General features: G+C 48.9%; 4 protein-coding genes across 4 annotated transcripts; 2 read left to right on the top strand and 2 right to left on the bottom strand.

The window, feature by feature from the left end:
• Positions 1 to 4,975: 4,975 nt before the first annotated feature.
• On the bottom strand, positions 4,976 to 13,564 carry LOC132709228 (dehydrogenase/reductase SDR family member 13-like). Its single transcript, XM_060682307.2, has 5 exons — positions 13,342 to 13,564; positions 9,785 to 9,903; positions 7,899 to 8,022; positions 6,795 to 7,106; positions 4,976 to 6,298 (listed from the first exon to the last, which is right to left on the bottom strand). The coding sequence occupies exons 1-5, from the start codon at positions 13,484 to 13,486 to the stop codon at positions 6,039 to 6,041; spliced, it is 960 nt and encodes a 319-aa protein (XP_060538290.1). The 5' UTR covers positions 13,487 to 13,564; the 3' UTR covers positions 4,976 to 6,038.
• Positions 13,565 to 16,439: 2,875 nt separating this feature from the next.
• Positions 16,440 to 28,128, top strand: LOC117658555 (dehydrogenase/reductase SDR family member 13-like). Its single transcript, XM_060682325.2, has 5 exons — positions 16,440 to 16,856; positions 21,268 to 21,386; positions 22,804 to 22,927; positions 25,472 to 25,783; positions 27,653 to 28,128. The coding sequence occupies exons 1-5, from the start codon at positions 16,721 to 16,723 to the stop codon at positions 27,910 to 27,912; spliced, it is 951 nt and encodes a 316-aa protein (XP_060538308.2). The 5' UTR covers positions 16,440 to 16,720; the 3' UTR covers positions 27,913 to 28,128.
• A 5,393-nt stretch (positions 28,129 to 33,521) lies between these two features.
• On the bottom strand, positions 33,522 to 42,655 carry LOC132709231 (dehydrogenase/reductase SDR family member 13-like). Its single transcript, XM_060682310.2, has 5 exons — positions 42,481 to 42,655; positions 40,341 to 40,459; positions 38,721 to 38,844; positions 37,841 to 38,152; positions 33,522 to 34,022 (listed from the first exon to the last, which is right to left on the bottom strand). The coding sequence occupies exons 1-5, from the start codon at positions 42,614 to 42,616 to the stop codon at positions 33,763 to 33,765; spliced, it is 951 nt and encodes a 316-aa protein (XP_060538293.2). The 5' UTR covers positions 42,617 to 42,655; the 3' UTR covers positions 33,522 to 33,762.
• Positions 42,656 to 45,396: 2,741 nt separating this feature from the next.
• Positions 45,397 to 54,437, top strand: LOC117657009 (dehydrogenase/reductase SDR family member 13-like). Its single transcript, XM_060682301.2, has 5 exons — positions 45,397 to 45,541; positions 49,355 to 49,473; positions 51,147 to 51,270; positions 52,071 to 52,382; positions 52,878 to 54,437. Exons 1-5 carry the CDS (start codon positions 45,406 to 45,408, stop codon positions 53,135 to 53,137), a joined length of 951 nt encoding a protein of 316 aa, XP_060538284.2. The 5' UTR covers positions 45,397 to 45,405; the 3' UTR covers positions 53,138 to 54,437.
• The last annotated feature ends 9,319 nt before the right edge of the window (positions 54,438 to 63,756 follow it).

Raw genomic sequence — 63,756 nt, 5'->3', positions numbered from 1 at the left:
TGCTCGCCAAGCCTGATTTGATGCTTGCTGGAGCCCTAGACGAGTCCAGGGCTCATGAAGCCTCCACAAAAGCCGCAGAAACGCTGCAGCGTCCGCTGACTAGCAAAGACAACCCCAAGTCTGCCCCGGTGCACAGAGAAGACGCCGGATCCAGCTCGGAGTCCGAGTCGGATGAGGACGTCTTCCGAACGGAGCACCAGAGAAAGGACACAGGCAGCCCGCGGCGAAGCTGTCCCAGCTGTGGAGGGCACCATGATAGACTGTCCTGCAAATATAGGGAGGCTATCTGCAGGCGTTGCGAGAAAAAAGGGCACTTGGTGCGAGTCTGTAGAGCCATTCTGCCCAGAAAACACCAACCACGTGAGCGCCGCAGCCAACCAGAATCAACGCGCCAGAAACAACCAACGAGAGAAGGCGGCGCGAAAAAACGGCGCGAATTTGAACCTCGAGATGGCCGCAGCATTCACATAGACCAGGCCAGTGCGGAAATCGAGGACAAAGTCAGCACGGTGGTCGAAATCAACGGCAAACCATGCACGATGGAGATCGACACCGGATCAGCTCTCTCCATAATGTCATGGGCGACCCTAAAGACCCTCCTGCCGTCGTTCCGGAAGGACCAGCTCTCCAAACAGAGACTGCGCATCCTAGACTACCAGGGGAACCGAGTCCCCCTTGAGGGCATGGGCACGTTCCGAGTCACCTACAGAGACTACGAAAGAGACCTGCCACTGACCATCGTCACGAAGCAGCTTCCCAGCCTTCTCGGCATGGGGTGGTTCCGAGCCCTCGGCATGGGCTTCACCGGCGTCCACTAGATGCTCAAGTCATTGTTAAAAGACAGTCTCCTGACCGAGTTCCAGGACGTTTTCGGGGACACGTTGGGCAAGTATGTGGGGACCCCTATCTCTCTTAATCTAGACCCCAACGTAGCCCAAATAAGACTCAAGCCGAGACGGGTGCCCTTTGCATTGAAACCAAAGATCGATGCGGAACTGGACAAATTAATTAAACAAGGGATCTTGGTTCCCGTTGACCACGCAAAATGGGAAACCCCCATAGTGACCCCAGTCAAGTCGGACGGCTCAATTAGAATTTGCGCCGACTACAAGTGCACGATCAACAAGGCTTTGCAGCCGAGCGCCTATCCGGTGCCGATCGTGCATCATCTACTACACTCCCTGGGGCCAGGAAAATTTTTTGCCAAACTAGACCTGGCCCAGGCCTATCAACAACTTCCTGTCGACGATGCCACGGCTGAGGCACAGACAATAGTAACCCATAGGGGTGCATTTAAATGCACCAGGCTCCAGTTCGGGGTGAGCGTAGCACCCGGCCTATTTCAAAGCACCATGGAGCGCCTATTGCAAGGGCTTCCCGGAGTGGTGCCATATTTCGATGACGTCCTAGTCAGCGCTCAGGACGAACAACAACTTGGGGACAGAGTTAGAAACGTCCTGTTCAGATTTAGGGAAGCAGGACTAAAATTAAAAAAAAACAAGTGTATGATAGCAGTCCCTTCAGTTGAATTTTTGGGATACAGGGTGGACGGCACAGGCATCCACCCTACCGAAAGCAAGGTGAGAGCTATTAAGAGCGCACCTGCTCCCAAGACCAAAGCAGAGCTCCAAGCCTTCCTTGGACTGCTCAATTTTTACTCAATGTTCCTGAAAGACAAAGCTACCGTTGCAGATTCCCTACACAAGCTATTGGGGAAGAATGTACCATGGGTCTGGGGGAAACCACAAGCAGCCGCATTTGAGGCTGTAAAGAGACTTCTATCGGAAGACAGTTTCCTAATCCAATACAACGCGGCGCTACCGCTTGTATTGGTCTGTGACGCCTCCCCCGTAGGAGTTGGTGCCGTCCTAGGCCATAGACTGCCGAACGGCCTAGAGGTGCCCATTGCGTTTTACTCTCGCACTCTGTCAAGCGCAGAGCGGAACTATAGTCAATTGGACAGAGAGGCTCTGGCTGCAGTTGCGGGGGTTAAAAAGTTCCACGAATACCTTTATGGCCGGCAATTCGAACTTGTGACTGATCACCGGCCCTTGCTAGGACTCTTGGCAGGCGACAGGCCCACCCCCGCTGCTCTTTCCCCACGTTTGACTAGATGGGCTATTTTTCTTTCGGCCTATTCATATCAGCTAGTACACCGACCTGGACGGACCCTGGGTCACGCGGATGCCCTCAGCCGCTGCCCCCTACCTGACTTACTGACCAATCCTACACCAGAGGCCTCCGTCCTGCTACTGGACACATTAATTTTGGGACCTATTTCCTCTGCCGAAGGATCCGGGAGGACCTGGCTGCCCCTACAGCAAGTACTAGCACCTCCCCTGTCTATACACAGATACTCAGATGGCTCTCTTTAAACACACCGGAGATTTTCTTTTCCTTTTATTACCCTTTTACTTTCACTCAATACCCGCTCGGCTTCCGTTCCCTTTGAACACAAAGTCCCATGTTCGGCAACCCCCCCACCCCCTGCTTTCTCTATCCTACCGGTCACGGCTCGGTGGAGGTAGCAGTAGGCAGAGGTGCGGCTAGAGGTTGCTCGAAGAGGTGGAATCAGACTGTCATTCAGGTAGAAAGCCCCCCCCCACACACACACTCGCACTTTCGTTCCCCACTAGGAATTTCCCTATTAAAATTTAAGTGGTACTCACCTATTTTGAAGCAGCTGTTGAGTCCAACACTCAAAAACTCCCTTTACTACCTGAGGCCGCCCGGGCAGGGTCCCTGGATTTTCCCCTGGACAAAATGGTCCGTGCCGGCTGGGTTGGATCTCCGGGCCCCGTCTGGTAGCTGGGTTGGCTGGGAGTCCCTTCGTGGTTGCCAATATTATTGGATTTTTCCAAGGCTTCTCCTTCGGGTTCGAATTTCCCGGCTGGGAGAGCATCGCTCACATGGTGGAGCGTTATCCGCGTAGCAAAAGAAATTGAGATGGAAGCGAGCTGTGTGAAGTCCGATCTAGCCATGGCGAGGACCAGCGTTCCTGGGTGAGCTGACATCGATATGAGGTAAGCATACATTTTTATACTCTATTTTACAATGGAAGTTCTTTGTTTTTGTTTTTGTTTTTCTTTTGTGTGTGTTCTCGGCCTAGTCAGGTAATGTTCCATTCTCCAGCTCCAGCCTTGCCCCAGAGCTCACCACCTGCCTCAACTACCTTCGCGCCTTGGGGGGGGGGAGACACAGCGTGACTTGGCCGCCTTTTCACCAAGAAGCCTCCAGCCACCGGCAGTTGTTTTTGGCTGCCTTCTGAGCAGCTCTGCTGCAACCTTGTCCCTCTGGCTGCTGCCATTCTCCTGGCTGGGTCCGGCCGCAAGCGGCACCGGCAGTCGATGGGGTGCACATGTGCGCTGCCGCCCTGTTCTGGCTCCGCACGTGCACCCCATTGCCTGCTGGTGCCACTTGTGGCCGGACCCAGCCAGGAGAACGTCAGCAGCTGAAGGGACGGCATCGCAGCAGAGCTGCTCAGAAGGCAGGTGCTGGCCGCAGTCTTTAAGAGATCCTGGGAGGGAGCGGGTGACCATAACGGGACAGACTGCGGTCGGTGGCTGCCTTCTGAGCAGCTCCGCTGTGAAGGGAGGGAGAAAAGTTTGGCTTCTCTCTGCCGCAGCATTCAACATGGCTGCTTCTCGCCTCCTTCTTAGGCTCATACACACAGAGCAAACATGAGAAGGAGGCGAGAAGCAGCTAGGTTGAACGCTAGAAGACTTGGCCAGCTGAACTTTTCTGTCAGTTCTGTGGGCGTGGCCTGGTGGGTTGCTGTGAGTGATGTCAAGTTGGCCATGCCCACTCAGTCACATGACCCCCCCTCCCCCAGCAAGCCACACTACCAAGCCATGCCCACAAAACTGGTAGGGGTGAACTGATACTGGGTGACTTTGGGCCAATCAACAGGAGACAGTGAGTTCTAGTCCTGCCTTAGGCATGAAAGCATGCTGGGTGACTTTGGGCGCCTTAGGTGCAATCCCAAAACAACTGGAGCACCCTTTGAACACCGTCAGTGGCATTGACAGATTCACCATCAGTCAATTGCAGAAGGCAGCTTTGCTTGGAACAGCTTCCATCCTCTGTCGATATCTGTAACGCCATCCAATAGATCTGATGGATTACATCCCAGAGTTCTAATGGGGCTGGCAGATGTTATCTCAGGGCCACTGTACCACATCTTCCAAAAATCCTGGAGCACTGGGGAACTACCATAGGACTGGAAAAGAGCTGAAGTGGTTCCCATCCTCAAAAGAGGGAGAAAAAAAATAAATAAACCCAGGAAACTAAAGGCCAATCAGCCTAACATCAATACCCAGAAGATACTGGAAAAATAATTTTAAACGATATCTAGAAACGGGTTTGTTAAAAGCAGATCATGCCAAACCAGCCTCATTTCATTCTTGGACAAAATGGCCCAATTAGTAGACCAGCAAAATGCTGTGGACATAGTTTATATGGCCCATGATAGAAAGAAGCACCTTCCAGGGTGACCCAGATGGAGAAGGAGAATATCCCGAAAGAACCCTTCGCACAACATCTGTTGCCCATCTGGCAGCCTTGGGACAACTTCTAAATATTTTTCGGAAGACCCAATGCTAAAGTGGATGAGTGATGACGCAAAAGGAGTGTGCGTATACATTTGCGTGCTGCATTCATTGCACACCTGAATCCGGTATCATAGATTTAAGTAGAGTGTCAGCATCTCAGCGCTAACATAGAAAAGGGAGATAAAGCCTGAACTTTTGCCTGCTAAATCCCTTTGAAGCTCGGTCTCCTTGGAAATGAAGAGGGGGGAAACATTCCTGTGAACTGACGAGAAAAGGAGTCAGGAGAGTGACTTGGAAGATAGCCAATGAGAAGCAGAGAATTGGGGATCGGAAAGGGAGGGATTGGGGGGCAAAGGTCAGTCCTGACCGCACGAGCCATGATCCGGTTGCTGTACTCGAATAAAGAGAAAATTTCCTTAAAGATTGGCAGTTTGGAAATTCATTTATTCTGAGATAGCATCAAAGTCTGACATAGAGAATATTACATAAATGATCTTCTGTCTGTTCCCTGACTTGGTTAAAATAGTGTGTGTGTGTGTGTGTGTGTGTGTGTGTGTTGTTGCACACATGACAACACACAACTGGGTGGCTAATACATTCCAATGAAGAATATTATAGGTAGTCCTCGACTTACAACCAGTTAAATCCAAAATTTCCATAGCTGAGCAAGGCAGTTGTCAAATGAGTTTTGCCTCATTATACAACCTTTCCTGCCATAGTTGTTAAGTGAATCACTGCAATTGTTACAGTAGCCACATGGTTGTTAAGTGAATCTGGTTTTCTGGTTTCCTCAGAAGGTCGCAAAGGGGGATCACGTGACCCCGGCACACTGCAACCGTCGTAAATGTGAGGCAGTTGCCAAGCGTCTGAATTTTGACCATGCGGATGTTGCAACGGTCGTAAGTCAGTCTCTTTTTTCAGTGCCGTCGTAACTTTGAACGGTCACTAAACGAAAGGTCGTAAGGCGAGGGCTCCCTCTACCTTCAAATGAAGAATATTAAATCATGACTTTTCTGTCCTTTCCCGAGTTGGTTAGAAGATGTGGGTGTAAAAGTGAAACAATCTTGGAAAAGTTATTCCTTCTCTGTTATTCTTTTCTTGCTTCCATATGGCAGAAATCTAGGTTGCCCAGGGTCGGCATCTGCAACCTGTCAGCCCTGGTGTGCCTGGCGACCCAGACCTGACACAATCACCAAGGGGGGGGGGACTGGATAGACCGGGCTGAAGCCATGCAAGCCGGAACCTTACATTTTCTAGGAAGGCCCCGCGGGTTAGATCTGACCACATCATGGCCTGGATGCGGCCAACGGGCCTCGTGATCGACACCCCTGGTATATAGAGAGAAGAGCAATGGAGAGAGCATTCAGCCCTGTGCTAACTGTAGAGGTATCTGATGTGATTTTTGTGTGATTTTGAGTGTGCTTTTCCATGTGGTTTTTCCTGCCTTCACCTCAGGAAAGTTAGCGGTCAAATTTAAAGTGGAAATATTTAGCTGGTCAGTCCCAACAGCCTCTCGCTGAATTCCCACAGCTTCTTAGCCAGTTGGTCATCGCAGGCCTGTGGCGAGGGCACCTTCGCCCGGCAGTCCACGAAATACCGCCCGCTCAGCCTCTCGATGCCCTCCTCGGTGGCGCAGTAGATGGAGGTCTGAGCCCCAGCTTCAGAATTTCGGATGAACAGCCTCACGAACCAAACCAACCAAAGTGACCACCAGGGATAGGAGCGAGCAATTTCGGTTTTAACAATTCCTGAAATCGAAGGCAGAGAGAATATGCCAGGGATGGAGCGTGGCACTCTTTGGACAACAGGTTTCTTGCAGACGTTTCATTACTCAACTAGGTAGCATCATCAGTGCTAGAAGGGAGGGGGTTTGCAGGGAAGAGGGGCAGGAGGAGGAGGAGGAGGAGGACAGGAAGGGAGGAGGAGGAGTAAGAGAAGGAGGAGAAGCAGGAGAAGAAGCAGAGGAGGTGAAGGAGGAGGAAGCAAGGAAGGAACGGAAAAGGCAGAAGAGGAGTAAGAGACTGGGGGAAACCTCAGGGGGTTGGACTAGAAGACCTCCAAAGGCCCCTCCCACCCTAACATTATAGGATTCTGGACCCGGAAGGGAGGAGACGTCTCCCTTCCCAGCTGAGCTCTCAGAGGGGGTTGAGGGAGCCTCAGTGGGAGAGAAATGCCTGGCAGAGCCCCAAACGGACCTGGGGGGGGGCTCCATCTGGGGTGTCTTGGAGCCAGACTTCCACTTACCTGGATGAACCGCGTAGCAGGTGACGTTGGTTCCTTCCAGCCGCTTGGCCAACTCTCTGGCATGGAGCATATTGGCTAGTTTGCTGTTGGCGTATGATTGTCCGCCCTTTATCAGGCATTTGGTCGGTTTGTTGAAGGTCCGAAAGTCGATCTTCCCATACATGTGTGCACTCGAGGACAGAATTACGATCCTGCTCGGGGCGCAGCGCTTCAGCCGGTCCAGGAGCAGGTGGGTCAGCAGGAAGTGGGCCAAGTGGTTGACCTGGAAGGCCTGGTCAAAGCCATCGGAGGTTTGACCATCCTTAAGGACCCCTGCCAGAAAAGTAAGCGGATTACAGGCAGTCCTCGGTTTACAACGGGCCACTTCGTGATCATTCGAAGTTGCAAGAGATACCCAAAACGTTTTATCACCCAGTTCCCTCCGGGGTCACATGGCCGCACTTTAATCACTTGGCAACTGGCCTTAACTTAGCAATGTGTCCCGCAGTCATGTGACCACAATTTACAACATTTTAGTCAAAAAACAGAGTTTCTTCCACTTTTCAGCAAAAACACCCTGTAGTGAACAAATGATTCACTTAATGACCGCCACAACAAAGATCTTGAAATCATAGGGGTCACAGGGATGACCTGCTTTATAATCGTCATGCCTTACAACCATAATAGGCAGGCAACAGGCTTTTTACGTCAGCTAAGTCAGTTTGGTTTAGTGGTTAAGCAGGAGGCTATGAGTTCAAATCCTGCCTGAAAAGTGACTGCGTGACTTTGGGGCAATCACCAGGAGATGGTGAGTTCCAGCTCCACCTTAAGCACAAAAGCCAGCTGGGTGACTTTGGGCCAGTCTCTCTCTCACTTTCAGCCCACCCCACCTCACAGGGCTGTTGTTTTGAGAAAAATAGGAGGAGATAGTTCCACTGGTGCTGTTTGCCTTCAGTTATTCGTAATAATAATAATAAAGGCAGTATACGAAAAATGAACTACCAGAAATAGGAGAGAGCCGCTTCTCAAGTTATGCCAAGTCCCCGAAGAGAGAGAAATACTGGAGATGGCCAGAATCTTCCTTCCCTCTCTGGAGACCCCGGAGAGGGTCTGCTCTGCCCCCACCTGCGTTGTTGATGAGGATGTCCAGACGGGGCTCCGATTCTAAGAAGCTCTGCGCAAAAGCTCGGACGGAGTTCAGGCTGCCCAGATCCAGGATCATCAGGATCACCTCCGAGTTCCCACTTTCCTGGAAAAGAAGCGGAAGGAATCCTGTTCCTGTGTTGCTGACTATCTTGCCTACTATGCATATGGATGTTAAATATATTTATTTATATAAAACTACAGGTTCATGTCAGTGTCTCTGATTTCCTTTGGACAGTTGTTGCGCAGTTCCCTGACCCAGATCCAACAAAACCACTTCCAGGAAAGCGGCTGCCACGAAAAATATGGAGCCCCCTGAATAGGACCAGGACAGGCGGTGACAGAATTCAAGGCAAAGCTCTTTAAGTGGGGAACGGCCGAGAGTCCATAATGCAACTGAGGCGCATTGGAACTGTTGAGATATTAAATGGAGTAGCTGGAACAGTAAAGTGTACAGTGGTAGCTGACTGGTTGGAGAGTTCTGGCCCTGCATGAGGCAATCTGCACTATGATTGGTTGCTGTGGGTGTAAAGGGGGAGTTTCCCTTTTTTCCCGCCTTTTTCTTCTGTGGGCTCTGTTTGCTGTTTGATTTACCTCATGAATGTTCCTGTGTTGCTGACTATCTTGTGTTCTTTCTTTCTGGATGATGAGAAAGACAGATGTAAATTTGAATGTGTGTGTATGTCTATGTGTATATACATATACATATATATCTATTTTCTTATACATATATACTGTGCACACACACACACGTATATGTATATATGTATGCATGTATGTATTTATACACACACACACACACACACACACACACACACACAGACAGCTGGGCAGCTGCTGCGCAATTCCTAGACAGCAACACACAATAACAATTTAGTCCAAAAATGTCTCCTTAGGCAGCTGGGATGATCTCATCACAGCGATCACAGATGCAGTTAGATGATTAGCTTCCCTCAGATATCGAATTATAACATCTATCCATTGCGAGTCTACGGCGCCATATTTAGCAATAGCCCTTAGACTTAGATACCGCCTCACAGTCCCTGTCCAGCCCTCTCTGAGCGGTTTATAGAGTCAGGCCCCAACAATCCGGCTCCTCATTTTACCCACCTCGGAAGGAAGTTACTATGATTTTACTCTAACATTTTGTCTCGTCTATTGTATTGTCCACCTATTATATATACAGGTAGTCCTTGACTTATATGAATAATTGAACCCCAAATATCTGTTGCTAAGGGAGACAACTGTTAAGTGAATTTTGCCCTATTTTACAACCTTTCTTCCCACAGTTGTTAAGTGAATGACTGCAGTCAAGTTAATAACATGGTTCTTAAGTGAATCTAGCTTCCCTATTGACTTTGCTTGTCACAGGTCACAAAAGATGATTGCATGATTCCAGGATACTGAAACCGTCATAAATGTGAGTCATTTGCCAAGTATCTGAATTTTGATCCCGAGACCTTTGGGATGCTGCAATGGTCATAAATGTGAAAAAGGGTCATAAGTGCCTTCAAACTTCAACAGTCACTAAATGAATGTTGTAAATTGAGGATTACCTGTATAATATCAATCCCGTTGTGACTCTATGGGGGCCATATTATGGTGATTTTATCATGGTTTTACAATAACTTAATATTTTATCTCACCTTTTGTACTGTCCACTGATTTGATATACATGTATTTGTTGACACTTTATTTAAACATACATTTGCATTTGTAAATATAGTGTGTTTTATCCGTGTTGCGTATCAGGGATCGCATGATCTCTTTAGATGCCACACGCTAAATAAATGAATAAAAACCATCAGGAAAACGCCTGAATATCAGAAGAATGGAGGGACGGAGAGAACCGCACGTCTGAGGCTTACCCGTCTGATGTCGTACACGGCGGATTCTCCTCTCGCTTTGTCGCGGCATGCCAGGACAACACGGGCGCCTCTCCGGGCCAGATTCACCGCTGTGGCCTTCCCGATCCCTGCATTTCCCCCTAGGAAAGGGCAGAGAAAGGATCCATGGAGATTGCCCAGCCTTTGATGGGGATCCAGGAGTTGGGACTGCATCTGTGTGCCTGCAGTTTTTGTGGCGTTACACAGTGAAGCATTTGTTTGGCAGTGTTTCTCAACCTTGGAAACTTTATGATGGCTGGACTTCAACTCCCAGAATTAAAAGAATGCAACTCTGCAACAGAGGAATTATCGAGCCCGTCATCTGCACCTCCAGAACTGTCTGGTTTGGCACAGCAGCGACACAGGGCAGGTGCAGACTTCAACGGATAGTGAGGACTGCAGAAAAAACCAATCACAACCAGCCTATCTTGCCTTAAGGACCTGTGCGCTGCACGGGTGAGAAGGCAGGCTGAGAAAATATCTACAGACCCCTCACATCCTGGACATGAACTCTTTCAACTCCTCCCCTCAGGATGCCGCTATAGAGCATTGCATGCCAAAACAACCAGATACAGTCGTTGCCCCCCATTCCCCCCCCATCCCCGTACCATCACTCAGCTGAACACCTAATTCCCACAGCACTCTCTGATTCCTGATCTTTTCTCATCTTTCCTACTATCTTCCCCTATTGCTTTCTTATGATTTATCCATTGTTTGTAACTTATGATTAGTGATTGTAACTATGATTATGACCTATGCCCTATTATTAGCTTATTCTATTCTATTCTATTCTATTCTATTCTATTCTATTCTATTCTATTCTATTCTATTCTATTCTATTCTATTCCTATTCCATTCCGTTCAAAAGGCACCCCAGAGGTCTTCTAGTCCAACCCCCTGCTTCAGCAGGAAAGACCCTATATCATTTCAGACAAATAGTTGTCCAGTCTCTTTTTCAAAGCCTCCAGTGATGGAGCACCCACAGCCTCTGAAGGTGAGCTGTTCCATTGGTTGACTGCTCTCACCATTAGGAAAGTTCTCTTTAGTCCTAGGTTGCTTCTCCCCTCGGTTAGTTTCCATCCATTGTTTCTTCTGCTGCCTTTTTCCTGCTTTGGAAAACAGTTTGGCCCCCTCGTCTTTGTAGGAGCCCCTCAAATATCGGAACAGTGCTATCGTGTCCCCCCCAGTCCTTCTTTTCATGAAACTAGACACACTCAATTCCTGTAACTGTTCTTCATGCGTTTTAGCCTCCAGCCCCCTAATCATCTTTGCTGCTCTTCCCTGCACTCTTTCCAAAATCTCAGCATCTTTTTTGTATTGTGGTGATCACACCTGGATGCAATATTCCAAGTGTGGTTTTACTAAGGCTTTGTACAGCAGTACTAGAACTTCCTGTGATCTTGATTCAATCTCTCTATTAATGCAGCCTAGGACTGCGTTGGCTTTTTTGGCAGCTGCTGTGCGTTCTTGGCTCCCGTTTAAGGGATTGTCGACTGGGACTCTAAGATCCCTCTTGCAGCTACTGGCATTAAGCCAGTTCCACCTAGTCTACACCTATACAGTCGGTTTCTCCTACCTTGCTTTTATCTACATTCAATTTTGTTTTGTTTGTTAATTGACTAGCAAAAAGTCCATCTGTTTCTTCTGCTTGGTTGGGTGCCCTGTATTACACACCTATGACCATGTCCTCCGTTTTTCCTTTCGTGTCGACCCACAACATGATCCTAGGAGGTTTTCACCCTTGGATTTCTGCAACTGACCTCTGACATATGATGCAACTCCACCTCCCCTTTTGTGAGATCCCTTTCTTTTGAATCGTTTGTATCTTTCCATCAGTACATTCCAGTCATGAGTTTCATCCCACGAATTTCCTCTAATGGCAACGACATCACACTTGCCCTCTTACACTCGTATTTCACGTTCACCCTGTTTGTTCCCTAAACTGTGACCATTAGAGCATCTTTGCGGCGTCCTGTTCTCCTACTCTGCATCTGAGTTTTTCTTCTTTCCCTTTGCTCCCTTCCTCCTTGTAGGATTGGTTATCTGGGGGGTTTTGCTTGGAATTAGCTTCCAAAGGTTGTGAAGATTGCTCCCCCTCCCCCCTCATTTTTAACGTAAAGCCCTTGGGGGAAGATGAGCTACGGTTATTATCCAGATATCTTCTTCCCAGTTCTTGGGAGGTTCAGCCCATCCCTTGCCAGGAGCCCTTCGTGGAGGTAAGGCAGCCCAGGATCTCGGATAGGGGTCTCCAACCTTGGCAACTTTAAGCCCGGCGGACTTCAGCTCCCAGAATTCCCCAGCCAGCTTTGCTTAAAGTTGCCAAGGTAAACCCCCAGGCTTAAGGATGCCGAGGTTGGAGACCCCTGGCTCTAGGAAACTGAGGTTCTCTTGATGACCCCAGTTAAAAATCCAGCGGTTCCTCTCTCAAAGGCTTTGCTCCCTCAATGCATGTTGGCCTTTTAGTGGGAAGGGAGTTGTTTGTTTTCTGCTTCATAATTTAAACAGTAAATTGTTCCAATGTAAGGAGCTTCTCTCCATCCTGGGGGCAGGACTACAGCCCCTGGGGCAGCCAAAGCAGAGCTAAGAGAAGTGACCCTTGCCCCCATGTAAAGTGAGACCTGGGTAGCTTGAAAAGCCGGTTTCCAGCCGCCTCCTGTGCCAAACAACTGGCACAAATTGTGGCTGATACGATAGTAAAGATCCAGTATCTGAGGGGCTGCCCCAAAGAAGAGGGGGATCCTGGATTTATGGAGGAACTTCCTGACAGCGAAAGCAATTAGTCAGCGGAACAACTTGCCACCAGAAGTTGTGGGTGCTTCATCCCTAGAGGCTTTTAAAGAAGAGATTTGTCTGGAAGGGCGAGAGTCCAACTTGGGAGCTTTAAGACTTGTGGGCTTCAACTCCCAGAATTCCCCATAGCTGGCTGGTTGGATTCCTAAGGCTGGAACAGGGTCTCCTGCTGGAGCTCAGCATTGGACGTGTGTAAGAAGAGATTGGACACCCCTGGTATAGGGTTGGAGCAGGAGGGTTGGGCTAGAGGACCTCCCAGGTCCCTTCCAGCTCTGCTTTTCCCTTCGTCCTTCCGAGGCCCCCCTGGCTGGTCCCAGGAGGGTCTCCGGCAGCCCAGCCCAGCCTTTCCCCCCCCGCTCTTCCGCACCCTCCGTCCTCCCTTCCTGGCCGGGGGTCCGGGGAAGCCCCAGGATGGCTGGCATCCGCGGAGCCTCCCGGGTCAGTTCTCAGCCGGTTTCTTCCCGAGGGGCTTTTTTGGCCGGACTTTCTCGGCTGCCTCTGAAGCGCCTTTGGGGCAAGCAGGACCTGCATGGGGCAGAATCTGCGCGGACAAACCTGGTTGAGGGTTGCCTTTTGCGCTGCGCTTTTGCTCCGGGATTCTGATCCTGCGCGGAGCCATCGAAGTGGGAGGGGGGCTTATGGAAGGAAGGAAGGAAGGAAGGAAGGAAGGAAGGAAGGAAGGAAGGAAGGAAGGAAGGAAGGGAGGATGGATGCAATGCCCCCCAGGACCCCCCTTCCCCCCAGCTGACCTGTGATGAGCACCGTCTTGCCCCGCAGGCTGACCGCGTTCCTGCACCGGGTGGCGACCCCCAAGTAGTAGTAGAGCAGCGCGTAGAGCCCCAGCAGCAGCGCCGCCCCCGCCCCCAGCGCCCCCAGCGCCCCCAACGCCTCCATGGCCCGAAGTCCGCTGGACCCGAAGTCCGCCTCCGCTTCCCTTTTTATCTCCCAGGATCCCCCCCCCCTCACGTCGTCCCGCCCCCGCCTGGGAGAGGCATGGTCACCCGCAGAGCTCCCACCCTCTCGCCCTCCCTTCATCCCCTCTCGGGCTCGGAAGAAAGAAAGGAAGGGAGGGAGGAAAGGAAAGGAAAGGAAAGGAAAGGAAAGGAAAGGAAAGGAAAGGAAAGGAAAGGAAAGGAAAGGAAAGGCAGGCTGGCTCCTCAGGGGGAGATCTAGGGAGCAACTTCATGCTAGGGAGAAGAACTCATCGGTGGAAGGGCTTCCCTCCAGAAGCTGTGGGTCTCCATCACTGGAGGTTTTTAAGGAGAGACTGGACAGCCATTTGTCTAAAGTGGTATATAGCAGGGGGGAAATCCAAATTTGTTTACTACCGGTTCTGCGGGCGTGGCTTGGTGGGCATGGCAGGGGAAGGATACTGCAAAATCCCCATTCCCTCCCGACCACTGGGGCCAGCCAGAGGTGGCATTTGCCTGTTCTCCAAATTACTCAAAATTTCCGCTACCGGTTCTCCAGAACCTGTCAGAACCTGCTGGATTTCACCCCTGGTATGTAGGGTTTTCTGCCTGAACATAAGAGGGCTTTCGAATAGAATAACAGAGTTGGAAGGGACCTTGGAGGTCTTCTAGCTCAACCCCCTGCTTAGGCAGGAAACCCTACACCACTTCAGACAAATGGTATAAATTTGGCTAAAAGAACAGAAGAGAATACCAGAGTTGGAAGGGACCTTGGAATCTTCTAGCAATCAAATTTCTCTGGCATGATCTGTTTTTGACAAACCCATCTTGGCTTCGTTGCTTGATTATCTTTTCCAGAATCTTCCCAGGGATTGAGGTCAGGCTGGTAGGTCTGTAGTTTCCTGGCTCCATTTCCCCCCTTTTTTGAAGATGGGAACCACATCAGCTCTTTTCCAGTCCTCTGGCAGTTCCCCGGTGCTCCAGGATCTTGGAAAGATACAGTTCAGTGGTTCTGAGATCTCGTCTGCCAGGTCCTTCAGAACCTTGGGCTGTAATCCATCCCGTCCTGGTGATTTGAACTCACCTAGGGTGGACAGGTGCTCACTTACCATTTTCTTCCCTATTTTAACTTGTGTTCCTAATCTGTTTTTTATGGTGGTATTTTTGATAGGTTGGACTGGTTTTTCCCCTTTGTGTAAAGATGGACGCAAAAAATGTTCTGCTTTCTCCCTGTTGCTTGTCACCTTCTTGCCATTTTCTCCCATTGAAGCCTTTTTTGTTATTTTTGACTTGTGTCGCAAGCCTTAGTTCATTTTGAGCCTTAGCTTTCCTGACTTCATCATTGCAGGCTTGGGCTATTTGCTAATATTCTGCCTTAGTTATGTGCCCCTTTTTATATTTGTCCTTTTTTGTCTTTCAATTTCTCTTCCTGCAGCCATGCTGTTATTTTTCTTCTTCATTGGAATTATGTTAGACTGGGCTTTTATAATCTTACTTTTCAAAATTTCCCAAGCTTCTTGAATTGTTTTCTCCTTGAGGATTCTCATCCAGGGAATCTTTCCCAAGCTCTCTCTAAGTTTATTGAAATTAGCTCTCTTAAGGTCCTAGACTCTAGTTTGACTTGTGCTTGCATAATGTTGAATTCCAATCCTTCTATCATCTCATCTCTGTTAGTGAGAATTAAATCTAATATGGCTGACCCCCTAGTTCCCTTCTCTACTTTTTGGGAGACAAAGTTGTCTGCTAGGTTTGTCAGGAACCTGGTTGATCTCCCACCTGGTGCAGAGTTTGTCTCCCAGGTGATGTCAGGGTAGTTAAGTCCCCCATTACGATTGTGGTGTGCTTCCTACATACCTTAGTTAACTGACTGGCAAAAAGCTCATCGATTTCCTCTGTTTGGTTGGGTGGCCTATAGTACTATAGACCTAAGGCAATGTCATATTTCACACCCAGACCCCATTTTTATATTGACCCAAATGCATTCAGGATGGTTTTCATCATTGTTCTGCTCTATTTCTGTAGAGATGTAGTTATTTCTTATATTTAGTGCAACTCCACCTCCTCTCTTATTTGGTCTGTTTCTTTTAACTAATTTAAATCCCTCTAGCTGTATATTCCACTCATGGGTTTCATCCCACCAAACTTCCGTAATGGCAACCATGTCATATCTGCCCCATTTACTTGAATTTCTAGTTCACCCGGTTTATTCCTCATACTTTGTGTATTGGTGTGTAGACATTTGACCCCGTGTCAGCTTTCCACCTAGCCTGTTTTGGGCCCTCCTGCCCCCACTTCCTTACCCCCTGCTTGATTAGTGCACGTGGTATGGCCCCCACTATCAAAACCTTGATTTTCTTTGACAGCAAGGTTGAATTTCTTAACATCTACGTTGGAAGACCTCCAAGGTCCGTTCCAACTAGAAATGGGAAGGCCTGGGGAAAAACTGCTGGAAAAATTGGGTGACTTTGGGCCAATCACCAGGAGACAGTGAGTTCCAGTCCTGCCTTAGGCATGCAAGCAAGGCATCCTCAGGAATAGGATGGGAGACCATGAGGAGAGGCCAGAAGAGGAGGGGGCAAGGGTATGGTGAGAGGGCAAGAGGGCTGCTGGGGTCCAAGTGCTAAGGCCGGACTCCCCTCAGATCAGCTTCCAACCATTTCCTTCCTTCCCTCCATCCCCATTCCTTCCCTCCCTCCTTCCTTTCTTCTCTCCTTCCCTCCCTCCTTCCTTCCCTCCTTCCTTCCTTCCCTCCCTCCTTTCTTCTCTCCTTCCTTCCTTCCTTCCCTCCATCCCCTTCCTTCCCTCCCTCCTTCCTTCCTTCCCTCCTTCCCTCCATCCTTCTTTCCTCCGTCCCCCTTCCTTCCTTCCTTCCTTCCTTCCTTCCTTCCTTCCTTCCTTCCTTCCTTCCTTCCTTCCTTCCTTCCTTCCTTCCTTCCCTCCCTCCCTCCCTCCCTCCCTCCCTCCCTCCTTCCTTCTCTCCATCCCCATTCCTGCCCTCCCTCCCTCCCTCCCTCCTTCCATCCCTCCCTCCTTCCTTCCCTCCTCCGCTCCTTCCTTCTTTCCTTGCTTGCTTCCTTCCTTCCTTGTCAGCCAGGAGGGGGGGCGAGAGAGTGGCTTTCCCACGCGGGGGCGGGGCGGGAGGCAGGGCGACGGGAGTGGCGTCCCGGGGAACGGGATAAAAAGGTGGGGGGGCTGCGGGGCCAGCGGACTTCGGGCCATGGAGGCGTTGGGGGCGCTGGGGGCGGGAGCGGCGCTGCTGCTGGGGCTCTACGCGCTGCTCTACTACAACTTCGTGGCGGCCACCCGGTGCAGGAACGCGGTCAGCCTGCGGGGCAAGACGGTGCTCATCACAGGTCAGCTGGGGGGGAAGGGGGGTCTCGGAGGGGGCATTGCCTTCCTTCCTTCCTTCCTTCCTTCCTTCCTTCCTTCCTTCCTTCCTTCCTTCCTTCCTTCCTCTCTTTCTCTCTCTTCCATCCTTCCTTCCTTCCTTCCTTCCATAAGCCTCCCTCCCACTTCGATGGCTCCGCGCAGGATCAGAATCCCGAAGCAAAAGCGCAGCGCAAAAGGCAACCCTCAACCAGGTTTGCCCCCGCAGATTCTGCCCCATGCAGGTCCTGCTTGCCGCAAAGGCGCTTCAGACGCAGCCGAGAAAGTCCGGCCAAAAATGCCCCTCGGGAGGAAACCGGCTGAGAACTGACCCAGGAGGCTCCGCAGATGCCAGCCGTCCCGGGGCTTCCCAGCACCTTGAGACCCCCCCCTCTTCCGAGCAGGTGGGGAAGGTCCGGATCCTCGCCCGAGGGGCGCAGGCAAAGGAGCTGCTTGGCCCCGAATGATAGCCAGGATAACAGAGTCGGAAGGGATCCTGAAGGTCTTCTAGACCAACCCCTGCTCAGGTAGGAGACTCTATAGTAGCTTTCCAGACAAAGGGCTGTCCGGTGTCTTCTTAAAAGCTTCTGGTGGCAAGCAGTTCCACTGGTTAATTGTTCTCCCTGTCAGGAAATTTCTCCTTCGTTCCAGGCTGAATCTCTCCTTGGTTAGTTTCCATGCGGTGCTTCTTGTCCTGCCCTCGGGGGCTCTGGAGACTGAGTTGTCCCCCTCTTCTTCTCTGTGGCAGCCCCTCAAGCATCAGGATGCTCCTATCACGCCAGCCTGTGACTTCTCTTGAGAGGTTGGTGCCAGGTGATTGGCAGAGGAGGGGTTTGGAAAGCAGCTTTTCAGGCTGCCCATGGCTCATTTTACGTGGAGACAGGAGTCCCTTCGCTTAATCCCTGACTCTGTTTTGGCCACCTCAAAGCTCTCGTCCTCCCACCTGAGATGGAGAGAAGCCGGGAGCAATTCAGAGAAGCTGCAAAAGCTGCAGAAAAGCCAGGTTGGCCTTTGAAGAGAGACTGGAGGAGCTGGGAAGTTTAGCCAATCAAAGGGCATGTTAAATGTTCCCGCAAAATGAGGCCAAGATCCAGGATCAGGGATGGCTGTTGCCAGCAGGCGGATTCCAATTAAATTAATGAAACAATTCCTGATGTTAAGAGCAATTACTCCAGAAACAGGAAAGTTTGGTCTTGTTGCGAAAGCACCAGGAAAGAAATAATGAGATGGTGAGTTCTAGTCCTGCCTTAGGCGTGGAACCCAGGCTAAAGGGACTAGAACTCACCATTTCCTGATGATTGGCCCAAAGTCATCCAGCTGGGTTTTGTGCCTAAAATGGGACTAGAATAGAATAGAATGAGCTGGAAGGGATCTTGGAGCTCTTCTAGTCCAGTCTTTTTGCGTGAAGACTGATGCAAAGAATGAGTTAAGCAGCTCTGCTTTCTCCCTACTACCTGTTACTTCCTTGCCATCTTCTCTCTTTAGTAGACCGATCATTTCCTTGACTTTTTTCTTGTTATTAATATGTCGAAAGAAAACTTTTTAAAAATTATCTTTGTTCTTCTGAGCCTTTGCTTTCCTGACTTCAACTTTGCATATCCTGGGTACCTGCTGATAATCAGTTAAGTGTCTCTCTCTCCATTTTTTGTACTTGTCCTTTTTGTCTTTCAGTTTGTCAGAGAGATCTTTGTGCAATCGTGCTGGTTTCTTCTTTGATTTCTTGTTTTTCTTTTGCAGTGGTATTGTGCTGGACTGGGCTTTTATGATAGCATTTTTCAGAGTTTCCTATGCTTCTTGAATTGTTCTCCCTTTTCATCCATGGAATCTTTCCTAGGCCCTCTCTGAGTTTGTTAAAATCAGCTCTTTTAAAGTTTAAGACACTGGTTGGATTATTTTGTATTGCTTGTGTTTGTGACTAAAACTTACTGTCTCCTGATGATTGGTCCAAAGTCACCCACTCTGATCCTTCCTATACTGAAGATAATTAAGGTGAGGTTATCCTGAGTTTATTTCTCACCTTGCCTGTGTAACCGCCTCTCTGAGTCTTTTTTGAATAGTTTTCTCCTTCCAGCCCCCCTTAATAGCAATTTCTCATCTTCTCCAACATCATTTTTTAGTCCTTTGAATTGGTTTTCCAACTTCATAATTATGTAATTAGGGATATTTGATCCTTTTTGTCCTTCAAAGTCACTTCTCACCTTGGAACAATTTATTATTTAAATTGTGAAGTGAAAAACAAACAACTCCCTTCCCAGCAACTGATAACAATTGCTATGAAGATTACTGTAGAGATAGTCCTTGACTTACAATGAAGACAATGGGGAGCAGAATTTCTGTTGTTAAGCAAGGCAGTTGTTAAGTGAGTCGTGCTTGATTTTATTATCTTTTTTGCCATGGTTGTTAAGTGAATCACTGCAGTTGTTAAGTGAATCACACAGTTGTTAAGCAAATATGTTTCTCCCTTGGACTTTGCTTGTCGGAAGCCAGCTGGCAAAGTCACAGACAGTGACCATGTGACTCCAGGATGCTCGAACTGTTGTAAAGACATACCGGATTCCAGATGTCTGAATTCTGATCACAAGACTGTGGAGATGCTATGACAGTCGTAAGTGCAAGGACCAGTCATGAGCCATGGTGGCGCAGTGGTTAGAGTGCAGTACTGCAAGCTACTTCTGCTGCCTGCTGGCTGCCTGCAATTTGGCAGTTGAAATCTCACCAGCTCAAGGTTGACTCAGCCTTCCATCCTTCCGAGGTAGGTAAAATGAGACCCAGATGGTTGGGGGGAAATACGCTGACTCTGTAAATCGCTTAGAGAGGACTACAAAGCACTGTGAAGTGGTATATAAGTCTAAGTGCTATTGCTATTTTTTCAGTGCTATTGTAACTTCAAATGGTTACTAAACAAAATGGTTGTCAGTTACTGGTGAACACGTCTACTTCTGAAAGCATGCTTAATTTGCAGCATTTTTGCCCAACTGCCTGAAACTTCTGTACAATCCTGTTGGTGTTCAGCAGAGTGATGGCGTGAGGGGAAAAACTGTCCCTGTGTCTAGTTGTTTTGGGATGCAATGCTCTCCAGCGCCATCTTGAGGGGAGGAGTTGAAACAGTTTGTGTCCAGGATGTGATATTTCCTCCGCCCTCCTTCTGACCCCCATAGTATACAGGTCTTCTATGAACGGCTTGTTGCAATCGTTATTTCTGCAGTCCTAAGTATCCATTGGAGTCTGTACCTGTCCTGTTTGGTGGCTGTGCCATACCAGACAGAAACGAAGATTAGTTAGCTACTCTCATTCCTATATGAGTGCAACGATTGGCCTTCAGATTGCTTTGTAACTTGTGTTAGTAAAGTGACATCCTGCAGAGCCAGTGGTGGGAGACCTGCGCCATCTTCTGGTCTGACAGAAGCACTGCATCCCATTTTCCTTAAATGCCTTTCTTTTTTTTAATTATTAAATTTATTTGCCACCCATCTCGGTACAAAGCGACTCTTTCAAAGACCACGTGGATGCTGCAACGGTCATAAATATGAAAAACAGTGATAAGTTACTTGTTTAGTGCCTTCGTAATTTTGAATGGTCAATAAATGAATGGTTGTAAATCAAGGACCACTTATATTGCCCCTAAATAATTTTAATCCATTCCTCTTTTTTGATACAAGACTGTTAGAGTTTAGGTAGTGTAACTATTATGATGAGATAAACCCAAGAGCAAAACACAGCACACAGCGCCTTTCGATAAATAACAATGGTTTTATCTACAGCTAAATATTTACAGACTTATACGCAGTGGTGGGATTCAAATAATTTAACAACCAGTTCTCTGCCCTAATGATTTCTTCTAACAACCAATTTGCCAAACTGCTCAGAAAGTTAACAACCAATTCTCCTGAAGTGGTGCGAACTGGCTGAATCCCACCACTACTTATACATGGTTAAATATCTTGTCATACAGCTACTCGCACACCGAGAACAATTGAGATACACGAGGAGAGAACATGAAGATAGTGCATGAGGAGAAGGAATGCCCTCTAACGGCTTATATAGGCAGCTTCTTACTCAGCTTCTTAAAGTGGCAGTAATCCTGCTGCCTCATTCCATTGCATCAGCTTCCAGTTGCCTCTGTTTACAACCTCTCATCAGCTTACAGCTATTAACTCTTCATACCCTGCCAAAGACTGCTCTGAAACAGTTGTGAAAATTGTCCCCTGAGCCAGGATTTCTCAACCTGTGCAACTCTAAGATGTTGCTTAACTTTAATTGTGGGAGTTGCCAAGGTTGAGGAAGACATGCTTCACTCTGCAACCATAAAAATTGCAGGCATACAAATGAAGGCACGGCTTCTGGATCCCCATCAAAGTCTGGGTGATCTCGGTGAATCCTTTCTCTTCCTTTTCCTAGGGGGAAATGCAGGGATCGGGAAGGCCACTGCGGTGGATCTGGCCCGGAGAGGCGCCCGTGTTGTTCTGGCATGCCGCGACAAAGCAAGAGGAGAATCCGCCATGTACGACATAAGACGGGTAAGCACCTGCCGCGCGGTTCTCTCCGTCCCTCCGTTCTTCTGATATTCAGGTGTTTTCCTGATGGTTTTTATTCATTTATTTAGCGTGTGGCATCTGCAGAGATCATGCAATCCCTGATATGCAACACGGATAAAACACACTATACGTACAAATGGAAATCTGTGTTTAAATGAAGCATCAACAAATACGTGTATATCCAATAGTAGACAATACAATAGACGAGATAAAATATTAAGTTACAGTAAAACTATGATAAAATCACTATAATATGGCGCCATAGCGTCACAATGGAATAGATGTTACATAGGTACTCCTCAACTTACATGAGTTCATTTAGTGACCATTCAAAGTTACAACGGCACTGAAAAAAGTGACATATGACCATTTTTCACGCTTACAAGAGTTGCAGTATTCCCCCATGGTCACGTGATCAGAATTCAGGCATTTGGCAACTGACTCGTATTTATGACGGTTGCAGTGTCCCGGGGTCCAAGCAAAGTCCATGGGGGAGCCATATTCCCTTAATAACCATGTTACTAACTTAACTTCAGTGATTCAGTTAACAAATGTGGCAAGAAAGGTTGTAAAATGAGACAAGACTCACTTAACAACGGTTCTGCTAAGCAACAGAAATTTTGGCCTCGATTGCGGCCATAAGTCGAGGACTACCTGTAATACCCTCACAGTGCACACCTACAGAGGTCCATCACCATCCTATTCTCCCACTGCAGATCCTCCCTGAAGTTGGACTCAAGCTCACCAATATCTATTCAAGCATTCTTTCCAGTTTTATAGTTTTATTACAGTTTTTATGTTGTTTTAAGTTTTGATTGAGAGTTGCCCAGAGTTGATTGTAAGATTGATGGCTATATACAGACAGTCCTTGACTTATGACCACAGTTGGGGCCAGAATTCCCATTGCTAAATAAGACGGTTGTTTTATGACCCAATTTTGTGACATTTTCTTGTCATGGTTGTTAAGCGAATCACTGCAGTTGTTTCGCGAATCACATGGTTGTTAAGTGAATCCAGCTCCTCCCCTTTGACTTTGCTTTTTCCGAATCTTCTTGGGACGATCTCAAATATTGATCACGTGACCCCAGGATGCTGTCACCATCATCGGAAATGATGCTGGTTGCCAAGAGCCCAAATTTTGATCACCTGACCCCTGGAGATGCTGCAATGGTCGTAAGTGTGAGGACCGGTCATAAATCACTTTTTTTCCATTGGCATTGTAATTTTGAACAATGACTAAACAAATGGTTGTAAGGACTGCCTGTATTTTTTTATTACACATCATCCAGAGAGATTGCACGTAGAGGAGCAGACCTACGCAGAAGGGGAGTCAACTGGGATCAACCTTTGAAGTTGCACCAGATCCCAAAGCTCAGGATTCCTTCTGCTCCTTTTCCAGGAAAGTGGGAACTCGGAGGTGATCCTGATGATCCTGGATCTGGGCAGCCTGAACTCCGTCCGAGCTTTTGCGCAGAGCTTCTTAGAATCGGAGCCCCGTCTGGACATCCTCATCAACAACGCAGGTGGGGGCAGAGCAGACCCTCCCCGGGGTCTCCAGAGGGGGAAGGAAGGGGGAAGATTGGGGGTGGGGGGGTTGTCCGGGAAGATTGTGACCATCTCTGGCATTTCTCTCCCTTGGGGGATTTGGCCATAACTCAAGAAGCAGCTCTCTCCCATTTGTGGTAGTTCATTTTTCCTATACCGCCTTTGTTGTTATTTTTACAAGGCGACGAACAGATCCAACACACCTACCTCCTCCTGTTTTCCTGAAAACAACAACCCTGTGGGGCAGGTTGGGCTGATAGAGAGACTGGCCCAAAGTCACCCAGACGGCTTTCATGGCTAAGGCAGGATTTGAACTCATGGCCTCCCAGTTTGTAGGCTTAACCACTAGACCAAACTGACTTAACTGACTTAAAAAGCCTATTGCCTTAACCACTAGACCAGGGGTGTCAAACTCGATTTCATTGTGCAGCGCATCAGCATTGTGGTTGTCCTCGGGGGTGAGGGGGGGAGGTCACAGCCGACTGGGCATGGGCCGGGTGGTGTAGCCAGCTTGATGTCACTTGTGTGGGGTGGGTGGTGTTGGGGAGGGAATCCAGGGATCTCCAGCAGGTGGGGCAGTGGGCGGGAGGCTCGTCCGGTGGGGTGGGGTGGGGGGGTGGGGTGGGGGGTGCTGACGCCGTCAGGCAACATAGGGGGTGGGGCGGCTGGTGCCATAAACTGTCGGCCACCATGTGCTCACCACCCTTTGTGCATGGGGGGCGATGTTTTCTGGCAGCATCCGCAGCCTGGCGGCCCCTCAGCTGACGTGCTTTGCAGCTTCAGAGCCCTTTCCACCAGGCTGGCCATCACAGCAGCACACACTGCAGTGGCATCAGTGGGGAAGAGGCATGTGATGAGGACCGCTGGCACACTTCCTCCGTCCCACTGTCTGTTTTTGCTTGTGGCTGGAGAGCAGGTGGCCACTGGTCATCTTCTCCTTGACCCCCTCATGGGTCTTCCCCTCGGCCTGTGCATGGAACGTCTTCCCCTCATGCACCCGATGCACCTTGGCCCCGTCCTGGGCTGCCGCCACTGCTGCTCAGCAGACCCCCCCAAGCCCGAAGGAAGTGAAGCGACTGTTGTGGCTCCATTACCTGAGCCTGTGTCATCGGCAGGAGAGGACTCCGAGAGTGAAGGAGAGGAGTTGGCAAGGCCTCCCTCTCCAGGACCCTCCTCTCTGGCAATGCCTTCGGTGTCTGCCGAAGGGCAAGAGATAGGGCCGGGGCCAAGCACGTCCATGCAGCCACAGATGGACAGTGATGAGGGTAATGAGTCTTGGCTGGATCCACGCCAGCGTCACAGAGATAAGCGCACGCAACAGAAGAAAAGCCGTGCCCGAGATTAGGCTGACCACACCCCACAGGATATAAAAGGGAGTGTGGTGGCCAGTCAAACCTTGTGACGAACAAAGCTGAAAGCTTCCACGCCATTCTGCATTGCCGGACTTTTGGCTATAAGACTTTGCTGGATTATCTCTGGACTTGATTGACTCCGTAATTATTGAGCTATTTCTTTTGATGTACCAGGAGTGGGGAGAAGTTATCTCTCCTCTTCGTAAAGAATAAACTCTTGGCAGGCAGCCACTAGGTTGTTGCCAAGTTCCGTTATCATAAGGAAAAGGATTTTGCCGGCTGGTTTGGTCTTTAACTCTTGAACGTCTGTTGGTGTGTGTGCGTGTGGTTGGGGACAGAACAGTGACCAGCTAAAAAGCCTGAGTAGAGATGGTGGAGCACGCCCAGGCCCAGCAGGCAAAAGGCAGCTACCGCGAGTGGGGATAGCTGGATCCCCATCGGTGCCACGGCCGCGTGCTTCTCCCCCTCACTGCTGGGTCTGGGCGGATCCAGCTTTCCCTGTTTTGCCTGCTGGGTCTGGGCGTGCTCTACCACCTCGACGTGGCTTTCTAGCTGGCCGCTTCACCTCCTTCGTGTTGGGTGGACCTGGTGCTCTGCCTAATGGACCTGCACGAGCAGCTGGTGGCCTCGATGGTGGCAGTGGTGCCGAGGTGCATCGAGTGCGCGAGTGGAATGTGCTTCACACACAGACTAAGGGCAAGAACTGAGAGGGGGCCGAGGAAATGACCAGCAGTGACCTGCTTTCCAAACGCAAGCAAAAAAAGATGGGATGGAGTAGGTGGGCTGATGGAGTCCGGCAGCCGCCGCCCCACCCCATGCCTCACCACGTGTCGCCCCCTGGTGGTGGCAGTAACCGGAGGCAGAGGTGCAGCGGGAAGGCATGCAATCCAGGCTGCAGAGCCCCTGCTCTCGGACAGGATTTTACAACCTTTTTTGAGGCAGTTGCAAATGAATCGATTGTTCACTATCAGGTGTTTTTGTTGAAAATTGCATTTTTGGACAAAAATGATATAAATCACCATCACGTTGCCAAGGACTGGCCATCTGCTAAGCTCCCAAAATGCGATCGTGTGGCCACAAAGGGGAGGCACTGGAACTTTGGAACAGGGTCGTAATTGCGTACCCGTCGTAAGCCAAGGACTACATCTAATCCGCTTATTTTTCCGGCAGGGATCTTTCAGGCTGGCCAAACCTCCGATGGCTTTGACCAGGCCTTCCAGGTCAACCACTTGGCCCACTTCCTGCTGACCCACCTGCTCCTGGACCGGCTGAAGCGCTGCGCCCCGAGCAGGATCGTAATTGTGGCCTCAAATATGCATTTCTACGGGAAAATGGACTTTCGGACCATCCACAAACCGGCAGAAGGAATGTGGAAAGCTCTACGTTCATACGGCAACAGCAAACTAGCCAACATTCTCCACGCGAGAGAATTGGCCAACCGGCTGGAAGGAACCAACGTCACCTGCTACGCGCTTCATCCGGGTGAGTGGAAGTCCGGCTCCAAGGCGCCCAGATGGAGCCCCCACCAGGTCCAGATGGAACTCCGCTAAGCATTTCTCTCCCACTGGGGGCTCCCTTGACCCCCTCTGCAGAGACACCCTGGGAGCTTCCTCCATCAGGCTCAGCTAGGGAGGGAGACATCTCCCACCTTCCTGGGTTCAGAATCCTAGAATCTTAGGGAAGGGCCCTTGGAGGTCTTCTAGTCCAACCCCTGCCTAAGGCAGGGATGAGGCTTTCCCCAGTCTCTTGCTCTTCTGTGTCCTCTCCCTTCTGCCTTTTCTGTTCCTTCCATCCTTGCTCCTCCCTTTGCTCCTCCTCCTCCTCCTCCTCCTCCTCCTCCTCCTCCTCCTCCTCCTCCTCCTCTTCCTTTTATTCCTCCTCCCCTTTCTCCTCCTCCTCATCTCCACAAACCCATTCCCTTTTAGCATTAAATTACCCAATTTTGTAATAAAACATCTGCAAGAAAACGAGGAAACTCAGAGAGCACCAAGGACCCTACAGTCCTCCTCCTTCTCCTCTTCCTCTTCCTCCTCTTCACAAACCTCACTCCCTTCTAGTACTGATGATGTAACCCAGTTGGGGGATGAAACTTCAACACTTCAATACTTCAACCCTGAGCTACAAATACTCTATCAGAACATTATTATTTAATGTTATTTGCTTGTATTAGCCACCCCACTCCAATGGATTCATATGTTCAAAGCAGCATGCATGCTCTCTCTCTCACACACACACACACAAAAAAATCACATACACATACACACCATTTGCACTCAATGTCAGCTGTTGGTGTTCTGAAAAATTTTCTGTGTTGCCCAAATGATCCATGATTCTTGGGGTGCAGGTGGGGGAAGAGGTGCTGTGCGAAGGGTTCATACAGGATCTCTCCCCCTCCCCATCTGGGCAACTGGAGCAAGTTGGAGTATTTGTGCAAGTATTTGAATGTTATGGGGTCCTTGGTGCTCTCTGAGTTGGTGGCTTTCCTGCAGATGTTTTATTACCCAACTAGGAAACAGAATTATCAGAATTGGCAGATTTTAGGACAGATTGAAATGTCAGATGCCAGGAGCCGACGGGATGAATCCATAATGGTACCAGATCCAGATATTCCTTTAAGTCCTATTTTTTTAAATTTCCTTTTGCACTTCAGTAGAAAACAAGCATTCCTGCCAGTCCAACAGACCAGGTGAAGTCTTTTCACCCTGCATTATTAGAATTATTTTCGCCCTGCATTATTGAAAATTATGGAAGGCCGAAGGAAGGATTCGTTTAGAAGGACTGAGCTAAATCTCTTGGTCTGGCGCCTTCCAGCCCATCCTGGGCACGGAGGATCCTGGCAGCCAGAAGGCCAGTAATCGTGGCCTGAAAACAGGATGGTGGGGAATGGAAGGATTTATACTCCTTGCAGACAGAGCTGGTTGTTTGCATCCTTTTAGAGGGTCGTTGAGGCCGCTTGGAGGTTTACCTGTGTCCTCAGGGTCACCTGAGTGGTGCAAATGGGGGTGGAGCCTTCCTGGCTGCAGGATGTTTTCTGCTCTGTGTCATCATCCTTCAGCCAAGAAGGCTCCACATCCATTTGCACCACTCAGGTGACCCTGAGGACACAGGTAAACCTCCAAGTGGCCTCAACGACCCTCTAAAAGGAAGCAGATGTCCAGCTGTCTGTAAGGAATATAAATCCTTCCATTCCCCACCATCCTAACAAAGCTGAAGAAGTTGCCCCAAGGCTGCCAAAGTGGCAACGCGGGTTGTGCGAAGGGTTCATTTGGGATCTTCTCCATCAGGGTCACCCTGGAAGGTGCTTCCTTCCATCCTGGGCCGTTCACGCAACCAACTCTCTTTTGCTTTCAGGATCTGTTAGAACCGAACTTGGTCGCTCTTTTCCACGGTGGGTATTTCGGGTATTTGGGTTCATGAAGCTGTTCAGACGAGATTGCGACGCTGGTGCCCAGACCTCCATCTACTGCGCCACCGAGGAGGGCATCGAGAGGCTGAGTGGGCGGTATTTCGTGGACTGCCAGCCGAAGGTACCCTGGCCACAAGCCCGTGATGACCAGCTGGCCAAGAAGCTCTGGGAATTCAGCGAGAGGCTGGTGGGACTGACCACTTAAGACGGGAAGGGACCGAGACGGAGTTTGGGGTAACCGAAAGCTGGCATCCAATTTAACCTGGAAGATCAAACTGCAGGGAATCTGGAAACTTCCCAGTGGCTGAGACAAGTGTTGAATTTCCGAGAATTTAAAAAACTGGAAAGCATTGTGGGGTTTTGTTCTGGAGAGTTTCTCAGCATTGGCCGTAAGAATCTTTTAAATAAAGAAACAGACTCTTTCAAGTTGTTGGTCTCTCTTTTCTCCATCAGTGCTAGAAGGGAGGGGGGTTTGCCAGGAGGAGGAGGAGGAGGAGGAGTCTTGCACACATTTCATGAGCCAACTTTTAGTGGTCTGTCAGCCACCGGCCCCTCCAGCAGCTGAATCAGAGGAGGAGGAGGAGGAGGAGGAGGCATGGGAGTCAGGGTTAGTATCAAGGCAACCTGAGAGCTCCGAGGGGGAAGAGGGAGAGGAGCTGGCAGAGAGAGAGAGGGGGGGGGGCAGAGCCTGGGCTGTCCATCAGCCCTCAAATGGGCCGTCAACAGCCCCCAGGTCTGGAGGTGGCTGATGAGGAAGAGGAGGAACAGCTGGGTCCAGTGCCTGACGCGTGGATGCGCAGAAGACAAAGGAGAGGAGAGCAGTGAAAATCTGTGGGCCGGTCCTCAGGACAGAAGAGCCAGTTCTGCTAGCGAAGCCCCATCCTAGCTCTGGGGATAAAAGGCAGGGGGCGGAGATGAATAGAGGTGGCAGACAACTATTCATCTCCCTGCCGGACCGACTTTTTAACCTGGGTGAGAGAGAAACTTTTGGGCGGGGCTGCTGGCGCTCCTAATAAAGGAATCGTTGATTGATTACAGAGGGTTTGTCATGTTTGGGGAGCTGGGTCAGAACACAACTAGGTAATGTCATCAGTGTTAGGAGGGAGTGGGGTTTTTGTGACCCCCCCACTTCCCCCCGCTTTTGGCACGCGATGGCAAAAAGGTTAACCATCCCTGCCCTATAAGGTCGTTTTGAGGGGAGGAGTTGAAAGAGTCTATGTCCAGGATGTGAGAGGTCTGCAGATATTTTCTCAGCCTTCCTTCCGTCCTTCCCGCAGGGAGAACGTTCTTTGATGTGTGGGGTCTTTTTATGACAAGCGATAGATGGTGTCATATCCATCCCCGTCGGCATACATTAAAATGAAATTTCGTTGCATACAGCTCTCAATGGGTCACCACCACCAATAGACACTACATAAAAATATGACAACATACATACATACATACATACATACATACATACATACATACATACATACAAAATTATGGATATATCCACGTATATTATATGTCACAGAGAAACAACACAGTCCAGTTTGGATGTATACATTTACATGGCAAGAAAAATGAATCTTGCAAGTTTAGCAGATGGATGGCGTAGGGAGCAAAGCTGTTACAGAATCTGGTAGTCCTGATAGAAATACTTCGAAACCTCCTTCCAGAGGGGAGCAACAGAATCAGACCGTAAAGTGGGTGGGTGGGGTGTCTAACAATGCTTTGAGCTCTAAGCGCATCACACTTATAAACAGTATCCTGAGTGACAGGAAGCCAGCTTCCTATAATCTTCTCCACTGTCCTCACCACTCTCTGTAGGGACTTTCTATCTGAGCTGCTGCTGCCCCTAAACCAAACATGAATGCGGTTTGTTAAAACACTCTCCATTGTGCCTCTGTAAAAAGTGGCCAGGACAAAAGGAGAAAGATGTGGTCTCCTCATCCGACACCGGAAATGCAGACCCTGGTTTGCATGCTTCACTAAGGATAACGTGAAGAGAGACCAATTCAGATTGTTAGTTATCTGAATCTAACAATCTAAGATAACTTACCTTTCAAATGCAGATGGACTGCTGAATCATGTCCTGATGGGTATGTTGTGTCATGATTTTGTGAAGTGGTTGTTTTGTTTCTCCAATGTACAGATCTGTACAGGTCTCACTGCTTTGTACTGCATATATCACATTGTTCAATTTGTGTCGGGATGCTTTATCTTTGGGGTGGACAAGCTTTTGCCTTTATTTTCAGGTTTAAAGTGTGTATGTATATTGTGTTTTGAAAACCTTCCTGAGATTTTCAGATATTTGTACAATGTATGGAATGACAACATTGCTTCGTTTGTTGTTCTCTTCTTTGTCTGTTATGGAGGAGCTCCTGCTGTGTCTTTTTTTTGGGGGGGGAGGAATTTGATGAAGGCCCAGTTGTGGTCGTAGGTTGAGGACTACCTGCAAGACTTCTATCTTCTTTAATGTGTACTACACGCTACAGGAAAGTCAGACTGTTTTCCTCGTCATCTTCTTGTCTGAACATAATTTACTTGTCCACAAGGTCGATGTGTTTGGTGAAAACTTTCACATCCTGTGTTTTAATCTTGACTCACCTGTTAGCTACATACCTATTTCAGTGAGTCCTTCCTTCTCATTAGGTGGCCAAAATATTTGAGTTTCATCTTCAGGATCTGGCCTTCTCAAGAGCAGTCAGGGTTGATCTCCTCTAGGACTGACCGGTTGGATGGCCTTGCAGTCCAAGGGACTCGCAGGAGTCTTCTCCAGCACCAGAGTTCAAAGGCCTCCATTCTTTGGCCTTCTCAGCCTTCCTTATGGTCCTGGAGAAGAGCCTAATGCTGGGAATGATGGAGGGCAAAAGAAGAAGGGGACGGCAGAGAACGAGGTGGCTGGATGGAGTCACTGAAGCAGTCAGCGTGAGCTTAAATGGTCTCCAGGGGATGGTAGAGGACAGGAAGGCCTGGAGGAACGTGGTCCATGGGGTCGCGATGGGTCGGACACGACTTCGCAACTAACAACCACAAATTTCAGTGAGTGGCTGGAGTCCCTGTGAAAGAGCTTAAGGCTTTGATTTCTCCCTCTTCTGTGTAGATTGGACATGATGGGGTGCAGCTGTGGTTTTGTCTGTCAAAACTTTCGTTGTAGTTGAAATAATGCAGGTGGTGACCTGGCTACCTATTTCAAATACAAACGGTAGCCGCCTAGAGTTGGGAAAGTTGTTCTTTAGAGAAAGCAAGACAGGTAGGAGACCGACTGTCGCGATCCACTCGACATCTCGCCCCGCTGCTACGGCCATGGACTCACGCTACGATCACGGGCTCAACCGCTCCAGCTGACGGTGGCGTCGACGGGGGGGGGGTTTGGGCGTCGGAAGCTATCTACGCTGCTACACGGTGGTGGGGTGTTATTTGAGGCGGTCGGTCACGGTGGCGGCCGGGGAGAGGGAGTATTGTTTACCTTCCTGCTGTAATGGGACGGCAGCCGGCGGCGCATGCGCAGGAAGCCCGGAAGGGCGATGGTCTTAACTACCATGCCGGCGCGCTATTTAAAAGGCGTTGGGAGGCAGCCGCTCCCAACGCCGACTTTATGTGTATTCGTATACCTGCAGCTTTGCCGTGCGGCGTGTGAAGGCATAGTGAATAAAGAAGTTGCATCAGCTTAGGCTCCGTGTGCTCCTTTTGCTTTGCTAACACGGAACCGCAACGCATCGGTGACACCGACTTGTTTGACCTGTGGTGCTGGAGAAGGCTGCTACGTAGGCCCTGGACAAGCACAGGGGATTAACAAGCAAGTGCTGGAGGGCATTAACCCCAGACGTGTCACTGGAAGGCAAAATCACAAAAACTAAGCCTCACTTGTTCTGGCTGTCATGGAGGGGAATTCACTGGGGGAAGCAATTGTGTTGGGAAGAGGGAGCGGTAAAGGCAGAAACTGGGCCGCCAAAGAACACGGGGACTGGACACCATCAAAGCTGATACTGGCCAGAGCATGGGACAACTGGAAGAAGTAATGCAAGATTCGAAGATGTGGAGAGATCTGGCCAACAGAATCGCCAAGAGCCTGTCACAGAATAACAGAGTTGGAAGGGATCTTGGAGGTCTTCTAGTCCAACCCTCTGCTCAAGCAGGAGATTCCATGCCACTTCAGACAAACGGCTGTCCAGTCTCTTTTTGAAAGCCTCCAGTGATGGAGCACCCACAACTTCTGAAGGCCAACCATCCATCGATTGCTTTCACCATTAGGAGGAAATTTCGCCTGAGTTCTAGGTTGCTTCGCTCCTTGGTTAGTTTCCATCCATTGTTTCTTGCCTTCTGGTGCTTTGGAAAGTAGATTGTCCCCCTTATCTTTGTAGGAACCCCTCAAATATTGGAAGACTGCTATCAGGTCTCCCCTAACCCTTCTTTCCATTAGACTAGCCATGGCAATTCCTGCAACTGTTCTTCGTATGTTTTAGCCTGTAGCCCCCTAATGTTGAGCCTGGATAGCTCAACAGACTAAACACTGTAATTTAACACCAGCTGTCTGCAATTAAAAGTAAGTTCGAATCTCACCAGGCTCAAGGTTGACTCAGCCTTCCATCCTTTCTAAGGTAGGTAAAATGAGGACCCAGATTGTGGGGGCAATAAGCTGACTTTGTATAAATATACAAAAGGATGAAGGCTATTGCTTAACGCACTATAAGCCGCCCTGAGTCTCCGGAGAAGGGCGGCATATAAATAAATAAATCAATAAAAAATCATTCTGGTTGCTCTTCTCTGCACTCTTTCCAGAGTCTCGGCATCTTTTTTATATCGTGGGGATCAGAAGTGGATGCGGTGTTCCAAGTGTCTCTCCAAGGTGTTATAAAGCGGAGCTAGTACTTCATGTGATCTTGATTCTATGCCTCTGTTTATACAACCAGGGACTGTATTAGCTTTTTTGGCTGCTCTCGCGCAGGGCTGGCTCATATTCAAGTGATTGAGCCAGGTCTCGCCTAATCTGTATTTATACCTTTGATTTTTCCCTGCCTACATGTAAAACTTTGATTTCCTCCACATTGAAATTCATTTTGTTGGAGAGGACCCATTGTTCAAGTTTGTCAAGATCTTTTTGGCTCCTGAGCTTGTCTTCTGGGGTGTTGGTGATCCCTGGCAATGCTTTGAAAATGCTTTGAAAAGCCTCTGCCCATCAGGCAACTCAGCTGGGATTGTCAGAGACTTTTCAAAGCATTTTTTTTACCACCTCTTCGGCCAAGAGGTTGCAGGTTGGAGAGAAGCAACCTGGAATTGAGGAGGAATTTCCTAACAATGAGAACAATTCATCAGTGGAACAACTTGCCTCCAGAAGTTGTAAATGCTCCAACACTGGAAGTGTTTAAGAAGAGAACGGACAACCATGTGATGCACTTAATGCTTAACCATGGCAAAAAGACATGAAATTTGGCACAATTCACTTCACAACTGCCTGGCTTAGTAGTGGGAATTCAGGTCCCAACTGCAGTCTTAAGTCGAGGACTACTTGCATGTGCAACCTATTGAGGAATTTCTGACACGGGCAACCCAAAATGAAAAAGATTCCCCCCACCCTTGAAGAGCTGCAAAAGACCCACTGCCTCACTGCTACCATTTCAGGCTACATGGACCAAACGGTTTAATTCCCAGTTCTGGAAGGGACCTCGAAGGTCATCTGTCCAACCCTGCCCAACCCCACTCCCTTCCAGCACCGATGACATTACCTAGTCAGGTAATGAAATGCCTCAAGGGATGGGGAGGAGTAGCCCCTTTCAAGACTGGGGGGAAAAGGCCAGGATGGAGAAAAGAGAGACCAAAACCTGGATGGAGTTTCTTTCTTTCTTTCAAAGATTCTTATGGCCGCCCACCTTCCAAATCAACGCTGGGCAACTCACCATGAGAAAACCCACAGTGCTTTCCAGTTTCTAAACTTCTCGGAAACTCAACGCTTGTCTCAGTCACACCACGACCCCAGGGAAGTTTCCAGATTCCCTGCACTTTAACCTTCCCAGGTTAATGGGATGCCAGCTTTCGGTTACTCCAAACTGCGTCTCTGACCCTTCCCGTCTTAAGTGGTCAGTCCCAGCAGCCTCTCGCTGAATTCCCAGAGCTTCTTGGCCATGTGGTCATCACGGGCCTGTGACGAGGGTTCTAAGGGGTGGCAGTCCACGAAATACCGCCCGCTCAGCCTCTCGATGCCCTCCTCGGTGGCACAGTAGATGGAGGTCTGGGCACCCGCATCGCAATCTCGTTTGAAGGTCTTGACGAACCAAAGGAACCAAACTACCCACCAGGGACAGGAATAACCAATTTCGGTTCTAACGGATCCTGAAAGGAAAAGAGAGTTGGTTGTGTGAACAGCCTCGGACAGAAAGAAGCACCTGTCAGCGTTCCTGAAATCCCCAACTCCAATTAAAAACTCCTGTGGGGCAAGGCTGAGGGAGAGAAGGGAAGAGAATAGGGGAGGCTGTATCCCGGTTTCAGGCCCAGATACAGCACAGAGACGGCATTGTTCGCGCTGGTGGATGATCTCTGGAGGGCTCGGGACAGAGGTTATTCCTCTGTTCTGGTCCTATCAGATCTTTCGGCGGCTTTCAATATCATCGACCATGGTATCCTGCTGCGACGCCTCAAGGGGTTAGAAGTGGGAGGCACTGTTTAGCAGTGGTTCTCCTCTTACCTCTCAGGTTGTACGCAGGTGGTGTTGACGGGGGGGGGGGCAGAGGTCGGCCATGAGGCCCCTCACTTGTGGGGTGCCCCAGGGGTCGGTCCTTTCGCCTCTTCTGTTCAACATTTATATGAAGCCGCTGGGAGAGATCATTTGTGGTTTTGGGGTGAGGTATCATCAGTATGCTGATGATACCCAGCTTTTTATATCCACCCCGAAACTGCCCAGTGATGCCCTCAACGTGAGGTCACGGTGCCTGGAAGCGGTACGGGTCTGGATGGGGAGGAACAGGCTTCAGCTCAACCCTGCCAAGACTGAGTGGCTGTGGGTACCGGCATCCTGGCCCAATCGAGGGGTTCCATCTTTGGCTATAGGGGGCGAGGTGTTACCCCTTGTAGACAGGGCACGCAACTTGGGTGTCCTCCTGGACTCACGGTTGAGCTTAGAAGATCATATAACAACTGTGACCAGGGGGGCGTTTGCCCAGATTCGCCTGGTGCGCCAGTTGCGCCCCTATTTGGACCGGGATGCCCTACGCACAGTTATTCATGCGCTAGTCTCCTCCCGTATTGACTACTGCAATGCTCTCTACCTAGGGCTGCCCTTGAGGATCATTCGGAGGCTTCAGCTGGTACAGAATGCAGCCGCGTGGGTCATGATGGGAGGGTCCCGATACGCCCATGTTACACCTCTCCTGCGCGACTTGCATTGGTTGCCGGTTGCCCTCCGGGTGAGATTCAAGGTGCTGGTGATGACCTATAAAGCCCTACATGGCTTAGGCCCAGGATATCTGTCGGACCATCTGCAACCAGCAACAGCTTCCCATCGCCCGGTGCGTTCTCACAGGGAGGGCCTTCTCCGGGTGCCGTCGGCTAGACATTGTCGGCTGGCGGCCCCCAGAGGTAGAGCTTTCTCTGTGGCTGCGCCCACCCTTTGGAACCAACTCCCCCTGGGGCTCCGGTTGGCCCCTGACCTTCGCACTTTCCGCCGTGAACTAAAAACATGGCTGTTCAAATTGCCCAGCCTGGACTGATGGGGTTTTGATTATTTTTAAATGTGTTTTAAGTGTTTAATATGAATTTTTAACATGTTTTTATTGGATTGGGATTGTATTTCTTAATTGTTGTGAGCCGCCCTGAGTCCTATGGAGATAGGGCGGCATACAAATTAAATTAAATTAAATTAAATAATTAATTCTGTGGGGCAAGGCTGGGGGAAAAAGGGGAGAGGAGAGGCCAATCGTAACTACTCATTAATTTTCAAGCTGTAAGTGTCGATTTATCAAGTCCGATCGCATAGTTTCATAGTGGAGCATGGGTATTCAGCTAGTTGGAAGTAAAGAAGCGGGTAGCAAAAATTCCAAATTCATAGTAAACCAAGATACATGCAAGATAAACGATGGCTCCCTGTGAAAGGAAATGGATTCCTTTTATCTCAGAGTTAAATTTTGGCTGTAATATTTAGGAAACTATTTTTTTTTCCTTTTAAATATGTGCTATAATGATGTCACAGTTTGAATTCCTCCATGGTTAGATATTAGATATTATAAAACAATGTTAGTTATGGTTTTTTTAATTAATAACATTTAAAGACGCTTAAACCATGATAGCGATGGAGATTTTTCATGGGGTCACATTGTGTAGCCAGGAAGGGTAGGCCATTTTTCCTCTTGGCCTGATCCACATGAAAGATGGTTTTTAATTGTCCAATTAAAAATTGAAATTCAATTAGAAATAACGAGAAATTCAGGACAAGGAAAATAGGATAAACACGGTATGTATAGCATTAAAACTGGAATTCAGTTAGAAATCAAATGATGAGAATTTCAGGAAAAACAATGCAGAACCCTTGTAGTATTGTTGACACATTAAATAATATTACACAATGATATTCTGTCTGTTCCCTGAGTTGATTAAAATAATGTGTGTGTGTGTGTGTGTGTGTGTGTGTGTGTGTGTGTGTGTGTGTGTGTGTGTGTCAGAGGTAGCAGAAATTTTGGGTAGTTCGGAGAACCGGTAGTAAAAATTCTGATTGGCCCTGCCCTCGTCTATTCTCTGCCTCCCGAGTCCCAGCTGATCGGGAGGAAATGGGGATTTTGCAGTAACCTTCCCCTGGAGTGGGGAAGGAATGGGGATTTTGCAGTATCCTTCCCCTGCCACACCCACAAGCCATGCCCACCAAGCCATGCCACACCCACCAAGCCATTCCATGCCCTCCAAGCCACACTCACAGAACCGGTAGTAAAAAATTTTGAAACTCACCACTGGTGTGTGCGTGTGTGTGTGTGTGTGTGTGTGTGTGTGTGTGTGTGTGTGTTGTCTCACACATAAATCCATTGGATTTAGGTGGCTAATACAGGCAGTCCCCAACTTATTAGAGTTTGTTTAGTGACCGTCCAAAGTTACAACAGCACTGAAAAAAGTGACTTATGACTATTTTTGACACAACCATTGTAGCATCTCCATGAACACGTGATCGAAATTTAGATTTTTGGCAACTGACTCATACTTATGACGGTTGCATTGTCCCGGAGTCATGTGATCCCCTTTTGCGACCTTCTGACGAACATAGTCAATGGGAAAGCCCAATTCACTTTACAACCATGTTAATAACTTAGCCAGTGCAGTGATTCACTTAACAACTGTCTTGCTTAGCAACAGAAATTTGGGGCTCGTAAGGCAAGGACTTCCTGTAAATTCAAATGAAGGATACCGGTATTAAATAATGACTTTTCCGTAGGAAGAGCATAGGTATAAACATCAAACAATGATGGGGGTGTTATTCCTTCTCTGTTATTCTTTTCTTGCCTCCAAGTGTCAATAAGCAATAATCCTCTCTGAATATGAGTGGCGAATGGGCAACCTAATTGGGGGGTGAAACATTTAGGTCCGGCTTTGCTACTATAAGCACTTGGCTTTTAGTAAAAGTAACCTTTTCATGACGAATGGAGTTGAGAGGCAGGGGGTTGGACTAGAAGACCTCTGAGGACCCTTCACACCACGGGTGGGATTCAGCCGGTTCGGATGGATTCAGATGTACCAATAGCTCCGATGATCAGCTGGGAGCGAAACGGTTTGCTCTGACGATCAGGTGGGCCCGCCCACCCCGGGCGCTTTACTTACCTTTATCCTCTCAGCTGATTCGCACGGCATAGTGGATTGCTGTGCCTCAGCTGTGTTACTGCCCAGAAGCAACGTGGAAGTTTAGTTTTGTTAAAACTGTGCATGTGCACACGAAACACGCAATCCCCGAACTGGTTGTTAAACCGGAAGGATCCCACCACTGCTTCCCACCCTAAGATTCTAGGATTCTGGAGCTGAGGGGTGGTGGTGGGAGACGTCTCCCTCTGTAGCTGACCTCGATGGAGGAAACTCCCGGGGTGTCTCTGCAGAGGGGGTCGAGGGAGCCCCCAGTGGGAGAGAAATGTCTGGTGGGGGGGCCTCCATCTGGGGCACCTTGGAGCCGAACTTCCACTCACCTGGATGAACCGCGTAGCAGGTGACGTTGGTTGCTTCCAACCGGTTGGCCAACTCTCTTGCGTGGAGAATATTGGCTAGTTTGCTGTTGCCGTATGAACGTAGAGCTTTCCACATTCCCTCCACTGGCTTGTGGATGGTCCGAAAGTTGATCTTCCCAAAGGTGTGCCAACTCGAGGACAGAATTATGATCCTGCTCGGGGCGCAGCGCTTCAGTCGGTCCAGGAGCAGGTGGGTCAGCAGGAAGTGGGCCAAGTGGTTGACCTGGAAGGCCTGGTCAAAGCCATCGGAGGTTTGGCCATCCTGAAAGACCCCTGCCGGAAAAGGAAGCAGATTACATGCAGTCCTTGGCTTACAATGGGTCACTGTAATGGGTCGAGGACTACCTGTAAAGCATTCAGTTTGGTCTAATGGCCTAGGCAGGTGTCTTTTTAAGTCAGTTTGGTCTAGTGGTTAAAATGGGAGGCCATGAGTTCAAATCTTGCCTTAGCCATGAAAGCCAGCTGGGTGACTTTGGGCCAATCCCCAGGAGACGGGGAGTTCTAGCTCCACCCTAAGCATGAAAGCCAGCTGGGTGACTTTGGGTTAGTCCCCCCCTCTCTCTCCCTCTCTCTCTCTCTTTCTCAGCCCAACCCACCGCACAGGGTGGTTGTTGTGGGAAAATAGGGGTAGGAAGGTGAGTTGGATCTGTTCGCCACCTTGAATTACTCATAAAAATATTAATAGAGGCAGTATACGAAAAACAAACAGTCACAAATGGGAGAGAGGTGCTTCTCAGGTTATGGCCAAATCCCCAAAGGAAGAGAGATCCCGGAGACAGCCAGAATCTTCCCCCTTCCTTCCCCCTCTGGAGACCCCGGGGAGGGTCTGCTCTGCCCCCACCTGCGTTGTTGATGAGGATGTCCAGACGGGGCTCCGACTTTAAGTAGGTCTGTGCAAAAGATCGCACGGAGTTCAGGCTGCCCAGATCCAGGATCATCAGGATCACCTCCGAGTTCCCACTTTCCTGGAAAAGGAGCAGAAGGAATCCTGAGCCTTGGGATCCGGTGCGGCTTCAAAGGTTGATCCCATTTTACTCACCTTCTACGTAGGTCTGCTCACCTCCCGGCAATCTCTCTGGGTGGTGTGTAATAAAACAATACAGACAATCCTCGCTTTACAACCATTCATTTAGTGACCGCTCAAAATTACAATGCCAATGGAAAAAGTGATTTACGACCAATCCTCACACTTTCAACCCTCGCAGCATCCCTAGGGTCATGTGATCAGAATTTGGGCACTTGGCAACCAGCAATAATTCCGGTGGTGGCAGTGTCCTGGGGTCATGTGATCACTATTTGTGATTGTCCCAAAGGATTCAGACAATTAATGTCAATTGGGGGAGCTGGATTCACTTAACAACCATGTGATTCCCTTAAAACTGCAGTGATTTGCTTAAAAGCTATGGTGTAAAATTGTGTCAGATGCATTTAACAACCTTCTTATTTAGCAACAGGAATTCTGGCCCCAACTGTGGTTGTAAATCAAGGAGTGCCTGTATATGGCCATCAATCTTATAATCACCTCTGGGCAGCTCTCAAAATCTAAAACTACATAAAAAAACCCGTAATAAAACTATAAAACTGGAAAAAAGCGCTCGAATAGATCTAATTTATTGTCCATCAGAAGATAATTTGGACGATCTCATGGCAAAGCCATTGGGAACGCAAAGCCACAAGGATTTTGTAAAGCAACTTGGTTTAAATGCTGTCCAGGTATAAGTCGGAGGAGTGTTAAGATATTGAATTTCATAGCTGGAATAGTAAAGGGTACACTTGTAGTTGAGTGCTGGCTCCTGCATGAGGCAATCTGCACTATGATTGGTTGCTGTGGGTGTAAAGGGGGAGTTTCCCTTTTTTCCCGCCTTTTTCTTCTGTGGGCTCTGTTTACTGTTTGATTTACCTCATGAATGTTCCTGTGTTCCGGACTATCTTGTCTGCTGTATAGAAGTTAAATATATTTATTTATATAAAACTACAAGTTTGTGTCAGTGTCTCTGATTTCATTTGGACAGTTATGCAGTTCCCTGACCCAGATCCGAATGCAGCTGCCCCGAAAAATATGGAGCCCCCTGAATAGAACCAGGACAGGCCCTGCCAGAATTCAAGGCAAAGCTCTTTATGTGGGGAATGGCCAAAAGTCCGCACTGCGACTGAGGCGCATCGGAACAAACAATAACACACATAGTCCAAGATTGTCCCTTCAGTGGTGGGACATACCACCACAGCTGAGTATGTCACCAGTGTGGTGACGTACCACTACAGCTGAGCCTCAAATTTCTGTTGTTAAGCAAGATAGTTGTTAAGTACATTTTGCCCCGATTTACGACCTTTCTTGCTACAGTTGTTAAGTAAATCACTGTGGTTGTTAAATTAGTGACAAGATTGTAAATTGAATTCCCCATTGACTGTGTTGTCAGAAGGTTGCAAAAGGGGATCAGGACACTATGAGTCCGATGCTTACCCGTCTGATGTCGTACACGGCCGATTCTCCCCTCGCTTTGTTGCGGCATGCCAGAACGACACGGGCGCCTCTCCGGGCCAGATCCACCGCTGTGGCCTTCCCGATCCCTGCATTTCCACCTAGGAAAGGGCAGAGAAACGATTCACCGAGATTGCCCAGCCTTTGATGGAGAACCAGAAGCCGGGCCTGCATCTGTGTGCCAGCAATTTTTGTGGCGTTACAAAGTGAAGCATTTGTTTGGCAGTGTTTCTCAACCTGGAAAACTTTAAGTTGGGGGACTTCAACTCCCAGAATTAAAAGAATGCAACATCTTAAAGTTGCATAGGTGGAGAAATTGTGACTCAGGGGATGATTTTCACAACTGTTTCGGAGGAATCTTACATCAACAAAGAAGAATGGCTTAAAATTATTCAGATGTAATACAGGCAGTCCTCGACTTACAATCATTCAGTCGGGGACAAGCAGGACCTGCATGGGGCAGAATCTGCGTGGAGCCACTGAGGTGGGAGGGAGTGAATGAAAGAAAGAGATCCATTCAAGCTCATTCTATTCTATTCTAGTCCCATTTTAGGCACAAAACCCAGCTGGATGACTTTGGGCCAATCATCAGGAAATGGTGAGTTCTAGTCCCTTTAGCCTGGGTTCCACGCCTAAGGCAGGACTAGAACTCACCATCTCACGATTTCTATCCTGATGCTTTCACAACAAGGCCAAACTTTCCTGTTTCTGGAGTAATTGCTCTTAACATCAGGAATTGTTTCATTAATTTAAGTGGAATCCGCCTGCTGGCAACAGCCATCCCTGATCCTGGATCTTAGCTTCATTTTGCGGGAACATTTAACATGCCCTTTGATTTGTAAACTTCCCAGCTCCTCCAGTCTCTCTTCAAAGGCCAAGCTGGCTTTTCTGCAGCTTCTGCAGCTTCTCTGAATTGCTCCCGGCTTCTCTCCATCTCAGGTGGGAGGACGAGAGCTTTGAGGTGGCCAAAACAGAGTCAGGGGTTAAGCGAAGGGACTCCTGTCTTCACGTAAAATGAACCATGGGCAGCCTGAAAAGCTGCTTTCCAAACCCCTCCTCTGCCAATCACCTGGCACCGACCTCTCAAGAGAAGTCACAGGCTGGCATGATAGGAGCATCCTAATGTTTGAGGGGCTGCCACAGAGAAGAAGAGGGGGACAACTCTGTCTCCAGAGCCCCTGAGGGCAGGACAAGAAGCACCGCATGGAAACTAACCAAGGAGAGATTCAGCCTGGAACGAAGGAGAAATTTCCTGACCGGGAGAACAATTAACCAGTGGAACTACTTGCCACCAGAAGTTGTGGGGGCTCCATCCCTGGAAGCTTTTAAGAAGACACCGGACAGCCCTTTGTCTGGAAAGCTGCTATAGAGTCTCCTACCTGAGCAGGGGTTGGTCTAGAAGACCTTCAGGATCCCTTCCGACTCTGTTATCCTGGCTATCCCGTTCGGGACCAAGCAGCTCCTTTGCCTGCGCCCCTCGGGAGAGAATCCGGCTCTTCCCCACCTGCTCGGAAGAGGGGGGGGTCTCAAGGTGCGGGGAGGCCCCGGGACGGCTGGCATCTGCGGAGCCTCCCGGGTCAGTTCTCAGCCGGTTTCTTCCCGAGGGGCTTTTTTGGCCGGATTTTCTCGGCTGCCTCTGAAGCGCCTTTCAGTCGGGGGCAAGCAGGACCTGCATGGGGCAGAATCTGCGCGGACTTCGACGGTCGCGCTGCGCTTTTGCTCCGGGATTCTGATCCTGCGCGGAGCCACTGAGGTGGGAGGGGGGGTTATTGAAGGAAGGAAGGATGGAAGAGAGAGAAAGAGAGAAAGAGAGAAAGGAAGGAAGGAAGGAAGGATGGAAGAGAGAGAAAGAGAGAAAGAGAGAAAGGAAGGAAGGAAGGAAGGATGGAAGAGAGAGAAAGAGAGAAAGAGAGAAAGGAAGGAAGGAAGGATGGAAGAGAGAGAAAGAGAGAAAGGAAGGAAGGAAGGAAGGAAGGAAGGAAGGAAGGAAGGAAGGAAGGCAGGCAGGCAGGCAGGCAGGCAGGCAGGCAGGCAGGCAGGCAGGAAGGAAGGAAGGAAGGAAGGAAGGAAGGAAGGAAGGAAGGAAGGCCCCCTCCGAGACCCCCCTTCCCCCCCAGCTGACCTGTGATGAGCACCGTCTTGCCCCGCAGGCTGACCGCGTTCCTGCACCGGGTGGCCGCCACGAAGTTGTAGTAGAGCAGCGCGTAGAGCCCCAGCAGCAGCGCCGCCCCCGCCCCCAGCGCCCCCAACGCCTCCATGGCCCGAAGTCCGCTGGCCCCGCAGCCCCCCCACCTTTTTATCCCTTTCCCCGGGACGCCACTCCCGTCGCCCTGCCTCCCGCCCCGCCCCCGCGTGGGAAAGCCACGGACTCCGGCACCGCTGACACTTTCTCGACCCCCCTCCTGGCTGACAAGCAAGCAAGCAAGCAAGGAAGGAAGGAGCAGAGGAGGAAAGGATGGAGCGGAGGAGGGAAGGAAGGAGGAGGAAGGAAGGGGGAGGGAGGAAAGGAGGAAGGAGGGAGGAAAGGAAGGAAGGGGATGGAAGGAAGGACTGGGGATGGAAGGAAGGAAGGAAAGAAGGAGGGAAGGAAGGAAGGAAGGAGGGAGGGAAGGAGAGAAGAAAGGAAGGAGGGAGGGAAGGAATGGGGATGGAGGGAAGGAAGGAAATGGTTGGAAGCTGATCTGAGGGGAGTCCGGCCTTAGCACTTGGACTCCAGCAGCCCTGTTGCCCTCTCACTATACCCTTGCCCCCTCCTCTTCTGGCCTCTCCTCATGGTCTCCCATCCTATTCCTGAGGATGCCTTGCTTGCATGCCTAAGGCAGGACTAGAACTCACTGTCTCCTGGTGATTGGCCCAAAGTCACCCAATTTTTCCAGCACTTTTTCCACAGGCCTTCCCATTTCTAGTTGGAACGGACCTTGGAGGTCTTCCAACGTAGATGTTAAGAAATTCAACCTTGCTGTCAAAGAAAATCAAGGTTTTGATAGTGGGGGCCATACCACGTGCACTAATCAAGCAGGGGGTAAGGAAGTGGGGGAAGGAAGGCCCAAAACAGGCTAGGTGTAAAGCTGACACGGGGTCAAATGTCTACACACCAATACACAAAGTATGAGGAATAAACCAGGCGAACTAGAAATTCAAGTAAATGGGGCAGATATGACATGGTTTCCATTACGGAAGTTTGGTGGGATGAAACCCATGAGTGGAATATACAGCTAGAGGGATTTAAATTAGTTAAAAGAAACAGATCAAATAAGAGAGGAGGTGGAGTTGCACTAAATATAAGAAATAATTACATCTCTACAGAAATAGAGCAGAACAATGATGAAAACCATCCTGAATGCATTTGGGTCAATATAAAAATGGGGTCTGGGTGTGAAATATGACATTGCCTTAGGTCTATAGTACTATAGGCCACCCAACCAAACAGAGGAAATCGATGAACATTTTGCCAGTCAGTTAACTAAGGTACGTAGGAAGCACATCACAATCGTAATGGGGGACTTTAACTACCCTGACATCACCTGGGAGACAAACTCTGCACCAAGTGGGAGATCAACCAGGTTCCTGACAAACCTAGCACACAACTTTGTCTCCCAAAAAGTAGAGAAGGGAACTAGGGGGTCAGCCATATTAGATTTAATTCTCACTAACAGAGATGAGATGATAGAAGGATTGGAATTCAACATTATGCAAGCACAAGTCAAACTAGAGTCTAGGACCTTAAGAGAGCTAATTTCAATAAACTTAGAGAGAGCTTGGGAAAGATTCCCTGGATGAGAATCCTCAAGGAGAAAACAATTCAAGAAGCTTGGGAAATTTTGAAAAGTAAGATTATAAAAGCCCAGTCTAGCATAATTCCAATGAAGAAGAAAAACAACAGCATGGCTGCAGGAAGAGAAATTGAAAGACAAAAAAGGACAAATATAAAAAGGGGCACATAACTAAGGCAGAATATTAGCAAATAGCCCAAGCCTGCAATGATGAAGTCAGGAAAGCTAAGGCTCAAAATGAACTAAGGCTTGCGACACAAGTCAAAAATAACAAAAAAGGCTTCAATGGGAGAAAATGGCAAGAAGGTGACAAGCAACAGGGAGAGAGCAGAACATTTTTTGCATCCATCTTTACACAAAGGGGAAAAACCAGTCCAACCTATCAAAAATACCACCATAAAAAACAGATTAGGAACTCAAGTTAAAATAGGGAAGAAAATGGTAAGTGAGCACCTGTCCACCCTAGGTGAGTTCAAATCACCAGGACCGGATGGATTACAGCCCAAGGTTCTGAAGGACCTGGCAGACGAGATCTCAGAACCACTGAACTGTATCTTTCCAAGATCCTGGAGCACCGGGGAACTGCCAGAGGACTGGAAAAGAGCTGATGTGGTTCCCATCTTCAAAAAAGGGGGAAAATGGAGCCAGGAAACTACAGACCTATCAGCCTGACCTCAATCCCTGGGAAGATTCTGGAAAAGATAATCAAGCAACGAAGCCAAGATGGGTTTGTCAAAAAGAGATCATGCCAGAGAAATTTGATTGCTAGAAGATTCCAAGGTCCCTTCCAACTCTGGTATTCTCTTCTGTTCTTTCAGTCGGATCCCCTGTTCAGGCAGAAACCCCTATATACCACTTTAGACAAATGGCTGTCCAGTCTCTCCTTAAAAACCTCCAGTGATGGAGACCCACAGCTTCTGGAGGGAAGCCCTTCCACGGATGAGTTCTTCTCCCTAGAATGAAATTGCTCCCTAGATCTCCCCCTGAGGAGCCTGCCTGTCTTTCCTTTCCTTTCCTTTCCTTTCCTTTCCTTTCCTTTCCTTTCCTTTCCTTTCCTTTCCTTTCCTTTCCTTTCCTTTCCTTTCCTTTCCTTTCCTCCCTCCCTTCCTTTCTTTCTTCCGAGCCCGAGAGGGGATGAAGGGAGGGCGGGAGGGTGGGAGCTCTGCGGGTGACCATGCCTCTAACAGGCGGGGGCGGGACGACCTGAGGGGGGGGGGTCCTGGGAGATAAAAAGGGAAGCGGAGGCGGACTTCGGGTCCAGCGGACTTCGGGCCATGGAGGCGTTGGGGGCGCTGGGGGCGGGGGCGGCGCTGCTGCTGGGGCTCTACGCGCTGCTGTACTACTACTTGGGGGTCGCCACCCGGTGCAGGAACGCGGTCAGCCTGCGGGGCAAGACGGTGCTCATCACAGGTCAGCTGGGGGGGAAGGGGGGTCCTGGGGGGCATTGCATCCATCCTCCCTTCCTTCCTTCCTCCCTCCCTCCCTCCCTCCCTCCCTTCCTTCCTTCCTTCCTTCCTTCCTTCCTTCCTTCCTTCCATAAGCCCCCCTCCCACTTCGATGGGATTCTGATCCGCGCAGGATCAGAATCCCGGAGCAAACGCGCAGCGCAAAAGTCTACACTCAACCAGGTTTGTCCGCGCAGATTCTGCCCCATGCAGGTCCTGCTTGCCCCAAAGGCGCTTCAGAGGCAGCCGAGAAAGTCCGCCCAAAAAAGCCCCTCGGGAAGGAACCGGCTGAGAACTGACCCGGGAGGCTCCGCGGATGCCAGCCGTCCTGGGGCTTCCCCGGACCCCCGGCCAGGAAGGGAGGACGGAGGGTGCGGAAGAGCGGGGGGGGGGGAGGGCTGGGCTGGGCTGGCGGAGACCCTGCTTGGACCAGCCAGGGGGGCCTCGGAAGGACGAAGGGAATAGCAGAGCTGGAAGGGACCTGGGAGGTCCTCTAGCCCAACCCTCCTGCTCCAACCCTATACCAGGGGTGTCCAATCTCTTCTTACACACGTCCAATGCTGAGCTCCAGCAGGAGACCCTGTTCCAGCCTTAGGAATCCAACCAGCCAGCTATGGGGACTTCAGGGAGTTGAAGCCCACAAGTCTTAAAGCTCCCAAGTTGGACTCTCGCCCTTCCAGACAAATCTCTTCTTTAAAAGCCCCTAGGGATGAAGCACCCACAACTTCTGGTGGCAAGTTGTTCCGCTGACTAATTGCTTTTGCTGTCAGGAAGTTCCTCCATAAATCCAGGATGCTTCTCTCCTCAATTACTTTCCGTCTCTTACTTCTTGTCCTGCCTCCAGGTGCTTTGGAGAATAGGCTGACCCCCTCTTCTTTGGGGCAGCCCCTCAGATACTGGATCTTTACTATCGTATCAGCCACAATTTGTGCCAGTTGTTTGGCACAGGAGGCGGCTGGAAACCGGCTTTTCAAGCTACCCAGGTCTCACTTTACATGGGGGCAAGGGTCACTTCTCTTAGCTCTGCTTTGGCTGCCCCAGGGGCTGTAGTCCTGCCCCCAGGATGGAGAGAAGCTCCTTACATTGGAACAATTTACTGTTTAAATTATGAAGCAGAAAACAAACAACTCCCTTCCCACTAAAAGGCCAACATGCATTGAGGGAGCAAAGCATTTGAGAAAGGAACTACTGGATTTCTAACTGGGGTCATCAAGAGAACCTCAGTTTCCAAGAGCCAGGGGTCTCCAACCTCGGCATCCTTAAGCCTGGAGTTTTACCTTGGCAACTTTAAGCAAAGCTGGCTGGGGAATTCTGGGAGCTGAAGTCCGCCGGGCTTAAAGTTGCCAAGGTTGGAGACCCCTGTCCGAGATCCTGGGCTGCCTTACCTCCACGAAGGGCTCCTGGCAAGGGATGGGCTGAACCTCCCAAGAACTGGGAAGAAGATATCTGGATAATAACCGTAGCTCATCTTCCCCCAAGGGCTTTACGTTAAAAATGAGGGGGGAGGGGGAGCAATCTTCACAACCTTTGGAAGCTAATTCCAAGCAAAACCCCCCAGATAACCAATCCTACAAGGAGGAAGGGAGCAAAGGGAAAGAAGAAAAACTCAGATGCAGAGTAGGAGAACAGGACGCCGCAAAGATGCTCTAATGGTCACAGTTTAGGGAACAAACAGGGTGAACGTGAAGTACGAGTGTAAGAGGGCAAGTGTGATGTCGTTGCCATTAGAGGAAATTCGTGGGATGAAACTCATGACTGGAATGTACTGATGGAAAGATACAAACGATTCAAAAGAAAGGGATCTCACGAAAGGGGAGGTGGAGCTGCATCATATGTCAGAGGTCACTTGCAGAAATCCAAGGGTGAAAACCACCTAGGATCATGTTGTGGGTCGACATGAAAGGAAAAACGGAGGACATGGTCATAGGCGTGTAATACAGGGCACCCAACCAAGCAGAAGAAACAGATGGACTTTTTGCTAGTCAATTAACAAACAAAACAAAATTGAACGTAGATAAAAGCAAGGTAAGACAAATCGACTGTATAGGTGTAGACTAGGTGGAGCTGGCTTAATGCCAGTAGCTGCAAGAGGGATCTTAGAGTCCCAGTCGACAATCCCTTAAACGGGAGCCAAGAACGCACAGCAGCTGCCAAAAAAGCCCATGCAATCCTAGGCTGCATTAATAGAGAGATTGAATCAAGATCACAGGAAGTTCTAGTACTGCTGTACAAAGCCTTAGTAAAACAACACTTGGAATATTGCATCCAGGTGTGATCATCACAATATAAAAAAGATGCTGAGATTTTGGAAAGAGTGCAGGGAAGAGCAGCAAAGACGATTAGGGGGCTGGAGGAATTGAGTATGTCTAGTTTCATGAAAAGAAGGACTGGGGGGGGACATGGTAGCACTGTTCCGATATTTGAGGGGCTCCTACAAAGACGAGGGGGCCAAACTGTTTTCCAAAGCAGGAAAAAGGCAGCAGAAGAAACAATGGATGGAAACTAACCGAGGGGAGAAGCAACGTAGGACTAAAGAGAACTTTCCTAATGGCGAGAGCAGTCAACCAATGGAACAGCTCACCTTCAGAGGCTGTGGGTGCTCCATCCCTGGAGGCTTTGAAAAAGAGACTGGACAACTATTTGTCTGAAATGATATAGGGTCTTTCCTGCTGAAGCAGGGGGTTGGACTAGAAGACCTCTGGGGTGCCTTTTGAACGGAATGGATGGAATGGGAATGGGAATGGGAATAGAACAGAACAGAACAGAACAGAACAGAACAGAACAGAATAGAATAAGCTAATAATAGGGCATAGGTCATAATCATAGTTACAATCACTAATCATAAGTTACAAACAGTGGATAAATCATAAGAAAGCAATAGGGGAAGATAGTAGGAAAGATGAGAAAAAATAAGGAATCAGAGAGTGCTGTGGGAATTAGGTGTTCAGCTGAGTGATGGTACGGGGGGGGGATGGGGGGCGACGACTGTATCTGGTTGTTTTGGCATGCAATGCTCTATAGCGGCATCCTGAGGGGAGGAGTTGCAAGAGTTCGTGTCCAGGATGTGAGGGGTCTGTAGATATTTTCTCAGCCTGCCTTCTCACCCGTGCAGCGCACAGGTCCTTAATGCAAGATAGGCTGGTTGTGATTGGTTTTTTCTGCAGTCCTCACTATCCGTTGAAGTCTGCACCTGCCCTGTGTCGCTGCTGTGCCAAACGAGACAGTTTTGGAGGTGCAGATGACGGGCTCGATAATTCCTCTGTTGCAGAGTTGCATTCTTTTAATTCTGGGAGTTCAAGTCCAGCCATCATAAAGTTTCCAAGGTTGAGAAACACTGCCAAACAAATGCTTCACTGTGTAACGCCACAAAAACTGCAGGCACACAGATGCAGTCACAACTCCTGGGTCCCCGTCTGCTGCGCCTTGGTAGTGCAGCAGACTAAAGTGCTGTTAAGTAGCACCAGCTGCCTGCAATTACTGCAAGTTCAAATCTCACCAGGCTCAAGGTTGACTCAGCCTTCCATCCTTCCGAGGTAGGTAAAATGAGGTCCCGGATTGTGGGGGCAATAAGATGACTTTGTATAAAAAAGAACAGCGCTTAGGGGGGCCTTGAAAGCCCTACTAAATAGGTATATACAAAAGTATGAAGGCTATTGCTTAACGCATTGTAAGTCGCCCTGAGTCTCCGGAGAAGGGCGGCATATAAATTGAACCAATAAACAAATAAATAAATAAAGACTGGGTGATCTCGGTGAATCCTTTCTCTTCCCTTTCCTAGGGGGAAATTCAGGGATCGGGAAGGCCACTGCGGTGGATCTGGCCCGGAGAGGCGCCCGTGTCGTCCTGGCATGCCGTGACAAAGCGAGAGGAGAATCCGCCATGTACGACATCAGACGGGTAAGCGCCTGCCGCGCGGTTCTCTCCATTCCTCCGTTCCTCTGCATCCAGGTGTTTTCCTGATTATTTTTATTCATTTATTTAGCATATGGCATCTAAAGAGATCATGAAATCCCTGATATACAACACAGATAAAACACACTATACACACAAACACAAATGTATGTTTAGTTATTGTAAAACCATGATAAAATCGCCATAATATGGCGCCATAGAGTCACAATGGGATTGATATTATACAGGTAATCCTCAACTTCATTAAGTGATTGTTCGAAGTTTGAAGGCACTTATGACCGTTTTTCACATTTATGACCATTGCAGTATCCCAATGGTCTCGGGATCAAAATTCAGATACTTGGCAACTGACTCACATTTATGACGGTTTCAGTATCCTGGAATCATGCAATCATCTTTTGTGACCTGTGACAAGCAAAGTCAATAGGGAAGCTAGATTCACTTAAGAACCATGTTATTAACTTGACTGCAGTCATTCACTTAACAACTGTGGGAAGAAAGGTTGTAAAATAGGGCAAAATTCACTTAACAGCTGTCTCCCTTAGCAACAGATGTTTGGGGCTCAATTATTCATATAAGTCAAGGATTACCTGTATATATAATAGGTGGACAATACAATAGACGAGACAAAATGTTAGAGTAAAATAATAGTAACTTCCTTCCGAGGTGGGTAAAATGAGGAGCCGGATTGTTGGGGGCTGACTCTGTAAACCGCTCAGAGAGGGCTGGACAGGGACTGTGAGGCGGTATCTAAGTCTAAGGGCTATTGCTAAATATGGCGCCGTAGACTCGCAATGGATAGATATTATAATTCGATATCTGAGGGAAGCTAATCATCTAACTGCATCTGTGATCGCTGTGATGAGATCATCCCAGCTGCCTAAGGAGACATTTTTGGACTAAATTGTTATTGTTTGTTGCTGTCTAGGAATTGCGCAGCAGCTGCCCAGCTGTCTGTGTGTGTGTGTGTGTGTGTGTGTATACATACATACATGCATACATATATACATATATGTGTGTGTGTGCACAGTATATATGTATAAGAAAATAGATATATATGTATATGTATATACACATAGACATACACACACATTCAAATTTACATCTGTCTTTCTCATCATCCAGAAAGAAAGAACACAAGATAGTCAGCAACACAGGAACATTCATGAGGTAAATCAAACAGCAAACAGAGCCCACAGAAGAAAAAGGCGGGAAAAAAGGGAAACTCCCCCTTTACACCCACAGCAACCAATCATAGTGCAGATTGCCTCATGCAGAGCCAGAACTCTCCAACCAGTCAGCTACCACTGTACACTTTACTGTTCCAGCTACTCCATTTAATATCTCAACAGTTCCAATGCGCCTCAGTTGCATTATGGACTCTCGGCCGTTCCCCACTTAAAGAGCTTTGCCTTGAATTCTGTCACCGCCTGTCCTGGTCCTATTCAGGGGGCTCCATATTTTTCGCGGCAGCCGCTTTCCTGGAAGTGGTTTTGTTGGATCTGGGTCAGGGAACTGCGCAACAACTGTCCAAAGGAAATCAGAGACACTGACATGAACCTGTAGTTTTATATAAATAAATATATTTAACATCCATATGCATAGTAGGCAAGATAGTCAGCAACACAGGAACAGGATTCCTTCCGCTCCTTTTCCAGGAAAGTGGGAACTCGGAGGTGATCCTGATGATCCTGGATCTGGGCAGCCTGAACTCCGTCCGAGCTTTTGCGCAGAGCTTCTTAGAATCGGAGCCCCGTCTGGACATCCTCATCAACAACGCAGGTGGGGGCAGAGCAGACCCTCCCCGGGGTCTCCAGAGGGGAAAAGAAGCAGGAAGATTCTGGCCGTCTCCGGGATTTCTCTCCCTTCGGGGACTTGGCCATAACTTGAGAAGCGGCTCTCTCCTATTTCTGGTAGTTCGTTTTTCGTATACTGCCTTTATTATTATTATTACGAGTAACTGAAGGCAAACAGAACCAGTGGAACTATCTCCTCCTATTTTTCTCAAAACAACAGCCCTGTGAGGTGGGGTGGGCTGAAAGTGAGAGAGAGACTGGCCCAAAGTCACCTAGCTGGCTTTTGTGCTTAAGGTGGAGCTGGAACTCACCATCTCCTGGTGATTGCCCCAAAGTCACGCAGTCACCTTTCAGGCAGGATTTGAACTCATAGCCTCCTGCTTAACCACTAAACCAAACTGACTTAGCTGACATAAAAAGCCTGTTGCCTGCCTATTATGGTTGTAAGGCATGACGATTATAAAGCAGGTCATCCCTGTGACCCCTATGATTTCAAGATCTTTGTTGCGGCGGTCATTAAGTGAATCATTTATTCACTACAGGGTGTTTTTGCTGAAAAGTGGAAGAAACTCTGTTTTTTGACTAAAATGTTGTAAATTGTGGTCACATGACTGCGGGACACATTGCTAAGTTAAGGCCAGTTGCCAAGTGCTTAAAGTGCGGCCATGTGACCCCAGAGGGAACTGGGTGATAAAACGTTTTGGGTATCTCTTGCAACTTCGAATGATCACGAAGTGGCCCGTTGTAAACCGAGGACTGCCTGTAATCCGCTTACTTTTCTGGCAGGGGTCCTTAAGGATGGTCAAACCTCCGATGGCTTTGACCAGGCCTTCCAGGTCAACCACTTGGCCCACTTCCTGCTGACCCACCTGCTCCTGGACCAGCTGAAGCGCTGCGCCCCGAGCAGGATCGTAATTCTGTCCTCGAGTGGACACATGTATGGGAAGATCGACTTTCGGACCTTCAACAAACCGACCAAGCGCCTGATGAAGGGCGGACAATCATACGCCAACAGCAAACTAGCCAATATGCTCCATGCCAGAGAGTTGGCCAAGCGGCTGGAAGGAACCAACGTCACCTGCTACGCGGTTCATCCAGGTAAGTGGAAGTCTGGCTCCAAGACACCCCAGATGGAGCCCCCCCCAGGTCCATTTGGGGCTCTGCCAGGCATTTCTCTCCCACTGAGGCTCCCTCAACCCCCTCTGAGAGCTCAGCTGGGAAGGGAGATGTCTCCTCCCTTCCGGGTCCAGAATCCTAGAATGTTAGGGTGGGAGGGGCCTTTGGAGGTCTTCTAGTCCAACCCCCTGAGGTTTCCCCCAGTCTCTTACTCCTCTTCTGCCTTTTCCGTTCCTTCCTTGCTTCCTCCTCCTTCACCTCCTCTGCTTCTTCTCCTGCTTCTCCTCCTTCTCTTACTCCTCCTCCTCCCTTCCCGTCCTCCTCCTCCTCCTCCTCCTCCCCCTCTTCCCTGCAAACCCCCTCCCTTCTAGCACTGATGATGCTACCTAGTTGAGTAATGAAACGTCTGCAAGAAACATGTTGTCCAAAGAGTGCCACGCTCCATCCCTGGCATATTCCCTCTGCCTTCGATTTCAGGAATTGTTAAAACCGAAATTGCTCGCTTCCAACCCAGGTGGTCACTTTGGTTGATTTGGTTCGTGAGGCTGTTCATCCGAAATTGCGAGGCTGGGGCTCAGACCTCCATCTACTGCGCCACCGAGGAGGGCATCGAGAGGCTGAGTGGGCGGTATTTCGTGGACTGCCAGCCAAAGGTGCCCAGTCCACAGGCCTGCGATGACCAACTGGCTAAGAAGCTGTGGGAATTCAGCGAGAGGCTGTTGGGACTGACCAGCTAAATATTTCCACTTTAAATTTGACCGCTTAATTTTCCTGAGGTGAAGGCAGGGAAAAACCACATGGAAAAGCACACTCAAAATCACACAAAAATCACATCAGATACCTCTACAGTTAGCACAGGGCTGAACGCTCTCTCCATTGCTCTTCTCTCTCTATACCAGGGGTGTCGATTACGAGGCCCGTTGGCCGCATCCAGGCCATGATGTGGTCAGATCTAACCCGCGGGGCCTTCCTAGAAAATGTAAGGTTCCGGCTTGCATGGCTTCAGCCCGGTCTATCCAGTGCGAAGAGGAAACATGACAGCCCTGTGGGGAGTGGCGTCAACCTGGCCATTCCTGCCCAGTCAGCCTTGCCTGCCTGTCCCCCCACCCCCGAGGTCAACCACAGCCCTGATGCGGCCCTCAACGAAATTGAGTTTGACACCCCTGCCCTAGACCAAGGACTGCATCGCAAAGGATCCCTCTGTTAAAGTACTGAAGTTTGCAGATGATACAGCGGTCAGCGGTCTCATTCCAGACGGTGATGAATCTGCATTCAGACAGAAGTCCTAGTGGATAACCATTTAAATACGAGCCAGCCGTTTGCTGCAGCTGCCAAAATAGCCAATACAATCCTAGGTTGCATTAACAGAGGGACAGAATCAAGATTACGTGAAGGGTTAATACCGCTTTATAATGCCTTGGTAAGGCCACACTTGGAATCCTGATCCAGTTCTGGTCACCACAATATCAAAAAGATGGGGAGACTCTGGAAAGAGTGCAGAGAAGAGCAACGAAGAGGATTAAGGGACTGGAGGCTGAAACATATGAAGAACGGTTGCAGGAACTGGGAATGTCTAATGAAGAGAAGGACCAGGGATGACATGATACCAGTCTCCCAATATCTGAGGGGCTATCAGAGAGTAGGGGGGAGGATCTGAAGGCAAGACGACGCGGAGGAGGAGGAGGCTGTGGGGTCCTTGGTGCTCTCTGAGCATGGCTGGCTGCGGAATTCTGGGAGTTGAAGTCCATGTCTTAAGGTTGGGCACCCCCAAATTTCAGGACAGACCAAAATGATGTATGTAAGATTCCAGGAATCGCCAACTGGATTAATCCATAGTGATGCTGGGGAGGCACCTGATCCAAATATTCCTTCAAATTCTGGAGTTTTATGTCCTTTTGCTCTTTTACGGTCCTCTCACCCCTTCTGTTCAACATATATGTGAAGCCGCTGGGTGAGATCATCCGTGGTTTTGGGGTGAAGTGTCATCTGTACGCTGATGACACTCAGCTGTACATCTCCACCCCAGACCACCCCAACGATGCCCTTGATGTGATGTCTCGCTGCCTGGAGGCCGTGCGGGTCTGGATGGGGAGGAACAGGTTCAGACTCAACCCCTCCAAGACTGAGTGGCTGTGGCTTCCGGCGTCCCGATATAGTCAGCAGGTGCCATCGCTGACTATTGGGGGTGAATCTTTGCCCCCCACAGAGAGGGCTCGCAATCTGGGTGTCCTCCTGGACGCACGGCTGTCTTTAGAAGAGCACATGACGGTCGTGGCCAGGGGGGCCTTTTATCAGGTTCACCTGATCCGCCAGTTGCAGCCCTTTCTGGATCGGGACGCCTTGCGCACGGTCACTCATGCCCTTGTCACCTTCCGGCTGGACTATTGTAATGCTCTCTACGTGGGGCTCCCCTTGAAGAGCACTCGGAGGCTCCAACTGGTCCAGAATGCAGCCGCGCGGGTGGTTATGGGTGCAACTCGTTGTGCCCATGTGACACCCCTCCTGCGCGAGCTGCACTGGCTCCCAATGGTCTTCCGGGTGCGATTCAAGGTGTTGGTTACCACCTTTAAAGCGCTTCATGGCATAGGACCCAGGTACCTTTGAGACCGACTTCTGCCACCAGTAGCCTCCCCCCGGCCAGTTCGCTCCCACAGAGAGGGTCTCCTCAGGGTGCCATCGGCCAAGTTATGTCGGCTGGTGACACCCAGGGGGAGGGCCTTCTCTGTGGGAGCCCCAGCCCTGTGGAATGAACTGCCCCCGGAAATACGTAAGATCCCTGACCTCCGGATATTTCGCTGCGCACTGAAGACCCTGTTGTTCCGCCAGGCCGTGCTATCAACATAATAATTTTAAATTGGGGTATTTTAAATTTCTGGGATTTTAAATGGAGCCAAATTTATTTAATAATTTTAAATTTTAAATTGATGTTTGTCTTGTGTTTTTAAATAGGCTGTACACCGCCCTGAGTCCTTCGGGAGAAGGGCGGTATAGAAATAAAATAATAATAATAATAATAATAATAATAATAATAATAATAATAATAATAATAATAATAATAATAATAATAATAATAATCAGTAGAAAATGAGCATTCCTGCCAGTCCACCAGTCCAATTTTCATCCTCTGTTATTAAAAATTATTTTCATCCTGCATTATTAAAAATTATTTTCATCCTGCGTTATTAAAAATTATTTTCACCCTGCATTATTAAAAATTATGAAAGGCCGAAGGAAATATTTGTTCAGAAGGGCTGAGCTAAGTCTCTCAGTCTGGCGCTTTCCAGCCCATCCTGGGGCCGGTTATCGTGGCCTGAAACAGGGGCAGGATTGTTCCTGTGCCATGACGTGGGGCTCTGGAATTGCTGGGGTGGGGGTGGGGCTCTGCTGCTACCCCCCCCCCCCCTTGATGATTGTGTCAGGCCTGGGTCGCCAGGCACATCGGGGCTGACAGGTTGCAGATGCTGACCATGGGCCACCTAGATTTCTGCCATATGGAAGCAAGAAAAGGATAACAGAGAAGGAATAACTTTCCCATGATTGTTTCACTTTTACACCCACATCTTCTAACCAACTCGGGAAAGGAGAGAAAAGTCATGATTTAATATTCTTCATTTGAAGGTAGAGGGAGCCCTCGCCTTACGACCTTTCGCTTAGTGACCGTTCAAAGTTACGACGGCACTGAAAAAAGAGACTGACTTACGACCGTTGCAACATCCGCATGGTCAAAATTCAGACACTTGGCAACTGCCTCACATTTATGACGGTTGCAGTGTCCCGGGGTCACGTGATCCCCCTTTGCGACCTTCTGAGAAAACCAGAAAACCAGATTCACTTAACAACCATGTGGCTACTGTAACAATTGCAGTGATTCACTTAACAACTATGGCAGGAAAGGTTGTATAATGAGGCAAAACTCACTTGACAACTGCCTTGCTCAGCTATGGAAATTTTGGGTTTAACTGGTCGTAAGTCGAGGACTACCTATAATATTCTTCATTGGACTGTATTAGCCACCCAGTTGTGTGTTGTCTTGTGTGCAACAACACACACACACACACACACACATACACAAACACACACACACAAACACACACACACTATTTTAACCAAGCCAGGGAACAGACAGAAGATCATTTATATAATATTCTCTACTTAAATCTATGATACCAGATTCAGGTGTGCAATGAATGTAGCAGGCAAATGTATACGCACACTCCTTTTGCGTCATCACTCATCCACTTTAGCGTTGCGTCTTCTGAAAAATATTTAGAAGTTGTCCCAAGGCTGCCAGATGGGCAACAGATGTTGTGCGAAGGGTTCTTTCGGGATATTCTCCTTCTCCATCTGGGTCACCCTGGAAGGTGCTTCTTTCTATCACGGGCCGTATAAACTATGTCCACAGCATTTTGCTGGTCTACTAATTCGGTCATTTTGTCCAAGAATGAAATGAGGCTGGTTTGGCATTATCTGCTTTTAACAAACCCGTCCTGACTTCTAGTTATTACTTTCTTTGTTTCTAGTCATTTTTTTAAATTATTTTTCCAGTATCTTCCGGGTATTGATGTTAGGCTGATTGGCCTTTAGTTTCCTGGGTTTATTTATTTTTTTCTCCCTCTTTTGAGGATGGGAACCACTTCAGCTCTTTTCCAGTCCTATGGTAGTTCCCCAGTGCTCCAGGATTTTTGGAAGATGTGGTACAGTGGCCCTGAGATAACATCTGCCAGCCCCATTAGAACTCTGGGATGTAATCCGTCAGATCTATTGGATGGCGTTACAGATATCGACAGAGGATGGAAGCTGTTCCAAGCAAAGCTGCCTTCTGCAATTGACTGATGGTGAATCTGTCAATGCCACTGACGGTGTTCAAAGGGTGCTCCAGTTGTTTTGGGATTGCACCTAAGGCGCCCAAAGTCACCCAGGATGCTTTCATTCCTACGGCAGGACTATAACTCACTGTTTCCTGTTGATTGGCCCAAAGTCACCCAGTATCAGTGATATTCAATTTTTTCCCCTCTCAGTTCTGTGAGCGTGACTTGGTAGGTGTGGCTTGGTGGTGGTGGGTCATGTGACTGAGTGGGCTTGGCCAACTTGACATCACTCACGGCAACCCACCAAGCCACGCCTACAGAACCAACAGCGGCCAAGTCTTCTAGCGTTCAACCTAGCTGCTTCTCGCCTCCTTCTCATGTTTGCTGTGTGTGTATGAGCCTAAGAAGGAGGCGAGAAGCAGCCATGTTGAATGCTGCGGCAGAGAGAAGCCAAACTTTTCTCCCTCCCTTCACAGCGGAGCTGCTCAGAAGGCAGCCACCGACCGCAGTCTGTCCCTTTATGATCACCCACTCCCTCCCGGGATCTCTTAAAGACTGCGGCCAGCACCTGCCTTCTGAGCAGCTCTGCTGCGATGCCGTCCCTTCAGCTGCTGACGTTCTCCTGGCTGGATCCGGCCACAAGTGGCACCAGCAGGCAATGGGGTGCATGTGCGGAGCCAGAACAGGGCGGCAGTGCGCATGTGCACCCCGTTAACTGCTGGTACTACTTGCGGCCGGACCCAGCCAGGAGAATGGAAGTGTTCTGTCCCCAACTCACACACGCACACAAACAGACAGCCGGGGGTTAAATAAACTGGCAGACAACAAATTCTTCCAATAAGAGGATTGGCAGCAACCCAGTAGCTGCTTGCCAAGAACTTTATTCATAAACAAGATACACACAGTTCAAGAATTGTCCAGTCCGTAATTAAATCCAAGGCAGATAACCTTGGTTCCAAAGATGCAATGTGACTCGATAGTAGTTAGTTTTGTCTGTCACAGAGTCTGAATGGCCACCTCACCCCCTTTTATACCCTGTGGGGTGTGGTCCAGTGACTCAGTTCAATCTCTGGCACGCCTCTTCTTCTGTTGTGTGTGCTTATCTCTGCGACACTACCGAGGATCCAGCCAAGACTCATGTCTCCCATTACTGTCCACCTGTGGCTGCGTGGACGTGCTTGGCCCCGGCCCTATCTCTTGACCTTCGGCGGACACCGAAGGCATTGCTGGAGAGGGAGGCCTTGCCAACTCCTCTCCTTCACTCTCGGCGTCCTCTCCTGCCGATGACACAGGCTCAGGTAACGGCGCCACAACAGGAAGCAGCCGGAGGGACAAGGTCACAGCAGAGCTGCTCAGAAGGCAGCCAAAAACAACGGTCGACAGCTGGAGGCTTCTTGGTGAAAAGGCGGCCAAGCCACGCTGTGTCCCGCCCCAAGGTGCGAAGGAAGTTGAGGCAGGTGGCAAGCTCCAGGGCAAGGCCAGAGCTGGAGAATGGCACATTACCTGACCTGGCTGAGGCAGGTGACGAATGGGCAGTGACTCCAGGGCCTCAGGAAATGGCACATCCTGGGACCTGGCCCCCGACTCAAGGTGAAAGGTGAGCAGGCGGCATGCATTGCTTACCTTTGGTGAGCTGAGCAGAGTTGGCAAGGTGATTAGCTGGGCTGCGTGGCGAAGGCAACATATATAAGTTAGGTGGGCAGGGTGAGCAGCAAGCGGCCAGAAGGGGCGAGTAGCGAGCGGCCGGGCAACTGGACAACTGGGCGGGTGGGGGGCCAGTCAGAGGTGGTATTTACTGATTTGGCGAACCAATTCAAATTGCCTCTATCAGATCGCCCGGATCACCCAAATCGGTCCGAACAGGTCAAATACCACCCCTACCCAGCATGCTTTCATGTCTAAAGTGGAACTAAAACTCACTGTCTCCTGGTGATTGGCCCAAAGTCACCCAATTTCTCCAGCAGTTTTTCCCCAGGCCTTCCCATTTCTAGTTGGAACGGACCTTGCAGGTCTTCCAACATAGATATTAAGAAATTCAACCTTGCTGTCAAAGAAAATCAAGGTTTTGATAGTGGGGGCCCTACCACGTGCACTAATCAAGCAGGGGGTAAGGAAGTGGGGGCAGGAAGGCCCAAAACAGGCTAGGTGGAAAGCTGACACGGGGTCAAATGTCTACACACCAATACACAAAGTATGAGGAATAAACCGGGTGAACTAGAAATTCAAGTAAATGGGGCAGATATGAGATGGTTGCCATTACGGAAGTTTGGTGGGATGAAACCCATGAGTGGAATATACAGCTAGAGGGATTTAAATTGGTTAAAAGAAACAGATCAAATAAGAGAGGAGGTGGAGTTGCACTGAATATAAGAAATAATTACATCTCTACAGAAATAGAGCAGAACAATGATGAAAACCATCCTGAATGCATTTGGGTCAATATAAAAATGGGGTCTGGGTGTGAAATATGACATTGCCATAGGTCTACAGTACTATAGGCCACCCAACCAAACAGAGGAAATCGATGAACTTTTTGCTAGTCAGTTAACTAAGGTATGTAGGAAGCACATCACAATCGTAATGGGGGACTTTAACTACCCTGACATCACCTGGGAGACAAACTCTGCACCAAGTGGGAGATCAACCAGGTTCCTGATAAATCTTGCAGACAACTTTGTCTCCCAAAAAATAGAGAATGGAAGAAGTGGATCAGCCATATTGGACTTATTTTTCTCACTATATAAGGTGCTCCGGACTATAAGACGCACATTAGCTTTAGAGGAGGAAAACAAGAAAAAAATATCTGCCTCTGCCTCCCAGCATCCCTCCGGTATTCATCTGGCTGGCGTCCTTGCAGCAAACAGCAAACAGCCTGGTCAGCTTCAGTACATTATCGCAGCTCCAGCATGTGGCCCATCAGGGCTCCACTCCGCTGTACCCACCACCAGTCAACTGAGCTGAGCTGCTGCCGCTGCTCCTGCCTCTGCCCCTGCCAGGGAACACTGGAGCTTTTGCTGCTGAGCAGCTGGTTGGCAATTGGATTTGCCTCCCAGAATACCTCCAATCAGCTGTTGTAGGCGGCAGGGATCGCCACCACCATCTATTGCCACTTATCACTACTGCTGCCACCTGCTGTCCATGGCCCGTTCACTTCCACTGCAGCTCGTTTGCCACCACCACAGCCTGTTCACCACCACCGTGGTCTGTTCACCACCACCGTGACGAATGGACGGCAGGCATAAGCGGCAATAGGCGGCAGTGATCCCCACTGCCTAGAACAGCTGATCAGTGCCACATCAATCCTCCTCCCCCACCACCTCAATATTAACTCTATAAGACACACAGACATTTCCACCCACTTTTTTGGGGGGAGGAAGTGTGTCTTATACTCCGAAAAATACAGTCATTCTTACTAACAGAGATGAAATGATAGAAGGTGTTGAAGCTACAGGAACCTTTGGGGTGGGGGGAGTGATCATGCAATATTGGAATTCAACATTATGCAAGCACAAGCAATAGAGCAAAGTCAAATTAGAGTCTAGGACCTTAAGAGAGCTGCTTTCAATAAACTTAGAGAGAGCTTGGGAAGGATTCCCTGGATGAGAATCCTCAAAGGGAAAACAACTCATGAGGCTTGGGAAATTTTGAAAAGTAAGATTATAAAAGCCCAGTCTAGCATGTAGGATGGGAACACCACTAAGGCAGTGCCAGATCAGTATAAAGGTATAAAACTCCATAGTAATTAGAATGCAGGATCAGCTCAGAAGAATAAAACTATGCATAGGTTTAGAAAAAACGACCTTCCCAAAATTGAAACACAGGAACATCAGGGCTATTAGGAAACAAAAGAGAACTCATGAAGACAGTACAAAGAGCAGGACGTGCCAGCGGAGGAAGTTAGCACCCAACCCTTTCCTAGAGGAATGAAATATTTTGGGAAATATTAAAAAGGCAGAATATTATGTTTCCCTGGATGAGAAATGGAGAAGCATGTTTTAAAGAGGAAGCAGCTCCCATCTTTCTGCCCCCACCCTTTGTCAATGGGCCAGAGGCAGAAACTCAATCTTTGTCAATGGACCATCATCTGCAACACAATAGGACCCATCTAGCAACAGAAACTCACCACATGGCACCTGGGAAGATTACATTAGCCAGCAAGGCTAGCTAAGACCCCCACCCCCTGGGAGTCTGACAACCATTTAGGATGCTCTTTCTGGGCCCCAGGAAGTTCAAAGCCAGAGAGGGCATAAAACCCGGGGACTCGCAGCATCTCCGCCCTTTTCTGTTCAGGAACTCAAGCCATGTGATCCTGTCCACCATTAAACCATCTTTCCAAGCAGTCTCCATGTTTCCAGTGTCTTTTTCCCCACTTGGAGCTGAACCCAGAAGGATATTTCTTCCTACAATTTGGCCCACACAGATGGGACTCCAAGCTAACCTAACCAATGGATCTGGCCCAGGTAAGCCTCCCTTGCTAGCAGCAGACCCATTGAGTCTGTGGACAAGTTTTCCTGGACCTTGGCCATTTGGAACTAGGTTTTAAAGGGGTTTTGAGTTTGAGGCTGCTTGGAAAGAAGCGAGTACCTCTAAATTTTAATTTTAAAGCATGGAAAAGCATGGGAAATGTATGTATGCCTCCATGTGTGTGAGGGCCCTTGTCCCAATCACAGCTGGATCTTGCTTCCTCTGTGCATTTCCTAACCCCAGAAAGACCAACAGACTGGAGAGCATGGGGGTTTTGTCAGAGCACAGGACCTTCTGTTAGGGAAGGAGGAAGTGTGTGTGTGGGATTCCACCCAGAAAACAGTTTGATTTCACCTCTTTGAGCAACCTCTAGCCACACCTCTGCCTACCGCTAGCTCCACCAAGCCGTGACTGGTAGCATAGAGAAAGCAAGGGGGGGGGGTCACCAAATGTGGGACTTTTAAAGGGAATGAAAGCCAAGCGAACGTCAAATGAAAGTGAAGAGGGTAATAAAAGGAAATTAAGGGAATCCAAATGTGTCTAAAAGTACGAAAAGTCCAGATGCGGAGATAGTGTGAGGAGGTGCCAGTACTCACTGCTGGGGGCAGCAGGTCCTCCCGGATCCCCTTTTTGGATCTGAAAACCAACGGCGAGTTCCTTACAGGAAGGGGCCCATACTTCATAAGGGAATCGAAGTCCTTCCCAGAGCCTTTTCTCTGAAAACTGACGGCGGGCCACCTGGCTAAGTCAAAGTGATCCTTCTACCAAAAGACTCATGGGAAGTGGTAGTTCGTGGGTGGCAGGAACCCCCTTGGGAGAATTGCTCGAGGCCTGGGACACCAGGCAAATGCCCATTTTGAGTGGCATGAATAAGAAAAGAGCAGGAAAATTGTGTCAAAAATGGGCTATGCTAAGAAGTAACACTGGGAGACAAATTTGGCTAAATAAAGGTACTTAAAAGAAAAGGGAAATATATAAATAAGAATGTTGGGGTTTTTGTTTGTTTTGCTTGTTTGTTTGTCTCTTTCTCTGTCTTCTATGCAACCACGTGATATGTTTAAGATTTGTGCTTTCCCTAATTTAACTGAGATTTATGGTGGGAATGATCAGTGTGTGTAAATCTCTGAGTTCTATTTTCCTCTCTTTGTCTTCCTTGTTTTTTATGTTTGTAAGTCTAAGTTTTGTGCGCCCTCGAGGTAATTGTAACAGTAAAATGTATCTGAACCCTAGAGACAAGAATTTGAAATTGTTAGAGAGAGAGAAAAAAAGATTGAAGCAATGAAAAATGGGGGAGAGAGAGAAAAAAGAAAGAAAGAGCATTTGCCCTGTGTTTGTCTGGCCAACAAGAACAGAGTAAAGAGAACTTTTCATTTTATTTCTATTTTTTCTCTCTCTCCCTCTCTGTATCTTAAAGTAACAACTCAAGTTTATGAGGAAACGTTTTAAGTTCTTTTACAAGAAAAAAAAATCAGTATTGCACTCACTGTATGTGTTTAAATGGTTTTACCTGTTCATTTCTTTCCTGAAGTATGTGAATCCAGTTTTTTCTTTCTCATCTGTTGTGTCTCCATTTTGTTGAAACTGCATTATCTGTTTAGTAACTGTAATACTGTTGTTGTTTCTTTTCACACTCTGCCTGCAAGCTATGTACCCCTCCTCCCCCAATCTCTAATCCTGTTACAATGCCTTTCCTGGGAAGATTACCCACAAAAGGGGGGAGGGGACCTTGTTCTCATGTCTTTCAGCCCTGCACAGATGACTCTGCAGCCTGTGTAAGCAGAGCACATGGATCCAGATGCTGTCTCCAGAGGAGACCTTCCATCTGTTTGAGCCAGGAATTGGGTTTGAATCCAGCCTCCACTGAAAGTCATCACAGCAACCAGAGTGGAGCAGACCTTCCCAAGCCTGACTGACCATCCTTATCACCAGCAGACATGAAAGAAAAGACCCTGAGATGAACACATAAAGACCAAAATACTCTTTTCAATCCCCAGAAGACAGTCTGGAGAGACTATGGGGGAGGGTGGAAATTCATTGTAAGTTTTTCTTTCTTGTCTCATTTATATTGTAATCAGTTCATTGTA

Source organism: Pantherophis guttatus, chromosome 1 (assembly GCF_059756535.1).
Source record: "Pantherophis guttatus breed Tessera chromosome 1, ASM5975653v1, whole genome shotgun sequence".
NCBI lineage: Eukaryota > Metazoa > Chordata > Lepidosauria > Squamata > Colubridae > Pantherophis > Pantherophis guttatus.
Note: the sequence above shows the minus strand (reverse complement) of the source record. Positions and strands in the feature narration are given on the sequence as shown.

Excerpts from the sequence above, each read along its gene's own strand:
- LOC117657009 (XM_060682301.2), top strand. The coding sequence starts at position 45,406 with ATGGAGGCGTTGGGGGCGCTGGGGGCGGGGGCGGCGCTGCTGCTGGGG. Across the intron at positions 49,474-51,146 it reads CCATGTACGACATCAGACGG|GAAAGTGGGAACTCGGAGGT; the intron begins GTAAGCGCCTGC and ends CTCCTTTTCCAG. Across the intron at positions 51,271-52,070 it reads CATCCTCATCAACAACGCAG|GGGTCCTTAAGGATGGTCAA; the intron begins GTGGGGGCAGAG and ends CTTTTCTGGCAG.
- LOC132709231 (XM_060682310.2), bottom strand. The coding sequence starts at position 42,616 with ATGGAGGCGTTGGGGGCGCTGGGGGCGGGGGCGGCGCTGCTGCTGGGG. Across the intron at positions 40,460-42,480 it reads CAAGACGGTGCTCATCACAG|GTGGAAATGCAGGGATCGGG; the intron begins GTCAGCTGGGGG and ends GCCCTTTCCTAG. Across the intron at positions 38,845-40,340 it reads CCGTGTACGACATCAGACGG|GAAAGTGGGAACTCGGAGGT; the intron begins GTAAGCATCGGA and ends CTCCTTTTCCAG.
- LOC132709228 (XM_060682307.2), bottom strand. The coding sequence starts at position 13,486 with ATGGAGGCGTTGGGGGCGCTGGGGGCGCTGGGGGCGGGGGCGGCGCTG. Across the intron at positions 7,107-7,898 it reads CATCCTCATCAACAACGCAG|GGGTCCTTAAGGATGGTCAA; the intron begins GTGGGGGCAGAG and ends CTTTTCTGGCAG. Across the intron at positions 6,299-6,794 it reads CTGCTACGCGGTTCATCCAG|GAATTGTTAAAACCGAAATT; the intron begins GTAAGTGGAAGT and ends CTTCGATTTCAG.
- LOC117658555 (XM_060682325.2), top strand. The coding sequence starts at position 16,721 with ATGGAGGCGTTGGGGGCGCTGGGGGCGGGAGCGGCGCTGCTGCTGGGG. Across the intron at positions 21,387-22,803 it reads CCATGTACGACATAAGACGG|GAAAGTGGGAACTCGGAGGT; the intron begins GTAAGCACCTGC and ends CTCCTTTTCCAG. Across the intron at positions 22,928-25,471 it reads CATCCTCATCAACAACGCAG|GGATCTTTCAGGCTGGCCAA; the intron begins GTGGGGGCAGAG and ends TTTTTCCGGCAG.